Source organism: Microcebus murinus, chromosome 14 (genome assembly GCF_040939455.1).
Source record: "Microcebus murinus isolate Inina chromosome 14, M.murinus_Inina_mat1.0, whole genome shotgun sequence".
In the NCBI taxonomy this organism is placed as follows: Eukaryota; Metazoa; Chordata; class Mammalia; order Primates; family Cheirogaleidae; genus Microcebus; species Microcebus murinus.
In genome coordinates, this window is record NC_134117.1 from 2,185,273 (window position 1) to 2,243,521 (window position 58,249).

Here is a 58,249-nt window from a genome sequence, read left to right on the forward strand (position 1 = left end):
ACCTTCTCCCATACATGCGTGCACAAACACATGCACGGAAACACTCATGCGCATATATCCATGCATGCACAATGCACATATGCATATACTCATGCACATATGTGCGCTACACATATACAAACATTCGTGTGCATGCATATACACACATGCACACATATGCCCAAGGACAGGCGCACACACATGCACACACACCAGTGCTGGTCATCACCCCAGGAGAGTGGACACCAGTTCTCCTCCCTCCCTGCGGCCTTTGAAATGCACCTTTGCAGTCCCCGCTAGGACACCCTGGAAGCTGGGCTGGCCTGGACGCTGCAGAGGAAAGGACAGGGCACGAGCTCCAGCCTGAGGACCCACACGCATCCACTCACTATCTGGGACCCTGTGAGCACCCTGAGGACCAGCCCAGGCTGGCTGCAGGGAGGATGAGAGGCTCACTGGAGCCCGGCTGAGCAGTCAGCCAGGGCCGTCCCAGAGCGGCCAGCCCCCCGCCACCCCCTGCATGTGAGAGCCCTACCAGGTCGACCGGGTGGAGGGTGGGCACTAGGAGTAGGGGATTGGAGAGGTGGGGAGTGTGGACTGCTGTTGCCATGGCAATGGATGCCTAACACAGGCAGTGATGTAGCTGTGAGAATCAGGTGAGCACCTCCCCTTCCCCGCCCCTTCCCCAGGCCAGGTGCAGGGGCCTAGTGCGGACAGCAGGGGCCTGCGGAGAAGGCCGGGTCCACACCAGGCACGAGAACCCAGGCCCAGCCCTTCCGGATGTGCCAGGCCTCACACAAGCCAGAGGGAGGCAGAGGCGGCCTACAGCGCCCCCGGCCCTGACTCAACGCGCCCGCAGCTGGGAGAGGCTTCGGCTACCGCCCCTCGGGCCCGGCCTGTGCCCAGGCTCATTCCCAACCACGGCCTTGGCCCCTTCTGCCAGTCCAGCCCACACTGTGTCCAGCAGGCCGCCAGGGCCGAGGTCCAGCAGCCTCTCTCTCCACGCCGGCGGCCACCCACTGCCAAGCCGGCCGCACGGCCTCCCCTCAAGACCCCTCCTGCTGCAGTGACCCAGGGCAAACTCCGTCCACAGGTTCTCGTTCCCTTCACCCTGGAGGAGCATCAAGGGTGCATTTGGGCATCAAGGTGCAGCCCAAACTCACCACAGACGGACTTTCAACCCTGCAGGACCCGGGCCCCAGCCACGCGTGGGTCCCCGAGCGGCCCAGCACGGACATGCACGCGCACAGCACTATGGCGTCCCGTGCCTCAGTGGAGCCAGCACTAGGGAACAAGGGGAAGCAGTGGGAGGGACCCTGAGCACAGGGGCCAGGGGACACACTGAAACAAAGGGGAGTCACAGGGACAGAGAGAGACAGAGACAAAGACCAAGACACAGAGAGACGTGGGGGGGGGGCAGAGAGGCTCCCAAGAACCACTCCCCGGGAGCAGCCGTGCGCGGGAGCAGTGAGGGTGCACGGGCACCTGCTGGGCCGTGTGGCTCCCAGGGAAGGGGCCTGGGCAGGAGGGTCCAGGAGGGCCAGAGAGAGCCTGGCGGAGCGAATGGGCCTCAGTGACCAGAGAGGCGCCTGCCCCAGCACCAAGCACACTGTGACCCGCCAGGGTGGGTCGGGGAGCCAGGGTCTGTGTCATTTCTCCCGCTGGCACGTGGGACATGCAGAACAGGATGTGACAGCCCCCCCCACCCCGGCTGGGTGCACACAGAGAAGAGCAGCTGTGCAGGGGGGAGGCCCGGGCGGGGAGGGTGCCTAGAGAAGGGGTCGGGGCAGGTGGGCCCTGCGGGTGCTCTGGGGTAGTGGGGCCGGGGTGGCAGCAGGGGACTCTCTCGGGCAGGGTGTCCAGCCCAGGGGCTGCATCTGCCCCAGACTCAGGGCCCGATTTCCCCCAAAACAGCAAGGCTCCTGTGGAAACGAACCGAACATGTAACTCCGACAGGTCATTCGAGTTTGGGAACAAGGCTAGTTTGCCAAATGATTCTTCCCTCTTTAATTAAAATCCTTTATTAACTGCCAAGCTAATACCTTCCCCCAAGACAGGCGAGATAATGAGTCCACATCCATCAGCGCAGGCGCCGCCATGCGAGGAGGCCGGGATGGGCTCAGACACCCCTCGCCCTCTAGTGGGAGGAGTCCATTCGGGATGCAAAGCAGACCCGCCGGAGGGCCCCTGAGTGGACAGGGTGGCCCAGCCCCCGCCCTCCAGCCCAGCGCTCTGCCAGCTGCCTCTCCCACCCGGCTCCCACGCGGCCACGATCCCGCTGCGTCCAGGCACTGGGCAGGGCGGGGCCGGCGGGAGCCCCCTGCACCCCAGGAGTGCTGAGCGAGCCTTCTTGTAACCCCTCCCCTCCTACCCCCTCGCCGGTGTACAATAAGCCTGTAGGAGTCTGAGCCCACACAGGGGAGTAAATGGGGGGAAGAGACCCACATGCAAAGCTCCCCACTCAGAAGAACCCCAGGGAGTCTACGCAACTGCTCCCTGCAAGAGGCGCCTTGAGCGTCGGCTGCATGTAGTGACGCCCAGAGACAGGACAGGGGGAGGCCACTGACAGTGGAGACGCCCGACACTCTCCGCAGCTGGGGGCCGCCAAGGCCACGCCACCAGCGCTGGGTCGTGTGGACGGTGCGCAGCCGTGACGAGAACAGCACTTTACCCCTGCGGCCCCCTGCCCAGAGCGAGAAAAGCACCAGGCAAACCCCAACAGAGAAGCACCCCGCCAACACCGAGGTCATTCAGCGTGAAGTGTCCGGCGCCCGTAAGCACTGAGCTTGGCGGCTGATGACCCTGACATGCCACCGGGACGCTTCCTGTCTTACGGTCACCGTAAACGGTGCATCCTCAGTCTCCCAAACGCACGCTTTGATTTGCAATTATCTATCAAAAAAAATTTTTCTTTAGAGGCGTTTTCGTGAAACCATGGCTAAGCCCAAAAACCCATGCTATTTTCTAGCAGGCGTTCCGTGGGGAAACCGAGGCAGCGCAGACAGCTGGGAATTTCAACGAAGCATCTGGGACGGGTGTGACCGATGAATGCACAGTGTGTTCGAGAAGTTCTGTTCTGGGGATTTTAATCTTTTATTTTAATATTATTATTAAAATATTTATTATTTCTATTATTTGATATGATATTATATTAATAAAATAATATAATTATTTTAATCTTGAAAATGAGCCACCTCACATGGGTGACCTGAGACCAAGGTAGATAAGGATGAGCTGAAAGCTGTAGGGAGAGCGAGTCCATCTCAACCTGCTTACTCGCGAATTAGCAGCACGGTTTGATGTCACCATTCCAACAATACTGGACCATTTGAAACAAGTCGGGAGAGTAAAGAAGCCGGATAGATGGGTGCCGCGTGAATCCAACAAGCGTCAGAAGAGAAATTGTCACGGGGCTTGCCTTTCTTTGCTGTCACAACACAAAGGTGAACCATCTCTACACCGTTTTGCCACGTGTGAGGATAACGGATTCTCTTTGACAGTCGTAAGCATCTGGCACTATGGCTGGGCAACGATGAAGTGCCGAAACACAGTCCAAAACTGAAAGCTCATCCAAAGAAACCCTAATGGTGTCTGTTTGCAACCAACTGGACGAAATGATGAGGATGCTTGTGATTAAGCAGCCGAGACTGGTCAACAGAGACAGGCCAGTCCTCTGGCGAGACAAGCCCTGACCACATGTCACACAAACAACGCCGCTCAAACTACCCAGGCTGGACCTGGAAACTGTCACCCTCCATAATCACCAGGCCTTGCACCAACTGACTACCGCTTCTGCCAGGCTTCGGGCCGCTTCTTGCAAGGAAGAACATTCAATTCTCAACAAGCCACGGAAAACGCCTTTCGTTATTTCGCTGCTACTCGCTCTCTCTCCAGGCTCCTTCGCTGCCAGCACGAACAAGCTACCCTCGAGATGGCAACACCGCGCGGACAGTTTCGGCGCACGCTCTGGTGGACTGTACTGCCTCTCGTTTGAGATGTAACAGATTGCTGGTTCAAAACCGGACGTTTCGTATTCAACGACCCCAGCTCTTCAGACTCTCAAGGTCACGAGAAACACGGAGTCTGAGAAAAACTGCCACAGCCAGGAGCAGCCCCAGTGGACAGGAAGACAGTCAACCTGGGGACAGACAAGGGGCCCTGGACACACACTAAGCAAGTCTGGGCAAAGTGAGGACTCCGGCTAACACAGGCTCGCGGGAGGCGTTGACACCGCGGCTCTGGCCGCAGGGGCGTGGGAGAGCTCTCTGGGATACCCACTCAATTGTTCTGTAAGGCTGAAACTGCTCTAAAAAATACAGTGCATTAATTTTTTAAAACACCCAAACCCCAAATGACCCCGAGGTCCCTTGGCCTCCCTTTGGGGGGGGCACTTAAGGGTCACTGGGGACGAATAACAGCAGAGCTGCGGCCAGAGGCGTGGACAGCGTCTCAGGAGCACCCCCCATCCCCCACCCCCCCACCCCCCACCCCTCCCCCACCCCCTCCCCCCTCCCCATCCCCCACCCCCACTCCACCTTGACTCAGTTCCAGCCAGGGCCTCTGGTGGGGGGCGGTGACACCCCGGAGGGGCCGGAACCACGGGAGCAGGGGCTGCAGAGGGTCCCCGCAAGCGCCCATCCCCCACCTCCCCATCCCCCACCTCCCCATCCCCCACTTCCCGCGCTCGGCTCTCCCCACCCCCTACCCCACCCCCACCAGCCCGCGGTCCACTCCCATCCCCCCACACCCCACACCCCGAGCGCGCTGGGAAGTGGGGCTGGCCCGGCGGGCGGGCGCCCCGGACAACCTCGCGGCCCCGGCCGGCGGCGGAGACGCGCCGGGAGGCCGCGCGCACGGGGTGGGGCGCGCACACGGCGGGGCGCGCGCCCCCGGCTCCGCGGCCGGCTCCCGTGCGCTCCTCGGTCCTCGCGCGCCCCCTGGCGCCCGGAGGCCGCCCCTGCGGGTGGCGCGGCCGGGTCGGCGCGCGGTGCGCAGCGCCCTCGCGTGGACACTCGCCGCCACCGCCCTCGCGCGGACACGCGCCCGCCGGCGGCGACCGGGACCGAGGCCGCGGGCCGGACCGCGCCGCTCTCGTGGCGCTGCGGCTTCCGGGTGCTGGGCCGGCGCGCGGGCCCCTGCGTGCACGGCGGAGAGGGAGGAGGCACGCGGCCTCAGCCGGGCCCGGCGGCGGGAAGGCCGAGTGGGCGCGGCCAGGCGCGGCCCTGCAGACCCCCGGCCCGGCGCCCACCCCGGCGGGGCTCGCGGCTGTCCTGACCCGGCAGCCTTGCGGGGACACCCCCGGGAGGGACGAGTCTGGGCCGGCCGCAGGGACGCGCGCACCCCGCGGGGACAGACCCAGCGGCGGGAACTGAGCGGCAGCGCGCGGGCGCCGCCCCGCCCAGACCCGGACGCTCCGAGTCCACCTGGCGGCAGGTGTCCGCCGCGCCGGCGTCGCTCGCCTGGATTTGGAACTCCGGCGTCTGCAGGCGGGACCGGAGCTCCGTTGAGTCCCGCTCCCGGGCTGGCCCGGGCACGAGGAGAGCACCCACCTGCGACCCCAGCCCCGCGCCCCAGGGGTCGTGGCCGGTGTGTGTCCCTGGCCTCTCCCGCCCAGGCCCGCGGAGGGTGACACGGCTGTGTCCAGGAGGGGCGCGATTACCAGCCCGGTGGGACCCCGCTGAGCCACTTTGGTGGCCTTGGCACATCTCTGAGCCTGCATTCCCAAAGGCAAAACAGCACCCGTGACCTGGGTCCTTCACAGCGGGCAGCTGCAGGTGACCGTCAGTTTTCGCTCCTTCCCTCGGCCGGCCGGGCCCTTCCCGCCCACCGCTATGTCCAGCCCACACCCACTTTGCGCTCAGAGCTGCCCCTGGCCACCCAGAGGGGCGTGTCCCCCTCCCACAGGAGCCAGTTCGGTAACTCCTCGTACTCTGTAGGGTTCAGAGGGCAAACTCTGGAGCCAGGGTCCTCTGTGACCTTGAGCAGTATGCTTAACTTCTCTGTGCCTGTTTCCCCATCCATAAAATGGGGTGGCTGTGGGAATTAAGCGACTGTCAAATATTCAGGACAGCACCTGACACAGTGGTCACCAGGTGTGTGAGCTGTCATGCCTCAGCAGCAGGTGGAAAGTGGATCCTCCAATGCATACAGGAGTTGCAGATGACAGGTGCCAGCGTGTCCTGTTGATGGCAGCATGTGAGTTTCTTTAGCAAGTTCAAAGAGAAGATTCATCAGGACCACGGTTAAATCAAGTGGTCCTTTTACAGAATCTCCAGGAAACAACACCCCCCAAAGTCAGGGCTCCAGCCATCTGGGCACTGCTCAGGCCACCCCCTTTTGACACGGGGCCCTGCGCTCAGAAGGGTTTCGTGCTCTGCTGCCGTCATCTCTAAATTCTTAATAACTTCATCTCTGAGCTCTTGCTTTGCAAATGTGGTCAAGGGAAACAGCGTGCAGGTGAGCAGAGGTCTAGGCCCTTCCTCGCCACCTGGCTGGCACGTGGTGTTCACACAGTGGACCCCGATGTGTGGGAGCTTGGTGAGACAAGGCCATTCAAGGCCCGTGTGTGTCACACCCATGACCAGGCAAGCAGGAGCTGACAGCCCCAGTCAAGCCAGAACTTGCCCCTGCCCAGACCAGCGAATGCACCATAGCCTGACTGTCATTTGCCTGTGCCAGCCAAGCACGCACACTGCAGATGACACAGAAGCCAAGGCAAAGAGGGCACCCCCGCGCCCCCCTCCCATAGCAGCCCTATCCGAAGGCGGTGTTGACAGTGTGCGCAGATCAAGAAGTGAAATGGTTTCCTTCCCTGCAGCGTCTCACCGTCCTGGCAGAAGCCGTGAGACGAGATGTGGACGCGCCATCTCAGTATTCCATGTACAAGTGCTCTTATATTTACATTTTAAATGGTCAGTGCAATGTAAAGAAAAACAAACATTCATGCGAATGATGTGAATTTTAAATTTTTCTTTATTTAGAACATTAGGTAGCAAATCAAAAACACCCCGTGGAAAAAACTTAAGAGCACTTTATTCCTGCTTTCTGAACAAAACTTGCGGCCCCGGCCCCGGTGGGGCACACAGGCCCCACCAGGCCAGGCAGGAGGCTCCTTCCCTGGCAGAGGACAGAGCCCACAGCTCCTAGGCAGTGAGGCGGAAGCTGGGACTCCAGGGCACCCAGGTGTCAGCTGCCAGCAGGACGGGCGGGATGTCAACAGGAACGTGCTTTCTTCCGTTTAGGGTGCTCTCCGCCTCAGTCCGCGAGGTTAGGGACTGGAAGCACAGAATACTGGCACCGAGGAGGACCTGGAAAACCCAGGGAGGCAACCACCAGCCACCACCCTCCACACTCGGCCTTTCTGTGCGCAGGACCTTGCTGGGCCAGACCCTCCTTGGTTGCTCACTGTCAGCAGGGTCTGGCGGGCAGGTGTGGCGCAGTGCAAGACACGCCCCTGCCCACCTGGAGCGCAAGGCCCTCCTGGCCCACCTCCCGGGACTCTGGGCCCACACCTGCAGGAAGGAATGCCACAGAGAGGCCCCAAGGAACCAAGCAGAAGGCCTTGCTGGGTATCCCCTTGGGCTGTGACTACTAGGCCCTCCCCTTTTTGTCCAGTGACATTTCCACGTGGCTGTCCACTCTTCATCGAGTCTGAGCATGAAAGCATAGTTCTCCCTGGGTCTTTGGGTCTTCATCTCTGAAGGTTCTCGTCACGTAAAACTTTAATTAATCAAGTGTGTTACACTTTCCCCTCGATAATGTGTCTTGTTCTGGGACTGATGCCGTGACCCTTATGATGGGTGAGGGAAGGGACCCCTGCTACTCCCCCTCCCTGCAGATAACACTGGGGCTCTCTGAGGCACCGAGCTCTTTCTGGCTTCGTGTACTGTATCATAGTTCTTCCTTTCAGACACAAAGCACAGGCCAATCACATAAAAATGCTATTTTAATTCCTACAGAAGTTACAATGTCCCTTCCTCTCCCCTCCAGGTTACAAGCCTTGGCTCGAGGCGAGGCTGTGGGGGGAGGGGACCGGAAACCCTAGTGCACCCCCGGCCCTGCGGCAGGCACCCCCGGGCCGCCCAGAAGGAGGACAGGCTCTTCCTCTATGGGTTCTTGTGGGAAATCTTTAACTTCCTCAAGTAAAACTTGATATTCTAAGCAAAGATTTAATGCAAATTGACACTGTACCTGCCACTGATAAACGTGGAGACGGAGCTGGAGGACAGGAGGGCCTTTCTGTAGTCAGAATTTGCAGCGTCCTGGCACTCAACTTTTAAAAGCCACGCCAGGCCTGACACATAGGTAAAAATGCCAAGTCCTATCCACAGCCCCAGACTGCAGCCGTGCAGCCCTGCTTGCCGAGCCCTGCACGGCGCTCCAAGAGCAATACCGAGGGGAACCCAGACTGCAGCCGTGCAGCCCTGCTTGCCGAGCCCTGCACGGCGCTCCAAGAGCAATGCCGAGGGGAACCCAGACTGCAGCCGTGCAGCCCTGCTTGCCGAGCCCCCGCACGGCGCTCCAAGAGCAATGCCGAGGGGGAACCCAGACTGCAGCCGTGCAGCCCTGCTTGCCGAGCCCTGCACGGCGCTCCAAGAGCAATACCGAGGGGAACCCAGACTGCAGCCGTGCAGCCCTGCTTGCCGAGCACCCGCACGGCGCTCCAAGAGCAATGCCGAGGGGGAACCCAGACTGCAGCCGTGCAGCCCTGCTTGCCGAGCCCTGCACGGCGCTCCAAGAGCAATACCGAGGGGAACCCAGACTGCAGCCGTGCAGCCCTGCTTGCCGAGCCCCCGCACGGCGCTTCAAGAGCAATGCCGAGGGGGAACCCAGACTGCAGCCGTGCAGCCCTGCTTGCCGAGCCCCTGCACGGCGCTTCAAGAGCAATACCGAGGGGAACCCAGACTGCAGCCGTGCAGCCCTGCTTGCCGAGCCCCCGCACGGCGCTTCAAGAGCAATGCCGAGGGGGAACCCAGACTGCAGCCGTGCAGCCCTGCTTGCCGAGCCCCCGCACGGCGCTTCAAGAGCAATGCCGAGGGGGAACCCAGACTGCAGCCGTGCAGCCCTGCTTGCCGAGCCCCTGCACGGCGCTCCAAGAGCAATGCCGAGGGGGAACCCAGCAAGGCCTGCCTGGCTCGGGTTCCTCGTGGCTGCTCCATGGCATTCCTTCCTCCCAGGTGTAGGGCAAGAGTCATCCTGGAATGGAGTCTTACCACCTGCTATCCGATAAGGCAGGCAGCCAGTACTGGGGCTGAACTCAGGGTCCTGGTTCAAATCCCCGTTACGAGCCCTGGAACCTTGCAAAGTGACCCAAGTGCATCAAGACTCCTTCCCCGAGGGACGCCGCCGTCCCAGGTGAGTCGGCGCACAGCCCTCGACTGCTGTCCCTAAAGCTGACTGAACCTATCTATGTCTTCGGAATCTGAACATCTGCAGGTACCAAAGCTGCATGAAAAAGACCCCACGATTTTGAAACCAGAATGGGATACCAATTATAAAAACTCGTCTTGAAAAGCACCCATTCTGGCAAACGGGGCATCAGACACTTCTGCCCGTGCGTGACAGAGAAGGGGATCCTCTCCTGACCCGCAGGTAGGGTCGCGGCCGCACTCCTAGAACGAGGCGGATTGACAAGAGGAAAGCGTAACAGGCCTAATCAAAGTTTTATGTGACACGGGAACCTTCAGAAACGAAGACCCAAGAGAAAACGGCCCGTTTTAATGCTCAGATTCAATGAAGAATGGACAACTGGTAGAAACGTGACTGGACAAAAAACCCGAAGGATCTGATCCCAGAACTCAGTAACTGAAATGTATGTAAACGATGAATTTAACTGCAAAGAACCAAATTACTTTTATATTAAAAAAAGGTTTGAATTTTGATAAGTATAATTGTCAAATTTAAGAAAACTGAATTTAAAAATTAAATCAGAAATCATGTTTCATATTGTACTCTTTAGCTTTTAACTTCTAATTCAACTTCTGAGATGAAAAATCCAACGAGGCAGGTCATGATTATCAGAGCCAAGTTTTTAGAAGGTACTACAGTTCTGTTTCAGAGATTAAACTTATTTTCATGACTAGAATATAGTTTCTAAGTTATTACAGTGAGATTTTCAACTTATAAAAATATGCTTGCTATTTTTACAAATTAGTCTCAATTTAAAACTCCTAAGGAGATTTAAATACAAATATTTATAAATATTGAAAATGGCAAATTATTTTTTTCCTTCCTTCTTGAGGAAGTTCAGGGCACTCCAGATAGCCCCAGGCCTGGAGTTTATGACAGGGCTGTGAAAAGGGGCAGAAGCTGTTACCTTGTCGCTCACGGGCAGTCCTGCAAGGCTCAGCTGTTCAATAAAGGGATGCACAAACACCTAAGTCGCACGTGGGCAAAGCCAACCCACCAGATCCTGTTACTCTCACATCATAGCAAGTTTCAACACATTCATCTACACACGGCCGTCTGCAAATCAACCAATCAACCCTTCGACTTTAGAAAGTAAACAAGTCAGGAAGAAGCGGCTCAACCGCAGCGAGTAGGATTAACCACCCTCCCAGGTGCCCATAAAAGGGACAAACCTCAGCCAGAGAAGGAGCAAAAATCTGGGCAGTTCACCAGTTTCTCATCTCGGGCATAAAGGCAACTTCATCCCACACGCCTCCCATGGGGAGGCCTCCCGGGAGAGACAGGTTTAGGTCTGGGAGTCACATTCCCTGGACGGAAATCCCAGCTCCCACCCCAAGGCTAGGCCATGGAGCACATTGCTTTGGCTCCCCTCACTTGCTAAGAAGAATTTCACAAGCAACCTGGCCTCGGCCACGGGAGGCAAGTAAGCAAGAACAGGCGGCACCGACTACAGGCAGCCCGGCTCCGGGGTCCCCTCCCAACCGCATGCCAGTGCTTCCCCTGACAGCGTGTCCAGACACGAAAGCCCTCCACACCACACCTGCTGGGAGGTCCCCTCCCACCACAAGCACCCAACCAAACGTCACACATGGGACAACATACAAATGACATGCTATCACCTTTCCTTATGAACTTAACAGCTTTCTCAAATGCAAGGATTTAAGGGTCAGAGAGAGGATTTCGATTTTGACAGGGCAGGCTTGATTATAAATCCGTGCATGAACTCTCTTCTGTCAGAAAATTCAACAGGGGAAGTTCAGTTGCGCCCAGGAATCTTACTTTACTTCCCAAAACATACCTAATAAGATCAGTTTAGGAATGGGCATCAGTCAACTTTCAAGAACAGGATCTCTCGACCTTCCCAATGGTTAGCCAGAAACACCTGTAAAATAGAAATCTGCTTCCCGGTCACACCCACTCACCTGGAGTCATCAGAGTCAAACTGACCATTTGAGTCATCCTGACTCAAACTGGGATGAACAAAGGATGATGTCATGGATCATACAAGGATCATACAAGGATGATGTCCTGTGTCATACAAGAATCAACCGAAGGGAAGGACGGTGTTCCTAAAATGCATGAACCATATTACAGTAACAGAATAACAGCCTCTATCCAGAACAATGTGTCCCAAATTGGAGTTAGGCGTTTATGTTGAAACTTATGCATTTTATTTGAATGTGCATTAGGGAAAAAAACTAACTTATCAAATCTGTGATAGAAAATATTGTTGCTTAGGATAAAGGGAAGCTAAAAGTTGACTTAAAGATATAAAAGGACAGGTAGCACTTATAGAGAAAAAGTAGTATGCAAATAATTTAAGTTTGAAATAAGCACACAAGAGAATTATGGACACCTCTGCTGTGATTCACACACATCCTTGAAGCAAATGGCTTCATGAAATTTCAGCTAAAATTCTAAATATTCCCATCTGCATTTTGAAAGTTTTACTTACACAAAGATTTTCATTTTAAATAGAAAAATTAAAGTTCTCACAGATTAATGCCCCAAAGAGCCTTATCAAACACAGGGGCAAGAAACCCACCATTGTGGATGCCCTAACTCCTGGCAAGAAGCAAGGCCACGTCCACCCCTATGTCTTGTGCAGCTGCCCGCTGCACACACCCAGCACGGATCAACTCTGCTCTGTGTACAATCAAAACAGACACGGGAAACAGCCTGAGCTGAAGAGATGCCACATCAGTGTTCAGAGCTAATCTCACCTAGGAATATGCACCTCATCCTCTGGTGGTCTCATCCTTCCTTCCTGTCCTGATACTGTCCTTACCAGACAGCATCACAGAGCCTCAACTGCTCAGATCAACAGGCTGGGATGACTTAATGAAGACTACATGCCGTACCAAAAAAAACCTTAAGAATGATGAGGTGAGGCCGGGCGCTGTGGCTCACGCCTGTAATCCTAGCTCTTGGGAGGCCGAGGCGGGCGGATTGCTCAAGGTCAGGAGTTCAAAACCAGCCTGAGCAAGAGCGAGACCCCGTCTCTACTATAAATAGAAAGAAATTAATTGGCCAACTGATATATATATAAAAAATTAGCCGGGCATGGTGGCGCATGCCTGTAGTCCCAGCTACCCGGGAGGCTGAGGCAGAAGGATCACTCGAGCCCAGGAGTTTGAGGTTGCTGTGAGCTAGGCTGACGCCACGGCACTCACTCTAGCCTGGGCAACAAAGCGAGACTCTGTCTCAAAAAAAAAAAAAAAAAAAAAAAAGAATGATGAGGTGAATTTAACCATCCTATTTAAGGCCTGCAACCACAGAAGCCTCGTGGTGCAATTATTTTTCAAATATGTTAGATTCAGGGTCAAAAATAATGCCGTTGAAATTTTCATGGTCCTCAGAATGTTCTCAAACGAGTTGAAGTGCTAAATCCATAGGTTTATTATAATGATGAAAGTCACCTGTGGTGCTCAGAACTAACTGCCGTGCTTCTGTGCTTTGTCCCGACTACTCGGCCTGCTGGAGAAAGGACGAAGTGCTTGCTGTGACGGACTCAACGAGAAATCACTCTCCTCGCAAGTGTTTCTTGATAATTCACTACTGGAGCTTTCTGAAATGAGTCTCTGCACCTGTCGATATCCTACACTGCCTCTGCAGTGTCCGCACTGCCAAACTCCAATGCAATCCCAGCAGAAAAAAAGATTTTCAGTTGTGTTTTTCCAAAGCTGTAAAGAGATCTTTCACCAGTGAGGGGAGCCATTGCGCCGGCATAAGAGTTGCTCTAAATACTGTTACATTCTCCATTTGCTGCTCACTGCCACAAGATGCTCACATATTAAGAAAATGAGATTTGAAGTAGATTAATTAGAGTAACAATATATTTAACATCACTGTAAAGATATACTTTTTTCACACAATTATTGTTAATAATTCGAAGATGTTTATTGCATTCTATTTTTGGTGGGGAAAAAAATGTAACATACATTTATTTATTTAGCACAACCTTGTGAAATATAGAAAGTGTAACCTGGTCAGAAGCACTTTTCTATTCCTAGTCCATTTCTGAGGACTAAATCATGAACTTCTCCCACTATAATTACTTCTTGCAATAGTTGGGCACCAAGTTTAATTTTCTCCTCTCAGTATAGGCAGCAATTCACCATTTTCTTTCAATTCCTAAAAATAAAAAACAATAATAATATGTATATGCATATATTTGAAAAATGAAAACATCTAAATAACCACAGCTTGCACCTATATCTGAGAACCAAAAGCAATAACTATTAGATTAAAACTCTAGTCTTATAATACTTTCAAACTAAGTATTACTCAAAAAAAGTCAATATATATCAGATTATAAAATTAAATAAGTATTCTATTATAAAATCAACAGCCTGTTTAGTATTAGCAAACATAGCAACTGGAGCAAAACAATGAAGCTCCCATTTAAACCTTAGCAATGAATAAGGACACAATAACTCAAGCGATATCCAAGGCTGAAGAACCAAGCAAAGCGATGTAAAAAGCCTATCCCAACACGATGCTCACTCCACTCCTGCTTCTCCACTGACAGAGAAGGAACAGGCCTCGCTATTTCAACCCTACCTGGGAACCCTATCTGTCTCGTGAAAAACTGATAGTGCCAGTGAGATGTGAAGGCCAGAAGCCATTAAAAAGATGCAACAACTCAGAAACAGAGATGCCATCAAAAGAGCTGCCATCAGATTAACGTGAACTGTAGGACAGGTTCTCCGATCTTTGTGCCTATTTTTCGGATTTAAAATCTGGAGTACAGACATTAAGTTTGCAATGCGAGAATAAATAATAAATAAGATTTTCTAGTTTAAAACTAACATTTAATTTGGTGTAACATTTCAGGTTATCATTATGCAGCATAAATATCAATCAATAAACCACTAAAAGCCACATGACCTCCTCTCTGGATTAAACTCAAACAGGAGTGAGTCTGTCATACAAAAATCCAGATGACTTTTAGTGATGTCTAGGGATCTTCTACTTATCTAACAAGCAGACACCCTGCTGCACCAAGCAGCCCAGCAGGGCTTTTCTGAGCACATATTCAGAAGGCAGCAGGCCACGCAGCTCATAGAAAGGGCCAGGCGGCACGCAGGCAGAATCTGGACTCAGTGGCTTACTGGCTATGGGATGGGACAGCTCACCTGACCGCATCTGTTTCCTCATCTACTGACAGGGAGTAAGAATTCCTCCCTCCAAGGCTGCTGAGTAACCTATGTAAAGCACCAAAGCTGTGCACCTGGCTCACTGCAAGTGCTTCAAATAAGGCAATTCTCCTCATCATCACTGCCGTCAAAATGAGCCAGCAGCTGAAACAGCAACCTTATCTAAAGATCCCAAATTTCTCTCAACCACTATTTAAGTCCAAGCACTCTGCAACAGCCATAGTGAACTGTTTGCTCTTCCGAGGCAGGGTGCACTCGCTGAGTGTACATTCGTAGCTCTGCTGCTCAGGACATTAGATTGACCGAGCCACTGGTTACTGGGTAATTCATTACTTTATTCAGTCATTCAACAACAAAAAGTATTCACTGCTCCAACAGAGGCCCGCCAGAGTCAGCCCATCCGGAACATGTTTTAACTGAACTAAAGGTGAAGAACTGCAATACGTAAGAAACAGACCAAAATGGCAACATAAGACCCATTCCCTGCATCTTCTCAAAGAATTTCAAATGTGTATGTTCTTAGCAGGTGAAAATAAAAAGTCACATAACACCCTGTTATATACCTAAAAAGAAGTTACTTACACAGCTTAGCTTTAGAATTAAATGAGATTTATTGATTGTATCTTCCCAAGAGTTACCAATGGCTAAGGTACAGGCTATAAAACATTCAGACAAGAAGAGGCTCAAGAGTATTTGGGGTTTGAGTACTGTTGTGTTTTACAAAATTAAGGGAGGTGTATGTGTGTGTGTGTGTGTGTGTATGTGTGTGTGAGAGGGAGGGGGAGGGGGGAGAAAGAGAGAGAGAGAGAGAGAGAGAGAGAGGGAGGGAGAGAGGGAGGGAGGGAGGGAGGGATAACAAATGCAGATCTAGTTTTCTTGCTTCAGGGCTACTAAAAAGCTACATTGTTAGACATTTTTTTCCTCCAAGAATAAGAGATTTTTCTAGGAAATATGCCTCACTGGCTTAAAAAGTGTGATATCAAACCCGGAACTCTGCAAGAAATAAAACCTGCACCAATGCAAACCACAGGATAAAAACAGCCTAGGCAGTCAAAGGAGCTCAAGCTGTTTTTATAAAACACACTGGTCCAAAGTACTAATGTCACTTCAGCGTTAGGTTAGAGTTCCTTCACTTTACAGAAGTATGTTGTTAAAAAACTTTTACTTTACGATATAAGCAGAAATAGTGCTACTTAATACTTGTTTTCCAATAAAGTCAGAGATCTGACCTCAGAGAAAATTCTCCAGTAGCAAGGCATGGGGGAGGCCTGAGGGCAGTCTGCAAGGCCCGGGCCCAGAGCAGCCGCCAGGAGCCCATCTTTTGTGGCAGTCTTGTTCACGAGCCCGCATACCTGCTCAGCCCCTCCACCCTACTCACCCGGATACCACCCTCCTTAACAACACAATGCCCAAGGTAGGCCTGGGTATGGTAGAGGGCTTTGGGGTATTGAAGCTGCAGCTTCTGTTTATAGTTTGGGGCTAACCTGGACAGCTATGAAGCCCACAGGTGATACAGGTGGGGCTGCCCTCAGTCCTAGACATTAAACATAAGAAAAGCCATGTCCATTTAAAACTCAATGAGAGTTTACCTAAAGCAAAACAAAGAAATACAATGAAGTCTTTCGTCCATCCAATAACCATTTACTAAGCTCCTAAAATACACAGATCACCAGGAAGGATGCAAAGGTATGTGAGACACAGTATCTTCTCTAAACCTGCTTACAGTCTAACAGCTAACAGACTTCTCAGCATCTGAGAACCAAAGAGGGACCTGCATTTCTTTCAGGAGACCCCGCGCAGTGATCCTCAGCCTCTGTGTCCAGCCAGGCAGCCCTGGGCCACAGGCTTCCTGCGCCTCGTGTCACCCCGTGCACTCGAGGGTACATGAGTAAGGTTAGAGAAATTAATTACAATGATATAGTACTTCAGGAACAGGAGCAAACATTTCTGGTTGGAAGAATCTGTAAATGATTGACAGACAATTTGGGCCTTGAAGGATATTTACAAAAACAGATTTAAACATAGAAGTCACAAGGAAATCCAAAGCTAAGGAAATTATGAAGAAATATTGAAAGGTAGGAAAAAAATGGAAGAAAGCTGTGCAGGATTTAATTCAGCATGAGTAGAACTATAAAAGCTTGGCCGACGTGGACTGTGATTGGCAGAGGGCTGGGAGCACCAAGAGGACGTGAAGGACCTCTTCACAGGGACGATCACGCCATGGATGGGAGGGGAGTGGCTTGTTCAGGGAGGAGGGAGTAAGCGTGGTCTCACACAGCAGAGCAGCGAGAATCGCTGACACTGGTCTAGAGGTGACTATGAGGCTGGAAAGAAAGGAGCCAGGGACAATCCCAACGTTTCCACTCAATGTGAAACTACATTTTCTGAACATGCCAACATTTCCATTCTTGAGGTTAGCAGACAAAATGACCGGTTTACCTTAACAATATCCAATCCTCCAACAAGCTCCCCTTTCACGTACAGCTGGGGGTACGTCGGCCAATTTGAGTAAGTTTTTAATCCTTGCCGAACCTAGAGAGACAACAGGAACTTTGAAACCCTCCTATCAAACCCTTAAGACAAAGCACAAAACACAGAACATTGAACTTACTTCTTCGTCCTCCAATATATCAAATGTTTCGTATTCAACACTGCAAAAGGGAGAAAACATTTTAATAGGAAATACAGTTTTAAACAAAAACAGTAAAATCTACATATTAATATTTGGTATTTCTAAAATAGTCAACTAAATAAATTCATTGCTAACGAAATTTAGTATAGACCAGCGAAAATGATTTTACTTCTTTTTTTTTTTTTTTTTGAGACAGAGTCTCGCTTTGTTGCCCAGGCTAGAGTGAGTGCCGTGGCATCAGCCTAGCTCACAGCAACCTCAAACTCCTGGGCTCGAGTGATCCTTCTGCCTCAGCCTCCCGGGTAGCTGGGACTACAGGCATGCGCCACCATGCCCAGCTAATTTTTTATATATATATCAGTTGGCCAATTAATTTCTTTCTATTTATAGTAGAGACGGGGTCTCGCTCTTGCTCAGGCTGGTTTTGAACTCCTGACCTTGAGCAATCCGCCCGCCTCGGCCTCCCAAGAGCTAGGATTACAGGCGTAAGCCACAGCGCCCGGCCTGATTTTACTTCTTAATTTGTCTGGTACTATACAGAATAAGTCACCTCAAAATAAAACTTTATCTGGACTTTCTTTGGACAATGTTGGGTTAGAACAGGGGCTGGCAAACTTTTCCTTAAAGGGTGAGACAGTAAACTTGTTAGCTTTGCAGGTTGGGCAGTCTCTGCTACAACCGCTCAGCTCCGCTGTGCAGCACAAAAGCTGCCACAGATGATGCATAATGAACGAAGGGACATGGCTGTGTTCCAATACAACTTTATTTACAGAGTTAGGTGGCCCAGCTGCAACTTGCCAACCTTGGGCCAGACCCACTTCCCAACCCAAACGAGCCTGTCGTTAACGGAACACTTTCATCCACTTCTGGTGCCTACCCCACCCGCAGCCGCTGCTTCCTCACCCACTGGAAGCTGCCCAGCAAGCAGAATGGAGAGGAACTGACACCCACGAGGGGGAGGCTGGCGCTCCCCAGCTGGGATGCTGACCACACTGCCAATTCCCTTCCCCCGCGGGAGACAAATAAACTTACTTCAAAGCACATGCTGTGTAATATATCTAAGACCCTAAGAAAGTTTTATGGCTTTCTGCTGTATAATGAATGGTACTTATTATATAAAGAATGAAAAAATCACTGCATAGAAATCCAAGCATATTTACTAGGAAGGTAGGTGGTCAGGTTATTAGCACACAAGTATGACTAAATCTTCACAGGGTGACTATGGGTATAGGTGGAGTTCCCAAATTAGGCTGAAGAAAACGCCACATATAAAAAACAACTAGACTTTCCATAAAACTGAAACCATCATAGAGAAGTCTTGTTTACTTGGTAAATAAGTTCCCAAGAAAACTGTCGATGGTGCAGGGAACACTCAAAAAACTTAAACAATAGGATAAATCAGGAGGAAGTATCACAGGAATGTTTGAAAGAAGAGGAAAAAAAGAAAAGACTCAATATATGTCTTCGTACAAGGATACCAGCATACACTTAGTTGGTTCTCAGGCCCTCATTGTATGTGTAGTTTGGCTACTAAATAAAAAAATAAGAATGGAGGAGAAACAACCAAAAAGCTGCTTTCTCCACATACTTCGGACTCCCAAGAAGAAGTCTGCTCCAGTTAAAAGGAGCTCAGAGGACGGGTGCAGTGGCTCACGCCTGTAATCCTGGCATTTTGGGAGGCCAAGGCAGGAGGATCCCTTGAAGCCAGGAGTTAGAGACCAGCCTGGGCAAGAGACCTTGTCTCTACAAAAAAAATAGAAAAATTAGCTGGGCATGTGGGCACATGCCCATAGTCCCAGTTACTAGAGAGGCTGAAGCAAGAGGATCTCTCGAGACCAGGAGTTTGATGCAGCAGTGAACTATGAAAACAACATTGCACTCCAGCCCAGGCAACACAGCAAGACCCTGTCTCCACAAAAACAAAAAAAGGAGCTCAAAGTCCTGGCAACCTTGCTCATCGCAGAGTCGATCACGTACAATGAGTCTGGAGCTGGGTGGTCACTATCTCCCAAAGAAGCCCCTGCTCTGGGGCAACTGGCACTTTCAATCCAGTTGCATTAGACATGGAGGACAGAAAACCAAATTGCAGAGACATTCTGCTGAAGGCACGAGCTGGGTCAGGCCCAGCGTGTCAGCACAGAAGAGACCCATGGCCAAGGGGGAAAAAAAAAATCAACTGTTTCTTTTTACATCCCTAAAGTTGTATTCAACCTGTGCTGCTCAAGTGGCTACTTTTAATCAGCCCAAGAATTCTGAAATATTTTAAAGATGATTTTCCCTGTAACTTTACAGGGTTGGCTAATCCATTTAAAATTGTGGTTAGAATATATATTATAATTTTTAAAAGAAGCAATCATGAAATAAGAAATAAGAGAAATAAGCAAAGACATTTGACAAATCTTATAGAACATGTACTAAATAGGTCCAAATAAGTAGTTTTGCTTTTAACCACAGAATCAACCGCAATGTCCTCATCTGGCAGTGTCACCCCTGAGCACCAGCTTCACCAAACGTAGGAGCACTGTGACTGAACTCGCCCAGCCTCTCAGATCCAGCTCATGGACCTTACTATAAGCCCATCAGTTTCATGTATTGTTTAGAAACTAAAATTTAAAAAAAAAAAAAATTTAAGAACCACGTGTAACATATTCTCCCTGAAATATCTTTATGCATGGTGAGAAAGTAACTTTCCTCCGGGAAAGCAGACAAGTTTCTATTTTGGTCTAAGTGAAGGCATTCACAAAACACTATAGTAAGATGCACAGACACAGTACAGCTGAAAAGCACCAGTGGCAGAACTGACAAGTTATAATTTTTTTAAACACATCGCTTGAAAACAAGATTTACATACCCAGTAGTATTTAGTATTTCCAGAATTTGTCTGCTGAATCCACATTTTGCTTCCTAAATTTAAAAAAAAAATTTACAAAGATTACATTTTTCTCTTGACCCAAGTGGAACAGGTGCAGCAGACGCTCTGTGAGCCAGCGCAGCCCTTGTCCAGTGCAGCCACCGCCACAGTCATCAAGTTCTGAGGGCTTTCTTGCATCCCCTTTGCCTTCAAGTACTGACACATCAAGACATCAGCCCAGGTGTGTAACCCACAGACTGCCTTTGGTTTGTGGCCACGTAGATCTGCAGTCCCCAAGCCCTGGGCCACAGAGCTTGCCGAACCCCTGCATGCCCCTGCCCCGCTAAGCCACACAGCAGGAAGCGAGCAAAGCTTCATCTGTATTATCAGCCGCTCCCCAGCTCCCCAGCTCCCCATTGCTGGCAGCACCACCTGAGCCGCCCCTCACCCACCCCCCAAATCCATGGAAAAATTGTGTTTCATGAAACTGCTCCCTGGTGCCAAAAAGGTTGGGGACCCCTGAGGTAGATAGATGACACATGTTCTGGCAGCTCATCATCACTGTGGTCAAAAAGTTCCTCTAAGTCAAACCTGAATTATCTACCGAGACCCCAGTTCATTCTTTATTTCATTCACACAAAATGACCTTCATTCACTTAACCTCTTGCAGTGATCTTGATAATCATTCTCCTGTTCCCAACTGGACTTTTACTCCCACTTTTAAAAAATTTATCTTTACATTATAGAGTACCAAACTTTTTCAGGGTTATGGAAATCTTAAGCTTTCTTTTCATGCCACAGAACCCCAAATCCCAGCAATCTCATACAAAAGATTTGGCACAACATAAACATTTTAATAGCTCTAATAATACTGTTCCTGAAATGTATGAATGCTTTCTCGGCCTCCAGAAAAATACATTTTTAAGAATTAAAATCTGCCTTAAGCAATCAAGAAAAAAAAATTAGTTTATCATTATTGGGAATTATTATCTTCCACTATTGTTTTAATAAATACATTGAACAAGCCAAAGCATCTTGGTCCTAACCTAGAGATCCTAACATGCTGAAATTTACATTAACATTTTCGTTATTACTTTAATTATACTAAGTATACTAATTAGTTTCATTTATACTAGTTATATTAACTTTCAATCTAGTTACAGCAACCTGATTCTCAGAACAGCCCTGTGAGGACTATGATGTCCATTCATAAACGAGGAAAGTGACACGCTCTGTACTGAAGTCACTTGCCCATTGTGTCCTGGCTGGTCGGCTGTTTCTTGACTCCAGGCAGCCTCACCTTTCAGAGCTTTAGTCTGCTTATCTCTAAACAGGCCAAGCTCTGTCTAGACTTGCCTACTTCAACACTGGCTGAGAATTAAGTTAACAGAGGTTCAATTCCTATGAAGACTACAAAACATGATATAAATGTACATGGCTGGTTTTTAGAAATTACTGCCCTAATTCCAATCTCAATGACAATTAGTTTTGCTCAAACTATCAGTAGATACAACCTATCGAACCTGATACTCAGAATGATGTACAATCAACATATCCTTTCACTAAAAATGCTACAAGAACTATCCCATTACAAGTAAGAATTGCCAACTGTTTTACTCATTCATCAGACTGATACACAGCACACATGCCATAGCCGGGGTTTCTTTTCCATGTCAATAAAGGATCTAAAGGATGATCTAGGGTATTAACCCTAGCAATGCCAGGTTCCCTGCATTCAGGAAGTACAATGACCCAAGTGCACATAACAGCTGTCCACAAACGCAAACAAAGGGTAATGAAATAGCAACTAATGGAACCAGTAAAGTGTTAACAGTGTTGACCATGTTAGTTCTCTTCTTAGTTCATTTGTTCCCTGACAAAGTTTGGCAGCAGAAAGAAGTGCACCCCACTGAGATGTTGATGATAAAGTCAAGCAAAATGTAGATTACTTTGTTTGATCTCCATAAGCACCAATTAAGGCCTGGATAACTTCCTGATACCACCACAGCTTCATTAGCTAAAGCTAGAAAAAAAAGATTTAACTGTCCCCTTGTTGCAGATGTTAACATCAAAAGAAATTACAAATAAAACCATTTTTGAGTTCTTTACCTGTTTGTTTCCTTTCATAAAGAGCATCACAGAAGCTTTATTTGTCAGCACTTTGAGCCTAAAGAGAGAAAATTGATATAAAATGGCTCAGCTCAATTATTAAACACCACTTTTGCTCCGCTTCATGAGTAACATGCATATTTGAGGGATAGCAGGATGATAGTTCACAGCTTTGAGTGGTACTAAACAAGCAAACGCATTGACATTTTCCTTTATTTCATTCTGTCCCTAAGCCACTGTAAAACACAATATGGCTTTTAAGGCAACGAATGTTCCTTCAAGTTGCAATTTAAGCCCATCAACTCACAGTACTAAAAAAATAATAATAACCAATTCAGTAAGGAATCGTTCAATAGGGGGCCTCTCTACTGAACCCATCCAAACTTTCCAGAACTAGGGCTTGTGTGCACCGTCTTCCGCCACGATGCCGCACCCCACTCTACACTGGTAAGGCTCACGAGATCAGACCCGAGGGTGAAGGTGTTAAACCTCAGAACATCAACTAACAAAACTCGAATGCTCTCATCTTAACTTTATATTTAATATTTTATGCAATCTTTCAAACATCATAATCTAACTTGCCATCAGAACTTTAATTATCTGAACACAGTCAAACATTTAGTCACAAAGCTCAGGAAAAGTCAGTGCTGGGACAGGTCCCTAAAGCACCTAAGCCCCAGGGGGTCACAGCACCACGTTGTCATTCCACTGGTGTTGCAGATGGTTCACAGCTTACAATCTCCTCACAGGGTAAAAGTTACCACAAACGAAACACACAAATCGTGCACAAACAAAGCTGTGTCATTTACACTGCCAACAGAGTCTGATCAGCTCATTCTCAGGAAAACAGTACGAGAGAGATACAGGAACAGGATGCTGACCCCACAGATCACGTAGCCAGCGACCCCGGCCACCTGCATCACTCTGTACTGGCAGAAGAGATGCCACAAGCCCACAACCTCCATTCCCCCACTTTGTTCCCTGGGAACTCTTTAAATTATTACTCAAAATATGCTGAATTTTTACTTTCTAAATAATTCTAGCCTTGGTGTCTGAAGGCACAGATTTAGAAGCAGCACATTAGGAAAACAGAAGGTCTGCTGGAGACAAGGCCATAAACAGCAGCAAGTCTAATCAGCAGAGAGGAGGAAAGTCAACTGAACAGCAAATACAAGCATATGAAAAGCACAGCTGTCCTTGGAGGACTCAGACTGTCCTTGCACAGCCTCCATGAGCCAACAGCATCACCAGGCTACAGCCAAGAGCCACACGGGAGGACACCTGGATTCGACAGAGGGATGAGGAAGATCACTTTCTTATGAAAAAGGCAGGAAAGGGGGCAAACCATGTGAGACCATGTGGCACTCAAAGGTCACCCTGACATACGTGGATTACGATTTATGGAGAATACTTTATTAATTAAGGGCAGATAATGAATGAGGTGTTTATTATTAAACACTTTTAGAAATTTTCAGAATGTTAGATGGCAAACTTGAGCCCCGACTGTGAATATATGATATGCTGATATATTTCAAAGTAAATTCCTTTGTAAACTTCTGCATTAATTCAAATTTATTACAGTAAAAATCCCTGTAAGTCTCCCTACACACCAAAGTCCAAAATTCCTTTAAGAGAACTTCTCCAAAAGCTGAGATCTTTCATAAAGCAAATACAGATTGTACAGCTCCAAAACCTGCTTGAATTCAAGTTATCAAGGTTTAGAAAGGCAATGAGAAGCACCCAGTCTGTTTAAAGGTATACTGCACACACATTAGCTTTTCACACCCCACCTGTCACACTCAGCACTCTGCCACGGACAGCACCCGCAGCAGTCATTGAGGCTGCAGAGAAGAAAACACAACTGTGCCAAGTTTAAGCCATGAGCAGTAACAAGACAACTGGATCCTGGCTCTGAAATGCAGAGGTAAGCAAGACTTGGTCATTTCACGGAAACAATGACATTTCTATAAAAGCAAAGAATATCCTCCACATATTCACTAAATTGGCACTAAAATTTCTCCAACGTAAATTAGATCTTCCCAAGTTTGCGTGACTGGCTTGACTGTAAACAACAAAATTATGAGCTCTAGAATGCAAACACCAAATCCTTGATTTCTATTTAGAAAAAAAATGCAAAAACTGAGGATTTAAAAGTGTTTTAAATAATAAATGGTAGACTATTTAAAACTTTTTAAAACACTTACCTTTCCTCTAATTTGGGAGCTTTGGGGCAAACTGTCTCTAGTTCTTGGGAGGCTTCTAGCTCCTGAAATAAACACATCTATATCAGTTTAAGAAAAACTTCAGTATAACATAAATCTCCTTGATCATACCATAATATAGACTATTGATCAATAACCTCATCAGAAACACTATTTACTGCAGGTTCTTATTAATACAGAGATTCATAAGAAAGCTATATTTTAGATTTATTACAAAACTTAAAAAAGCTGTCTGGGGGATGGGCATGCTCATAGCTGTGACTCTGGCAGTGAAAAGGCAGTTTATGTAACCAAAGAATTTGGACCCCCGTAATATTCTGAAATTTTAAAAAAAGGATGTTCTAAATGAAATTTCTTTACAAGGTACAGACTTCTCAATTCTAACCTTAATTATATCAAGTCCTCCTATGAGCTCTCCAGAAACATACAGCTGAGGATAGGTAGGCCAATTGGAATAGGTTTTGAGTCCCTGTCGAACCTCTTCATCTGAGAAGATGTCAAAACTGCTAAATTGAATATTATGTTTGTGAAGAATCTCCACCATCTGCCTGCTGAAACCTGCATACAGAGAAAGAAGATAAAGAACACATTCACACGATAAATTAATTTGAAGTACATACCTATTGATACAGATGCCTGTGTCTTATTTTGCCAATGATTTAATTAGCACAGCTGAATAGTATGTAAAGAGAAAATAAATTCCAAGAATCCCTTACTTGACCTCAAACCCTCCCACGTTAACTATACCATTAATAAAACTGTAAGTATTTAAAAAACGTGGTGTGTGTGTATTTATCAAAGTTCCTCTTGAATATTAGGAACCTTTTTGTTGTTGAAGAAGAAACAAAAGGCAAAGACCTGAAGCCCAGACACCTGCTCCATCCATCCACCAAGTGATACAAGAGAAGGCCTTGGATGGTCACCTCCCAGCACCTTCCTCCCACTCAGGAGACTGACCTGGACACCCTGCACAGTCCTCAGCTCTCCTGTTGTGAGTCTACAAGAATCAACTCCGAGGGGGGTGGGGGGAGGAACCTGCAATTGTTATTTTTAACAACTATTTGACTATATTGAAAACCCAATTCTGTTTAGTTTCTATTGCCATTTTACTACTTCCTGAGTATACACTCCAGAAGTTCTCAATCTTTACCATCTCTAAGTAGGATAAATTAAAAATCAAGAAGGTATGTGTTCTTTTTTAGTCTAAAATGGGTATAACACATTGAATTTTAAAGCTATCTTCTCTGTTGTCATATATGAACTGTCAACGGATTGACGGTATTCTTTCTCATTTCATGTCATAACTTGACAGTTTCCTTTCTAAAACTATTTACATTCCCTAAAGTATGTAATGTGATTTTTTTTTACTATACTGTAGTGACAATTTTATGTTCCATGATTTTATTATACTTTTGTGACACATTTTTATTCTCTACTTTTTTGACATCATCTTATTATGACATTAGCACTGAAGAATAAGAGTGTGAATATCAGTCTTTTATAAACCTATTAGTCTAGACTAAAATAAAGGTATTTTTCTTTCCATAAGCTAATTCTTTTCAATTTTTTTCCAGTACTTTGTAAGATCCTAGTCTTTCATACCTCATTCTTCTTTTCAAACATAGTTGTAATTCACTGGAAAATACCTACTCTTCAGATTCAAAATTCCTATAAGACTTAACAGCATCAGTGATTATTTTTAAATAAAAGCAAATCATAAAATTCAGTATAAGATTAATTGCAAAAATAAGCTTTACCTGATATCACCCAAAACATGTTTACTATTAAAACATGGATCTACAACTGAGCTCCAAACATTTTCCAGATCTACAGTTTATTGAGATGAAGCACTAGCATTTATTTGTATAGCATATAAGTTGCTTTTCTTACAACTGAAGTGTTAAGTTCATGTACAGCCTGAAGTAAAACACTTGATTCTGAAATTTTTTCATTCATCTGGGAGTTCATTAGTAAACAGCTAACAGCTGATTGCTGATGGTTATTCTGTTGCCAATATATTAACTCATTTCTACTGTAACTGACTGAGAAAAAGCTTTATTTTAGCTTTAGGCAATTACATGCAGACTAGAAAGATTGATTGGTAGTATTTCATTTTTAAGGGTTAAAGCAGCAGACTAGAAATGTTATGCTTAAGCATAATAGTAAGAAAGCTTTATTCTAATAACAAAATATTTACACACTTTTTAAAGAAAAATGCATGCATGCAATACAAAGATTTAAAAGTAGGAAAATCGTGTTCAGCTGCCACAGACTCACCATTTCTATCCATAGTCATTTCTACTCATGACATGAATAATAAGCCTAACTGCCACATCTAATGACTACCTAACAATAAAACCCTAAAGAATACTTCTGAACCTGCTGTTTTTGTGTGTAGCTTAAAAAGTAAAAACCCAGTTAGATGACTCTCACTGCAGGAGACATTTCTATACTGTGGCTCAAATACCTTTTGCTTTGCTAAAAGCTTTGTGAACTGAAGTAATTACAAGAACTCCCAAATAACTTAATCAACCTGCTTAAGGATTTAACATTCTGTTTAAAAAGATGTGTATCTCAGTGCTTCTGGAAACTCTTCCTACAACATAAGCACATTCCTGTTTTCATGAGGAACACAGAATACAGACGATCCAATTCTCTGACAACTGAGACCCTATCAACATGTCAGGTTCCTGATGCAGGTTGAATTCTGCAGGTAGAGCCCAAAGCGACGGGGCTTTGGGCAGAATCAGAGCAGAATCAATGAAGGAAGTGGCTGGTCATGGTCACAATAAAAACATTTTCCAATTAATTCTATGTAAATATTTTATTTAAGAATAGCAACATCCTAAAATGATCTACTTGCTATATGTGATAGACATGTAGCAGAAACCAAAATACCTGGAAACAAAAATGCCTATCGAATTCCCTGTCTTTTACTATCTAAACGTCTAATAACACCATGTTTTTCAGAATGCTGACATGTTTTAAAGCTTTTGTATTCTAACTATTTATTTGTACAGTCTTCCAAATGCCACTCAGTTAATATAAAAATGTCTGAAATACATCTTCAATTCAATTTAACCACTTTGGTACGAGCATCGACTATAGTCGATAGCTACAGAGGAACCAAGCACTGACTTTAGCTGACAGCCATGATATGAAGGCGCACAGCCAAGTGTCAACTTTAGCCGACAGCCGTGATATGACTTTTCTAATTTTTCATTTATCAAAATAAAATTGTGAACATTTAAAAATAACATAATGAAAACATAGATGTGTATGTTACCTATGCTGATTTACATGACAAGTAAAGCTGCCTGTGAAGTAAAACAAGCTTTCAGTGCTTTCAAGCTTTCCTCATCATACAAGAGCAAAACGGATTCGTACCAAAGTGGTTAATGCAATAAAAAGCAGAAAAACTATTCTTTCTAAGTTTACCTCTAATTTACTTGAAAAACCATACAACATTTGCATTAAAAAGGCCCTCTAAGAATGGCTTCACACATCACCAGGAGGAATTAAAGGCCTAAGGAGGGCCCTGGACTTGTCCCCAGTTACTGGGGCAGCAGAGTGGGCCTGAAGCTCGTGGGCATAGCACACACACAGTCTACCCCTTTCCATCAGACCCCTACGCATCCCTTCCCCAAGCTTCAATTTTGCCACCTGCCAATTTCATTAGGTTATCATTCAGAAAAGACTAAGAGACTGCTATTGTCCTATCCCAAAGATGAGAATACTGTGTTGGTTTTACTACTGGTTTGCTATGTATAACCTGTCATACAGGTGCACCCACAGCCAGTTCTACTGCACTTCAGTCTTGAAGGAAGGTACTGAAATCTATTTGGCTGATGTGGTAAAGTTCTTATCATTAGGCTGCCACACAAAGTACCAGAAATGATTTTCATGCCTAATATAAGAAAGTGAATGGGAACCAGTTGCAACCCCATTAAAAACAAAAGAACACACAAATATAACACTACACAGAGATTGTCTTTGCTATCTCTAGTTAACTAGCACAGACTAAGTTAGCTGTGTAACACAGAAATAGCAGGCACTATGTAAACACTGGCAAGGAAATTTTTCAGGCAGTACTAACAGAAAAGGAAATCATTTCTTTGTCTTTTACAATAGAATTCATCATGGAACTTTATTTTTAAAACTAGGCTTTTTCATAACTTAATATGTAATTTGATTACCCTATAGTGAAGAATTTAGAATTCTCATTGGAAGCTTGGCTATTTTTATAAAGTCACACTGGACATGCCGTAATCATATCAATAGCATGCTTAATTCTACTGCCACCTATCTTAATAAATTCCCTCCCGTGCAGTTGAAATAGATACTTTTAGAGTCTCAACAGCATCATCAAAAGGCATTAAGTGCTCAATTATGCAACATGTTAGTGGTGTTCTAGGCATAGTAAAAAGAAAACAACATAAATCCAATACCAGAGGGGTCAAATAACTCTAAAACCTACTTAAGGACAAAACTCTAAGCATATATGTGTACAGAAAACAAGAGTGACTATCAGCCAAGAATTAAGAATCTTTAAATTACTAACAGCTATAAATTAGAAATAACAGCAATTGGTGAAAAATACAATCATTAGACACTGACAGACAACAGGGTAAGCAAAAGTCCACAGAGTGGACACAGAAACACTTAAGAAAATTCTGCAAATTTTAAAACTGCTGAATCTGAACTAGGTGAGGAAAAGGAGGCCGCTAAGAAAGAAAACTGCTAATAGTAAAACTAAACAGACAAGAGACCCATTAACAGAGAGAGCAGTACGGCAGTTAGAACCTGATCCCAACTCTGCTACCAGGTGACCTTGGGCAAGGTACCTTCCTATCTTTGGGTCCAAGTATAAAACAGATTCATTTTAAACTTACATTAAAAAACACAAAACTTATGTATAAAACAGATCTGAACTAAATGATTTCTAAGACCTCTTTTGGTTCCAATATTCTCTGAGTCTATAATGCAAACTAATCCTTAAGACCAAATTAGATAATGCGATCAAGAATGATAACCTTTCAGACTTTCTGAAGGTATGTAAACACAAGCATAAGATGTATGATATAGCTTGGAAAGAGCATGCCCATCTCAACTATACCCTATAGTGGGGTAAAGCACCCACTTTGTTTACATTATCTTAAAAGCAGCTTCTTACCACATCGTGGTTCTTGAGGAGTTCCTTTCATGAACAGCATGCAGGGGGCAGCATGAGTTAACTTCTTCAGGCGAAGGTTGAGATCTTTAAGATGCTCTTTAGCGCTGGGTGGGAAGGAAGCGCTGCTAGATGCATGTCGCTGAACTTTTTTGGTCAACTCTGGGGCATGTGCACCATCTAATCGGTCGATTTTCTGAGAATTCTAAAGTTTAAAATGTCATTTAGAGTATGTATGGCATTCCTTCATCATCTCTACATTTTAGATTCCAAAATTATAACAAGCACATAGTTCTAGCCAATTTTTAAAGGAGTTAACACTATTATTGGAGAAGTGGAAAAAAAAATTGATTAACATTTGCCTGTACTGCATCTCAATTTTAGACTTAGTTTTTTTTTTTTCTTTTCTTTTCTTAGGAACATACTGGGGAAGGATTGCAACATCTCAAAGTCACACCTGATCAGAGTCTAACCTAAAACAAAAAGGATTGCTCCCACACTTGCTGGGATGAGTTTATATTAAGTATAAATGAGTTATTTGGGGAGCTATGGTAACACACATGGCTCTGAAGCACAGATTTGCACTCACTTCCCAAGAGTCATTAATCAAACCAGAACCAGCCAGATGTTCCATTATGTCCAGGCACATGCTCTAAACAACCAACTTCCGATCCAACTCAGGAAACACTGGGGGTCTACAGCCATGTGTCTGGATTTTGATCAAGAAGCTCCAGTTCTGGCTGCTGGCCCTCTGCAGTCCATGCCACTTTTCCAAGATGCTGGCAAGCAACTGGCATGGTCCTCCTCTTCAGCATCAGTGCAGAAAATGGGACTATCAGAAAAAAGGTGGAAAGCCAGGGACAACCACCAATGCCTAATGTTCGGGGATTAGGAGAGAGGGTAAAAGAAACAAAATAGACAGTCCCACGGCCCACTACAGATGGATGATTTCTTGTACCACCTTTATCCTTACCTTGAAAAACAGAAAGGTAGGAACAGAACTAATTTCATATTTTTCAGATACTTCAGGAACAGCTTCAGCTTCCAACTTTTAAAATAAAAAGGAATTCAAGCTTGATTATTAAAAAGTCCTTTTTTACTACTTCAATATGTAAATCAGTTTCACAGGCATTATCCCTTCGAGTAGCTGGTGTTTTAAAGAGTATGGTACAAAAGTTTATGACATATTTACATTTAAATGAGACTCACTGGGCTGGCATGTCATCCACTGAGTCTACAGTGTCAAAACAGGTTCAGAGGTTTTTATTTTGTTGCACATTTCAAAAGATGCCTGGAGGCTGTGAATAAAATTTTTGGTGCACTAGTGACCTAGTAAATTTTCAATCATATGCAGCTACTACTATATTGAAATCCATAAATCACTGACCCCAGTTATGTCATGATTACAGTGCTTATTTTCTGCCCACAGCAATTCTTGCTGTTTGCTCTATTGACTAATTTCAAGAGGCAGTACATCATGACTGACAGTTGCAGCCTTCTGCAAATTATGAAGCAAAAAAGAGTATTTCTTCAATAAACTATTGATGTCTGATAAATTTTGCTTTTAACTCCTGCAAGGCTGCTAAGCAGATAACTTGCTAGGTTACGTGCTTCCAGTCTGTTCAAACATGTAAATGCCTTTTAAATAAGATGACTGCACAGTGTTTGATAATTTCCTGGAGGCCCCTTAACAAAGTAGGATGTGATAACCTGCTACATGGATTTAAAACATATTTAATAACACAATTTCCAAATAATTAGAGTACAATCACTGTAAGCTATTTATGTAGGTCCTTATAAACAACAGACTTTTAGAAAAACCAAGATATATTATATCTTTCCCTCACAGGACTCTCAATTTAATATAAACTTTTTGAAACCAATAAAAATCTGTATTTACATTATACCTGTAGGAAATAAAATTTATTGATAAATTATATTGTTAAAAGTTTTTAAAATATATACACTATTTTTCCAAGAGCGAAAGATTTCCACTGGGCTTGAAATACTATTTTTATCTGGAGCTTTACCCGGTCAGGTAGCGTCTATCAGAATAAAGCTGGATGATGCGGTGGGAGGCAGAGGCATTTGTCTTTCATCTGTATCTTCCATCTCACTTATTCTTGTATGCTCTCTTATTACCTTAATCATTTTCCTTTAGAACACCCTTTTGCAATGGTATTTTTAATTATCTCCAGTTTTTAAAATGTATTTATGTGACAATTCTATAAATTTTAAATCAACATCAACTATCCAATAATCTGAAAAAACAGCAAAAAGATAAAGCATTCTGAGACAGCTTTTTAGAAGAGACTAAGTTTTAGAAACGTTTGTGCTATTTTCTTTCACATACACAATCCCACACTCGACCAACGATGACCAGAAACGCTGATGATGAGGGCACGCCTCCACTACCGCCCCCCAGCTCATCATCTTCTCTCAGGTTAACATCTATCGAGTGCCCACAGGCACTGGGCAGTGTGCTGGGCTCAGTAACAATCTCCACCTTTAGTACGACTAGATTCCAACAGAAAAGTAATGCAAATCAAAAAAGAAAATGGCAATACTAAGTAGAAATAATGTAACAGTCTTAAACCAGAACAAAACAGGTAACATCCTGATAAAAATAAATTCCTATATCCTTTTAAAATCTTATTTCTTCTCATATTCCTGCTGGTTTCCCACAGGGTCTGTTACTGGCAACTCTGCTGGGAAGCAAATGACCTCTTGTGATTCCTGCTGAAGCCAGAGAATCACCACAACTGCCTCCCTCCAATCAGCTCCAGGAAGACAAGTTCACAGCACAGAGGTGATGGTAACAAACAAGTCCTCCAGAATGGGGGAAAGGAGTACGACTTAAAGCAAAACAGTTCTCCAGAACATCAAGGGCATCTGAAGTCCTAAAACCTTTGCAGCACTCAATTCTTTGGAAATATTTTTTGTTGGATCTAACAGGTGAAACAATGAAAACAGAAATATTAATATATAAATATTTTAAAGGACCTGCATTCGGAAGAGCTCAAAGATGATCACCAACAGCCATCTTTCATGAACAACCTACTCTGCCATAAATCCTGACAGGCCCTTAACATAAACTGCCTAGCCCACTTATAGAAGGTACACAGCGTGTTACCATCTCAATGTTGTTAGTGGTTAGGAAAAGAGGGGGCATGATGGTTAATTTTAGGTGTCAACTTGACTGAGTTAAGAGATCTCCAGCCAGCTGGTAAAGCATATTTCTGAGCTTGTCTGCGAGGGTGTTTCAGGAGACTGGCATTTGAATCAGCCGACCAAGGCGAGTCGTGAGGATGCCCCTTCACCCAACAGGCCGAGGCCTGGACAGAACAGTAAGGTAGAGGAAAGGTGTATGCTCTCTGACTCGTGGCTCACACTCTCTCCTGCTCCTGGAGCTGAGATACTCATCTTCTCCTGCCACTGGACATCACAAGTCCAGGTTCCCCAGCGTTTGGACTCCAAGACTTGGACCAGTGCTCCCCACCCCCAGGTTCTCGGGCCTTGGACTGAGAGTTACACCATTGGCTCCCTTGGTTCTCAGGCCTCCAGACTTGGACCAGCTAGGCCACCAGCTTCCCTGGTTCTCCAGCTTGCGTACAGCAGCTGGCGAGACTTCTCAACCTCCATAACCACATGAGCCAACTCCCACAAGAAATCCCTCCTCACGGCTACATCTATCCTATCGGTTTTGTTTGTCCAAGAACCCTAATTCAGGAGGTAACAGGTCCAAAGACACACAGTAAGTGGCAGAGCTCAGAAACAAATACAAGTTTGTTTGACTACAAAACCTGTGTTTTTCACTATACTAAGGTTAATTTTTCCTACGACTATAATAAAAAAAGATCACATTTCAAAGATAAGATTTATACATGACTTAAGGACCAACCAGATGTGAATGTTTCCAGAACAGAATCCAGGGAAAAAATGCCTCTAGAGGAAACCACTTGCTTCCAAAAATCTCAAACTCTGGAACCTTCCCACACGGCACGCTATGTCTACAAGGAAGAGGTGAAAGGGACAAGGGAGGCAGCAGGTGAATCCAGGTGGGGAATACTCTGTCCATGTATGGACTCAATTAATCCTCACAGTAATAGGTACTGTCATTGCACCCATTTTACAGAAGAAACTGGAACTTAAAGAGGTTCAGTAACTTGGCCTAGATTACTGCTATGGTTTCAATGTGTTGGAACTTAACCCCCAAGGTGGTGGCAATGAAGAGGGGCCTCTGGGAGAGGCAAGTGCCATTAAAAAAGAGTCTGAGGGAACTAGCTCTTCCCTACTTGCCCTTCCACTCCTGCCATGTGAGAACACAGCAAGAAGGCACCATCTTGGGAGCAGAGAGCGAGCCCTCTCCAGATACTAAATCTGCTCGTGCTCTGATCTTGGACTGCCTAGCCTCTAGAACTATAAGTATTACCCAACCTGAGGCATGCTGTTATAATAGCACGAATGGACTGTGACAATCACAAACCTTTTGAGTGCTGGAGTGAGGCAGCGTGGCTAACCGCCATGCTGCCACTTCAGCAAGTCCAATGGCTACTGCTTTCCTCATTTTATGACCTTTCAGTATCATTCAGTGACAGGGACCACACCCACCTCCTTGCAACACTTGGCTTTCCATGTTTTCTTTTCCCCTAACTGTTGAGACTCAGTCTCTTTGGCTGCTTCCTTTCACCCCTGGCCACCCTATGACACAGGCATATTCCAGGACTGGGTCCTGAGCTGTTTTTGGCCCATCCACATTCACTCTCCTGGAGTAGTCTCATCCAATCCCAGAGCTCTCAGTGACACCAATGCGACAACAACTCCCAAGATCTTCCTGGCCTGGGCCTCTCCCGTGGCCTCCAGACTACACACTCAACATTTGCACCCGGAGCTCCCACTAAACCTGCTCCTCCCCAAGGCATCTCTAGCTCACAAATTCCATCCAGTTGCTCAAGTCAAAAAGGAGACAACCTTGATTTATCCATTTCTCTCACCCGCTACACATCCCATCCATCAACAGGTTTTCTGGGGTTCCCTCCAAAATATAAGCCAACTCAGATCACGGCATTATTTCGTCTCTTACCTGGCCTAGTGGAAAAGCCTCCTAACTGGTATCCCTGCTTCTCTTCTGCACCCTCCCTCTTTGAAACATTCTCCACCCAGCAGCCAGAGTACTGATGTAAGACAGGGTGGGTCTGTCACTTCCCCTGCACTCAGAATGCTGCCGAGTACACTGAACGCTACCACTGTCCACAAAGCCACCTGACCCTCCCCTCCAACCTCACGTCACACCCTCCTCCCTCTCACCGCACTCTAGCCCCACTAGCCTCCCACCTGCACCTCCAACACTTGGAACCTGCTAACCTAAAAGCTCTTCCCAGCTCTCCCAATAGCTGGCTCCTTTCCATTTTTCAGATTTCACCTCATATGTACAGCCTTCCAACACAACCTAAATAAAGTACCCCACCCATCCCAGTCACCATCTTTCATACCCTGTTTTTTCTAATGTAGAACTTATTACTATCTGAAATGATCTTGGTAATGTGTCTGTTTACCCACTTATTGTCTGTGACCCTTAGTGTTCTGTAACCCCAGTGCCCAGAATGTGTGGCGTTTAGTGTTCAATAAGTAAATTTTGACATAATATTAAACAAAGGTGGCCACTATAACTAAGCCAAGAACGGGAGTGGCCACTTGCCAACAGTGACACTGAGGATCTAAGGTTGAGGAGAGAACACTTAAGCCTGGCACTCAAGGATATTTGGTTAAACCTCATAAAGAGGCTTCCTTCTATTCTGTGATGTGTGATATTAAAAAAAGAAGAAGAATTTCAAAATCAAGTTTCGGCCGGGCGCTGTGGCTCACGCCTGTAATCCTAGCTCTTGGGAGGCCGAGGCGGGCGGATTGCTCAAGGTCAGGAGTTCAAAACCAGCCTGAGCAAGAGCGAGACCCCGTCTCTACTATAAATAGAAAGAAATTAATTGGCCAACTGATATATATATAAAAAATTAGCCGGGCATGGTGGCGCATGCCTGTAGTCCCAGCTACCCGGGAGGCTGAGGCAGAAGGATCACTCGAGCCCAGGAGTTTGAGGTTGCTGTGAGCTAGGACGCCACGGCACTCACTCTAGCCTGGGCAACAAAGCGAGACTCTGTCTCAAAAAAAAAAAAAAAAAAAAAAAATCAAGTTTCTTCTTTTTCAGATAGCCAAATATAATTTCAAAAGTTATTTAACAGTTTTGATCAATTTTTTTAAGACTTTTGCCAAACTTAGCCCAGAAGCAGATAATGAACCATGTTAATTGTGGTAATTTCTTATTACCAAGACGATATAAATAAAAGCTAGATTATTTTTAAGATTTAATAATTCTACTAGGATTATCTTATTTTTAGAATTCCTATAAAATAGAATTCAACATATGTTCTCTAAGATGCCAAATAAACTAGCCAATATTCTCTGACACTGAAATACAGGAATTTAGCTAGTAAGTTTGCACCTAGTTGTGCAGCTAGTTGCCCAACATTTCCCGTTTACACATAGTAATTACAGACATTTATAAATTAAGCAGTGTTGAGCTACATTTATATTTATATGGATTGTACAGACCTTTAGAAATTAAACAGTATGAACTCTATCTTAAGATAGCGGCACATTTCAGAATAAGAATAAATCAAACTATAAAGATCCCCATTTTTAAGATGCAAAAATACAAATTTAACTATATAACTCCTCCATACCCTTATTAACCTTATATCGTAAGTTACATGGACACAAAATACATGTGCAGCAGCTACTATACACACCAGATTAGTACTAAATTAAATACAATAGTATAAAATCTCACCCACCAGCTGGCTGACAGGTCTGACTTTAAGAATTTTGTACTGAAGAGCATTATGTGTTAAAATAAGCACCACAGCCTAATGGGATCACGGTAGTAAGCTGGAAGTGGGGCTGGGGAGACTGGCATGGGAGGCAGAAGCCACCTGACACCACAGGTAAAGGTCCCTACCTCAAGTATCTCACCATCTAGTCAAAAGGTCATTAAAACAGGAATTAAGGCCGGGCGCGGTGGCTCATGCCTATAATCCTAGCACTCTGGGAGGCCAAGATGAGCAGATTGCTTGAGGTCAGGAGTTCGAAACCAGCCTGAGCAAGAGTGAGACCTCATCTCTACTATAAATAGAAAGAAATTAATTGGCCAACTAATATATATAGAAAAAATTAGCTGGGCATGGTGGTGCATGCCTGTAGTCCCAGCTACTCATGAGGCTGAGACAGGAGGATTGCTTGAGCCCAGGAGTTTGAGGTTGCTGTGAGCTAGGCTGACGCCATGGCACTGCTGTAGCCTGGGCAACAAAGTGAGACCCTGTCTCAAAATACAAAAAAAAAAAAACAGGAATTAAATGACAATACAAACAAAAATACAAGGTATTTCCTAATAGCCCAATCAATGTCACAAACAAGTCCAGAAATAATTTTTTTAAAAAGCCACAAGAAAAAAAGGAAAGAGTTAATATAAAATGGACTGGATTTGGCTCTCAGATACAACCAGTGGCAGGCACCCAGCCTTTTCATTACCCACAGAGCCTTAGACTATCCCTCCTTCCCACCCTCTCCACCAGACACCGCATTTTAAAAGACTCTATCAAACAATTAATTAAATGATAAATGTGTATTCATTCCTATTTTAGGTAAAGACACAAATAGGATCAATATGAGATAAGGTACTACAAGGTACTACCAAAATGACTACATAATTTGCAAAGTAAAGGCACTAGACATTTTAGCTATTTAATGTTATTCTGAACAAATATAAGGTTTCTATAAGACTTTTAGTGAAAGCCTCAGGATGGGGCCCAGAACCTCAGGCTCTAACCAGATATAGCAGTGATTCAGATAAGTGGAACTTACCATAAACACAGTACCTGGAAGGAGTATGAATACACTATATAACCACATCAGCAGTATAGGGAATGAGGGATTCAAGATGCAAAAAAACATGAAAACCTTGCCTTTCAGCATTCAATTCCAATGAGTACAAACTATTCTGACCCGAAAACTTGTGACTAACTTTCCTAAGGTGGTATTTTACCATCTCCTACTAAATAAGAAATTGTTGATAGTCACAAAACCTTACAATCTGTTAAAAACATTTAGTTTAAGATCATTTATTTAAATGATTTTGTAAATCTCAGCCACAAAAATTGACTAACCCCTTTATTTCACAAGTTGAAAATGCCAAACTATTGCATCATTAAAAAAAGAAATCAGAAAAGTAGAACATTAGTTCCATACTCTAGAAATTTCCAAAAGCTCTCAATAGCAAAAGAACGCTATTTTAAAATGAACTGTATGCCTCTCTTACTGATCAAGGCCCATGATCTCTCAAATATTTTACTTCTCATTTGCTCACTATTGCTCAGTGAGTGCCTTTAATTATATGCCTTACAACACCCACGCAAATTACCTTTGCCCTTGATGAAGTTGATTGAAAGAAAGCCTATGCCATAGAGTGAATTTCTGGAAAGCGAAGACTCCTAGAAGAATGGCCAGTCTCGCACTATGTCATCCCCACGAAGGGCAGGTGCAGTCAGGCTCCCTCAGCCCCCACAACCTGGCAGGGCCAAGGACTTCTCCAACCTCTGGCTCACTGAGACACCTAAGCACTTGAACAACCTTAAATCTCACTTCCAAGTCTGGTACCAATGTGAGAAGTAATTCTATAATCACCTTAAATAAATCATTCAGATGGCAGCTAAGAACAATGTGTTACCTAAACCAGTAACACTATACACATAAAGGCAGACTCAGAACCATTACCATCATCTTGATTAATCTTACGATTGAAATGTTTAATCATTCATTTCACTTGTAATCATTATCTTTTATCACTGACCAAACATGCAGTTTTAATGTTCCCTTCTATTATTTATACTGGACATTTTAGGGTTACATTCTAAGGTTACATTACACATTTCATTGGAATTTTAAATAAGTCCTTAAATTTTAAAAAGCTAACTATTATATTCATATATGCTCTATCTGCATAAAGAAACACTGGAAGGATTCATACAAAATTAATACATGTAGTTACTTATGGGGTGAGACAACAGGGTTGACAGGGAAAAGTGGGGTGAGCTTCTCAATGTACACCTTTCTATACTGTTTGGATTTTTGAACCATCTGAGTACAATACCTGCTCAAAGCAAACTTATCTATATAGAAGCTGTCTGAAAAGTTTACCACCTACTGTACAAATGAATTAGCCTGTCACAATTCTGTGTTTTCAGTTTACATAAAAAGAGGCATATAGACAAATATAGTTGATGTTATTTTTAACCCCATAAATAGGTATACTAGCCAACATATTCTGAACTCAAAAATTCTGGTTTTAAAAAACAAGACTTTGGCTTTTTAAGTCCTAAGAATTCAGGGTTTTAAACACAAGGTGTGCCTTCCTTCCCAATAATTCATCTCTACGACTCTCAACACATATTTTGGCCCTGCTGCCTAAACCAGTACTAAGTCCTGAATGACAACTTGAACGTGTTAAACCAAGCAAGCTGATCCATGATCAGGACTGTGGCTTTCCCAGTGCTCATGCACTCAAAAGAGGCACCAGAAATGAGGAGCAAAAAGGAAGGAGGCAAAGAAGAGACTGTCTGGCTTCCCTCTCCCTCTGCACCCTACCAAGTCGGAAAGCCTTTCAGCTTCTCGTACAGGTTCGCATTTGCCCAACCCAGGATGGCAGCTTCCTCCTGCTCCCCCGGTCCCCAGCGACCTTGACATACCTACCCTTTCTTGGGTCATTTTCTATATCACACCTAGCTTTTCAATGACGTATGTTTTGTCTCTACTTTAGTTATCTTAAAACCACAATTCCTCAGTGAATTACCTAGTCCGAGTCTGCTCTCCAACACCCTGCCACAGCACCCCCACACTTGGCATTCACGCCCTCAAGGTTGGGTGAAGGAAAGTATACTTGAGAAACGCAACATCATTCTAAGAATCTCAAGAATAAACTACTGCAAAACTAACAGAACCCAACACCAATTATAAATATTTGGAATTTCACACCACGCCTCCTTTATATTAGTTAATACAATCTAATCTAACCCATAAATCAGAATTAAATTCATAGAAGACACAACACTGAGAATATAATACCTTCACAAATGAAACCTGCGGGTGCTCTTTAGCCAATTCCGCCATCACGTCGTTCATCTGCGTGCACTGGGGAGACCATGGTGCCCAGAAATGGATCACGAGTAGGGACCTGTAAATCAGAAAAATGCATTTTTTAATATTATACTAACTTTGGAATATACAGAAAGTGAATAAAATATTACATTGTTAATAACATATTTGCCCACCAAAGCTAGTGGGCGCAGTTGCTGGAGGAAATAAATGAGTTTTAGCATGCAAGCCAGTGTCTCAGATCAAAATCCAGGGAAAAGTACCTACTCACAATAGTAATAAATGCATTAAGTCAAATTCTTGGAGGTACTGGGGCCACTATAACATTTATTCAAAGAAAATAAAATCTTAATGGGAAAAATAAAATATAGGACCTCCACCCTCTCCTGGTTGGAAAAACATTAGTAAAATAACCTATTACTAATTAAAACCTTCGATATATTTTTCTAAACATTAGAAACCACATGATAAAATAAATGTGAGCCTATCAAAGAATATTAATAAATAGTAACAGACTCATTTTTGTTAAATATTTAATTCATACAAAAGAATATGTCATGTACAAGCTATAAATAACAATAAAATGAATTATCTGTGTGCCTACCACCCAGCTAAAGAAATAGAAAATGTCTACCATCTCTGGAGACCCTGTATAGCCCACCACAAAGATGCCCACCTTCACTAACCTCTTCAAGAGATAACCATCATCCTCAATTTTGTGTTCATCATTCTCCTACTTTTGTTTTCCATGAGTGCAACTAACCCTAAACAGTGTTTCATTTTGCACATTTTTGCAATTATATAAAGAAAAATTATACTAACTTTAGAAATAAACAAATGCTGATATACATTAAATTCTATTACCAAGAAAACTTTAAAAGAACTGCCTGAATTGTTTTATACTGTTAGAATTTTGTTGCATTCAACACTACAATATAAGAACACTCTGCAAGGTTCTTGAGACTCTTGCAGATGAATTTTCAAGTTAATGATATTTCCTGAGTCAAGATTTAACCCTTATGAAGTGGGTCTGAATATTCATTCATCTCAATTAATAGTCAGATAAACCAAGTATACCTTCAGGCCCTTGAGGAAAGTGGAAACATTTCTGTATTAAAGGCACATTGTGAAAAATGGCTGTGGATACATTATTACCACTAACATCAGTGTTTACTTTTTAAACATGGTATTGTCATGAAGGGGCATAATCATGACTACAAAAATCATGACAAAATGCGGAAAAGGAAGGCGGCCCAGCAGAAGACAGAAAAGAAGTCTTCTGCTGTTTCCAAAGACATACTTTTATTGTTTTGATACTATGCTACTAAAGATTTGCTAAACATTTACAGTACGGGCAGAACAGTGGATTAATATTATTAACTAAAGTCTTAGGAATCTCAGTGTATACCTATCTTATTTTCATACAAAATTATTTTGGAAAAGATATCTTTAAGTCTATTATCATACCCAACTGAAAACTGCTTCAGCTTTTTTTTTTTTTTTTTTTTTTTTTTTTTTTTTTTTTTTTTTTTTTTTTTTTTTTTTTTTTTTTTTTTTTTTTTTTTTTTTTTTTTTTTTTTTTTGAGACAGAGTCTCGCTTTGTTGCCCAGGCTAGAGTGAGTGCCGTGGCGTCAGCCTAGCTCACAGCAACCTCAAACTCCTGGGCTCGAGTGATCCTTCTGCCTCAGCCTCCCGGGTAGCTGGGACTACAGGCATGCGCCACCATGCCCGGCTAATTTTTTTTTTTATATATATATCAGTTGGCCAATTAATTTCTTTCTATTTATAGTAGAGACGGGGTCTCGCTCTTGCTCAGGCTGGTTTTGAACTCCTGACCTTGAGCAATCCGCCCGCCTCGGCCTCCCAAGAGCTAGGATTACAGGCGTGAGCCACAGCGCCCGGCCTGAAAACTGCTTCAGCTTTATAGAATTCTGTTCAAATATAATACGCCCTCTTAAAAAATGTGAAAATCAGTGGGAAAAGGTGACATGGAAAAAAGGACTAAGGACAACTAAACTGTGGGCAAGGAAAGGAATAACAAACTGTAAAAACCAGTAAAATAATACAGGTGAGAGAGGTGCAAGCCTACAATAAAGCGTCAGGCAAGCACTGGGGAAATCTCAGAGGTAAGTAAATGGGGCAGGATTTGGTGACAGAGAGGCACCACCTCTCTGCACACCAAGTTGTGCTTCAAGACTGGTGGCTAGTGGTGGCACTAGCCTGGAATCATAGTGCAGAAGCTGCCAACTTGAGAGGGTTAGTCAAATGGGCTATAGTATGATGTCTCAAGCTCAGGAAAGGGTCTGCACCTGAGGTACGGAGAAACACACAGTACCGGCGCCACGGCACAGACGGATGCAGGAGACCCAAAGAGACCCAATGCCTCAGGGGCTCCTCAAGACCAAGTTGGACAGATGGAGAAGGAACTTGTGCAGTGAAGGGGTCATGAGAGGAAGACAAAGGTTACAGGGTCTCCCAGAAGTCAAGAGTGGAGTGCCAAGAAGGAAGGCGTGACAATCAACAACTGCAGCAGGATGGGCAGTGAGCAGCAGAGCCCAACCTCAATGGAATGGCAGCAGCACAAGTCAGACTGCAGCACATGGAGGACAGGACTGAAGATGAGGATGCAGAGATCTTCTCTCTGATCTCTAAGAAATCTGCACTAGGCAGAGGAAAAGACAGGATCAAGGTATGTGCTTTTTTAATACAGGAAAATCTTCATCTGTTTACTTTGTAAGGGGCAGTGCAAAGGGGGAGGGGGAGGCCAGGTCTCAGAAGAGGAGGGGCAAGGGGTATCTGGAGCAGAGAAGACTCACCTTGCAGAAGGCGGGCAGTCTTCTCTGAGTCAGAAGCAAAGGAATTAAGAATGGGTAAGGCTACAAGTAAGAGAATAGATGCTCGTGGAGAGGGGAGGAGGGCTCGGAGAAATGCTACCTGAAGACTTCTTTTCGCTCAGGTAGGAAGCAAGGTCATTTGCTGAAACAAAAGAAAATAGAGGGCAGGGATCACCTGTAGGACTGATTAAAAAGATTGAGCTGTCCAGGGGTACACAAAAGGAAAGCAGAAGGCTCCAGAGGAAGACTCGCCTAAGACAGGAAAGGACACATTATAGGGACCCCCTCCACCCTACGCTGATGGGTATAACTTGCATCCTGTGGAACTCGGCAGCTTCAATGGATGAGCAGGTAGGCCTCACATCTACAGCGAGACTATGTTGTTTCCTCAAACACTGTTTCCTTTTCCTCCTGGGCGTTCAGCTAGACTGCCGTTCAGCTAGACTGCCGTTCAGCTAGACTGCATTTTCTAGGCCTCCCTGCAGTTGTTTGGAGCTCTGGCACTGAGTTCTGGCCAATATTCAGACCCCCCAAAACCCTTCCTCATAAGCCTCTGCCTACTCTATCTAGCCTTGCTCCTCAGTGATGCAGAGGGCAGGGGAGGTGCCAAGAGCTAAGGATGGCGAGAACAAAAGCAGAGCTCACAAAGGCCCTGTGCCAGAAGAGTGTTCATAGCAGTCTTATACATAATAACCCCAAACTAGAAAGAACCCAGATGTCCACAAGTGGGAGAAAGAGTTGCACATTCATGCAATGGAATACAACTCAGCAGTAAAATGAACCAACTGCAGATACATGAGGGTGACTCTTCAAAACATACTGAGCAAAAGATGACATACTAACAGAGAAACTGTATGGTTCTATCTACATAAAGTCCAAGAACAGAGAAAACTAATCCATGGTGACAGAAACAGATCAGCAGTCAGGGGAAAAGGGATGAAGAACTTCCTGGGATTCTATATTCTTGCTTTGAATGGTGGTTACTGGTGTGTCTACACAATATCAAAATTCATCACATCTGACAATTAAGATTTGTGCATTTTATTATTGTAAGTAATAACTTACTTTTAAAAAAAAAGCTGAGATGCCACTTTTCACCAATTTGACAAAGGAGTTTTTAAGTCATCATATTTAATGATTAAAAAAAGATGATGAAAGAAGCACTTTCATAACCTGCAGGTAAATATTAAATTCCGACCTTTCAGAAATTTCTTGCACATATGTATACATCTATCCTAAGGAAGTCAGTAAAGAGACAAAGATCTATGTGTAAGGATATTTTCCCATTATTTTACATAAATAACTAGAAAAATCTAAAGTTCAGCAATATAGTTTTTAATGGTCATAACAAATTATAAAGCCATTAAAAATCAAATTTTCAAAGAATTTTAATGCCATGGGAAAATGCTCACAATATGATTACATTTTTTAAATTAAAATAGGCCACCAAACTTTATAGCACTATGAGCCCAGGTATGTAAAAAAGAAAAAATTATGAGAATAGAACCTGAATTCAAATTTCAGTTCCATTATTACTAACATGTCTTTGAAGAGTAATTCAACTTCCACATCTGTAAAACAGCAATACCTAACACCCTGGCATGATGGGAAGATCAAACAAAAATATCTAAGTGTTTTGAAAACATTAAAACATAATATTAATGTTAATAATTACTTTAAATTATCCACAATATTCTCATATTTAGATGCTTAACTTCTACTTTTCAATTAAACACATTATGCCCAATATTACAAGGACATACTACTATATCTGAAACAAATATAAATGTCATCCTCTTTTGGATTACATGTAACTGGTGCACTGTTTGGGAAAACATGTATGGGAAGACTAGGTTCAAATGATGACTCATGTGATTTTAGGCAATGTAATGAACCTTGATTCTTCATCAGTAAAATAACTACTGCTGAATAAATAGTTTTCTATTATTACAGTATTCTGCTACTAGAATTATTCATCTGCAGATTAGCACCAGCTACCATTTATTAAACATATCATACACTAAACCTTGTAATCGCTCTGCAAATGGGTATTAATATTCCCACCGTATAGACCAGCTGAGGCTTCAGTAACTTAACATCTGATTAGATGACTTAAGAAAAAAGTTCAATTCATACCAAATTTTAAAATGGAGAAGCAATGATTTGGAAAGTAGACTTAAAATGTCTACATCAACATAAATGCTTCTGTTTTCACAAAAAACAGCAGAGAACTGCTCCTTCCCCACATGCCACACATCATTTCCCATGTGCCGGTCTAAACCAGTCACTAAGGAAAGGGAATATTGCTCTCTGGGTCATTCCCAGTACAGAACAGTGGCAAAAATCTAGACATTACTTCCACTTAAACTTTTTACCCACCGTATAGTTTCAGGACTCTTTAAAACACGAAGCATAGCCACTAAAATGTGAATCACACACACACAAAAAAACAGTCTCTTCAGGTGATGGTTTACGTTCAAAACGTTTATTTAGGACAGGGGCACACATGCCCTGCTCTTTTCAAGAAGCCACCTCTGGTGACCTCTGTAATCCTGCCGCACAAAGCTCTGTGTGTGTGCTGGAAGAATCAGAACAGAGGTCCCATCAGTGAGTAAACACCATCCCCCCCCCTTATTTAAAACAATTTCCCAGTTAAACTGAAAGAGCAGTTTTAATTAACACTTTAACTTCATCACTTCCATTAAAGCATTGTTCACCAGAAGTCAGAACTCTCATCCTTCCCCATTTTCAACAAAGGCAACTCCCCACCTCACTTGCACTCCCACTACAGTCTGCAGAATTTCACTCAGTAAGCATTTACTGCCTGCGAACTCCATGAAGGCACTCTGCTCCCCACTGAAGATGCTGAGGGCCAACACCTACTGAGTGCCTCCTGCATGCCAGACACCGTAGCATCTTACACGCACGATCGCACAACAACCCTGAGGAGGCAGGCACTAATCCACTCCGCCCTAGAGGAAACTGAGGCTGGGGTTATGAAACTTGCCCGGGAGTTACGTGGCTGGTAAGTGGCTGAGTCGAGGGCCGGGCCCCAGGCACCCTGACCCTAAAGCTCCATCTCAACCGGAATAACACAGCTGAGAGAAACTCAGCCCTTGGTCTATAGAATTCGAGGCGGTGTTACTCGGAAGCCCCACATACATGCCTGCACGCACCTGCCTGCAGCATCCGTGCCAGTGCACATTCGCACGACCCAGAGCTGCTCCCAACGCCCCCAAAACCGTTGTGTATGCATGCACCCCTATGGATCCCCGACTGTAGGCTTCTCAGAAGGGAGCAGCAGCAGCAGCACGTGCAGCAGACCAGAACGGACTCTCGGGAAACCCATTCGCGAAGCAGGACACCCTCGTCAACGGCAACAGGTGGAGTGTGGAGACGCAACCCTGCTGGCTGGCCGGCTGGCTAACTTCAGACGCTAACCCTGAGAGAGACAGGCAGGGCCGCCCGAGCCGGCGGGGCCTCGGTGGCTCTTCCCGGTGACCCGGGCGTCCCCGCCAAGGGAGGCTGGGGGAAGGCGCCGCCGCCGGCCCGCAGCGCCTCCGGGCCAGGGCCGCGGGAGGCCGGGGCCGCGGAGGGCCGGGGTCGCCCGCCGAGCTGAGTCACCGCGCCCCCCGCTCCGGGGCCGCCCGGGCCAGGGGTCGGCAGGGCGGCGCGTCCCCGCCGCCGGGGCCGCCGTCCGGGCGGGAGCGAGCCCGCCCCGCCGCCGCTCGGGCCGCGGGAGGCGCGGCTCGGCCCGGAGGCCCCGGGAGTCCGCGGCGGCGCCGGCCCGGTCCCCCGAGGCCGAGGCGAGCCGGGCGCCCAGGAGCCGGGACGGGCCGCCCGCCGCCGGCCGGGCCTCTCGGCCGCCTCCGCCCCTCTCCGCCGCCGCCCGCTTACCTGGCTTTGAGGCACAGCAGCTCCTCAAACTGCCCGGCCGAGCCGACCTCGGCCACCGCCGCCGCCGCCGCCTCGGCCGCCCCCGCCGCCATGCTGCCGCCGCCGCCGCCGCCAGACAGGAGCAGCCGAGCGCGGGCGGCTAGATAGGCACGGGCCGCCGCGCGCAGTGCGCCTGCGCGGCCAAAGCCCCGCCCCAGCACGAGGGGTCGCGCTAGCCCGGAGAGCCCCGCGGCGGCGCCGGCAGCCGGGCAGGTGCGGCTGGGGCGCGGGCCCCGGGGTGGGTCACGCGGCTCCTTCAGCTTGCGGGCCAGGCCCCGGCGGGTGACGGGAGTGGACGCGAGGTCGGGTCTGTGCACCGAGCGAGCTGGAGGCCGGCTGTAGCAGGGACTTGACGTGCAGGAGGGGATGCCCCGGGAGGTCTGGGGCCCTCGACTCCCACCCGGCGCTCCCCTCGCTCCTGGGGGGCCTGCGCCGCTCCCCGCGAGTCCAGCGCCCTCCTCCCCTCCCGCATCCGACCCATCGCCCCTGTGACCCCGGAGCGGCGGGGCCTGGGTGGGTCTGCTGGTGGGCCGGCGCCGGGACGCCCGCATCCTCCCACCTGGCCTGCACCGCCGTCCCTGGCGTTCGTGGGGCATCCCCCTGACGTGTTGGGTCTCCGGTGATTTCCTCTGCACCCCGCGGCGCGTGCTTCGCACCCGCTGCCTGGGTACCCTCGGCAGGCCCAGAACCCCCGCTGCCCTCCAGAGCCCAGCATCCGTCTGCTTTGGGCAGGGGGCCAACTTTTGTTGGATGTCCCCAGGCCACATGGGGCCAGGCCTCCGAAGCACCTCTCCTTTTGGGGTCCCCAGTCTCACTGAAGGCCATGGCTCCCACCCAGACGCTGGGGGCTCCTCCTGGACAGCCCTCCTGCTCTCTCTGGGCTTTAGATCAGGCGCCCCCGGAGGCTTCCTAACTAGCTGGGTGTTCCCAGGCCCCCCCTGCACCTGCTTTTAGGTGAACCTGTCTGAACTGTGCTTGTGTCTCACATTCTCTTGTGTTCTCAAGGAGGGAAAGAACTGGGTCTGTGTCCCAGTGCATGAAGTAGAGCTAGGCACATTGTAGGTGCTCATTCCGTGCTCTCAGCTAGCAGCTGGCAGAGAAAGAAAGTTAGCTGAGAAATCTGGCTTATGAGATTTCAAAGACTTTGCACAAGAAAAAAGAAATGTCACATATCATTAATAATTTTTATATTGTTTACATGTTGATAGTGTTAGGGATCTGCTGAGTTTTGTGAAATATCTTATTAAAATTAAATTTACCTCTGTTTACCTTTGGTTACTAGGAAACTTTGAATAACATAGGTGACTTTCATTTATGGCAACACTAATCTAGTGATCAAAGTGGCTTTTAGGAACCCTGTTATATATGTGCCTCACCTTCAAATATACACGTTACAAAAAATGGTAAATTCCACTTTAAAATGCAACAAGAGAACAATGAGGAACTGTTTTGTATCTTGCCTGTATTGGTAGGTACACAAACCTAAAAGTGTGATAAAATTGTATAGAACTAAATACACACAAGTGAAACTGAAGAAACTCAAAGAAAAAAAAATCAGTGAATTTTGTATGATATCAACATTCCTGCTTGTGATATCATATTACAGTTTTGCAAGATGTTACCATTGGGGGAAAGTGAACACAGAATCTCTATTATTTTTTATAGGTGCATATAAATCTACAGTATTTTTAAAAAGTTTAGTTTAAAAAAAACAATGTAAATAAAACCTTAGAGTTTACTGTGGAAAAATGCAATAGGAGGGGGAAACAATGTCTTAAAATGAGATATACCAATTACCATTATTAAACTTAGAATTATGTGTAAATAAAATATATAACTATATAGCGAAATGTAGTATAGAAAAAGGTCTCCAGAAGGATGCCCCCCCAGAGTATTAGGAGAGCTTGCCCCCCCCAGAGTGAAAGCAGAGGAGAGTTAAAGAAAAGTTCTTCACTTTTTACTTATATGCTTCTTTGCATCAGTTGTATGTTTTCAAAGAGCATGGGCTGCTTTTGTAATTTAAAAACTAATGAAATTATAATGCAGGAGGGAACTGTGCTACAGTGAATTTTTTTCCAAAAAAAAAAAAAGAGCACCCCTCAAATGGGCTTTTCTATAAATGCTGATTTTTTTCCCTTTAAGTGGGGTTTGCCAAAACTAGGATACACCAGCTGCACAGCAGACTCCCTGCTTAAAGAAAAATGGTATGAAAACTCCAAGATAACATTTCCAATTCTGCCCCGTCCTTTTTTGTAGTTATTGTAGAAGCCAAAGGAAAACCTCCTCTTTACCCTCCGAACTTTCGCTGAACATTACTGGCAAACGGCAGACTCATAGGAGAAAAGGCATACAGATTTATTTGATCATAGTTTTACATGACTCAGAAACCTTCAGAATGAAGACCCAAAGATACAGGGGAAACTGTCCATTTTTATCCTTAGGTTCAACAAAGTATGGACAGCCATGTAGAAACACAACTGGACAGAAGAGGTATGATCGAATGCTAACAAACTGGAACACTCAGCATGACTTGTGTGTTGGTCAGACTCTTCTTAGCCTCTGTGTAGCATTCCTTCTGGGTGCAGGGCATGACCCTGTCTGTAATGGGGTCCTCTTACATGCAGTCAAGCAATGTAGGTCAGATAATATCTTTATGGCCAGTTTTATTTATTTATTTATTTATTTTTGAGACAGAGTCTCACTTTGTTGCCCAGGCTAGAGTGAGTGCCGTGGCATCAGCCTGGCTCACAGCAACCTCAATCTCCGGGGCTCAGCGATCCTACTGCCTCAGCCTCCCGAGTAGCTGGGACTACAGGCATGAGCCACCATGCCCGGCTAATTTTTTGTATATATATTTTTAGTTGGTCAATTAATTTATTTCTATTTTTGGTAGAGACGGGGTCTCGCTCAGGCTGGTTTCGAACTTCTGACCTTGAGCAATCCGCCCGCCTCAGCCTCCCAAAGTGCTAGGATTACAGGCGTGAGCCACCGCGCCCGGCCTTATGGCCAGTTTTAAATGGAAAATCGGGGAAAGTTAGAGTAATATTTTTAGGTTTGATGTATGGGGAAAAGGGGTTCTGGTTTCCATGACCACCTTAGGGAAGAGTGATTCTAGTTTCCATGTCCAGCCTCAGGAAAATGAGGGGCCAGAGACAGGGGGTCACAAGAAAGAGAAAAATGTTTGCTTCTTAGGCTGGTTTTGAGGCCTTCATTTTGGGGTATCATTTCTTGAGCCCCAGCATTATCACTATTGATGCCAACGGGCCTAGGGTCAGCAGATGACCTCGTAGCTTTAAATGCTCAGGCGTCAGCAACAGACTACTTGGCTCAGCACTGAGCCCAGCCATGTTTTGGGGAGTTCAGGGGTATACAGGTATACGCTGGTACACAGTGCTTTCAGCCTCTGAAAGCCCTCACACACACAGGTCTGTATTGATCATTCAGCACTCCCTGGAGCTGACGATGTGGAGGGCGTCACTGCCCACCCCCACTTTACAGCTAAGGAAACTGCCCAGACCCACAGCAGGGCAGGGGCAGCCCCGGGACTCAGCCCTTTACTGCCTGGAGCTCTCGCACCCACCAACGCTCTGCGGAATCCAGTCCCCTCTGAGAATGTAGGGCCCAGAGGGAAAAAGTGGCCACATTACATTGGGCCCATGACAGAACACTCTGGACTTGGCTTTCCCCTAACCCCCCCTTAGAACTCAAAAACACAGGAAAGCAGGATATTGGGGCTGATTTTGGCCTGTGTCTCCGTGAGTTCACCCTGGGCACTGCTGTTCTGCTGACTCCATATATAAGCATCATTTAGCCAAGTCCCTGGTGGGGGCGGGGGAGCAGTTCCACTAGGGAGCCCAGTGACACGTGGCTTACATGGTCAGGAAGGGCTCTCCTAACACAGCAGCTGTCTCAGTCACAGACTGGGAAGATGGGACAACTGGGCTTCCCCAGAGCGCTACATAGCACTTCCCAGCCTGGAGAGGCTGGAGCGTAGGGCCCAGGATCAGGGCTGTGGGCCTGGGAGAGCCAAATTCCCCAGGAGGGTTCAGGGGATGCTTCCTGGGCCTCCTGGCAGCAAAGAAATTGCACCTCATGACTCATGCCTATAATCCTAGCACTCTGGGAGGCCGAGGAAGGCAGATTGTTTGAGTTCAGGCATTCGAGACCCGCCTGAGCAAGAGTGAGATCCCATCTCTACTAAAAAAAATAGAAAGAAATTAGCCGGACAACTTAAAATATATACAAAAAATTAGCTGCGCATGGTGGCACATGCCTGTAGTCCCAGCTACTTGGGAGGCTGAGGCAGGAGGATTGCTTGAGCCCAGGAGTTTGAGGTTGCTGTGAGCTAGGCTGACACCATGGCACTCTAGCTTGGCCAACAAAGCGAGACTCTGTCTCAAAAAAAAAAAAAAAAGAAAGGAAATTGCACCTCATGTCTGCAAACTGACTGTGTTTCAAAGGGGTGTGTGTGAGTGAGCTGTAATTATTTTGCTGGGTGACGACAACTAACATTTACTGCTCCCCCACAGGCAAGGAGATGGTTTAGCCATGAACTTTGAGGATGAGGCCTCACTCGTGCCTGTGGCCCAGAGGTGCTCAGTGGGCACAGGCCGGTACCAAAGGGGCCCCGCAGTGGAGAGAATGGCCTGGTCAGCTTGGATGAACACTGGGAGGACCCCCCCGGTGGGGGTCTTTGTAAACCCTCCCAAGAGAAGCTAGAACCCCAAAGAAGTGCTGGGGGTGAGGGAGAATAAGAAGGCAGTTGTTTTTTTTTTAAATGGGTAAAACTTGGCATTTAAGGTGTTGTTATTCAACTAAAATAGCCAAGGTTTCCTTTCTTTTAAGAGAGACTCTTAAATTCCAATTACTCCGCCCCCAAAGACCAGTTGAGAATAACCCCAACCGGAGGGAATGAATTTCCTTAGGAATTTCACTGTTGCAAGATTAATGGGGCCCCCCTGCAGAGAAACTGTAAAACTGTAAGTACAGTAGATTTGCACCTGAAGGATACATATTTTAATTTCTGTTCTCAAGCTGCGATAACATCTTCTCCAGCTACTGTAAAAAGCATAAATGAGCACAGGCATGTCTGCAGAGAACCAGCCTCCAGGAGCTCCCGGGAGGAGCGCCCCCCCCCACCCCGCCAGGAGGGGCGCAGACCTCCAACAAGGCTGCTGGCCTCCCAGGGGGCCGAGGGCAAAGGGACCCGCCAGGACCGGGTTGACCCAGCCCAGAGCAGAAAGCCTGCACCGATTCTCCCAAGTCCACCCCCAGCCAAACGCAGCCCTGCCACCCACCCCCAGGGAGGGACAGCCAGCCCGGGCTGAACCAGCGGACAGTCTCTCTGGAGCCCTGCGGGTTTTTCACCCACATCCCTGTGGCTTCTCGGGCGTCAAGAATGGGCCTTGGGGTGGGTCTTCCACGGAACCAGGTTGAGATAAAGCAGACAGGAGGTCCCACCGAACAACTAGCCCCTTCTTTCACGTTAGCCCCAGGGCCACCCTGGCAACTGGGACCCTCCTCCTGTCACCATAACCAAGGACCAGTCTGGGATGCAGAAGTGGGAGTGGGCTGTGAAGGCTCCTCGCTCAACCCCAGGAGTCGGACCTTGGCCTGGGAACGTGTCAGCCAATTTTCTGCATTCCCTTCCTTGCCAGGAATGGCTTTTATTGGAAGAACTCTATGTATATGCCTGCTATAAATGTTGTTTATGCTGTCATCGCTAGATTTTTATTGGTTGTATTTTTGCTGCACTTGCTTGAAAAATAATTATTTTCAAAGAAAAGAAGAATTACATATCCAGTAAACTAAATAAGACTCACTGTTTATTAGGGACCTTTGACAGCTCCTCAAATGCGAAAAAAGATTTCCAAGCAGTGAATGGACAATTTATGTGCAAGTTTATTTGTGAAACAGATTTCAAGACATACTTCATTCTGGCTCTGCCAGTAAAAATACATTCCATTTCTTTTCAGAAGTATGTATTATCTGATGGCTTCACAATAATCCAGTTTCCCCTAAGAAGACAGGTACCCACTAACCTAATCTAGCCTTGGGTAGAATGCTGTTGGGCTGCCATACAGAAAAAATGGTGGTCATGTCCCAAAAGGCAGTCTTTAGAAGAAATGCATTTACAAAAAACATGTAGTTTATAAATCTTAATGCAATTGCTGCACTCTCCAAAAATTGTTTAGTTAAAATAATTTTTAAACATATTTTAATTGCTTACAATTTATGGGGGGGGGGCAACAAAACAAAAACAAAACCTCACCCTGAGGGTTGACTGCCCATGTTCCATCCCCTGCATAAACTCATCTCTTCCCCATTGAGGACCAGACTGGGAGTTGAGCACGGCTTGTAGAGCCAGTTTCCAGGCTGTAGGTGGCATCAGCCACCTCTTCAGGCGGGAGAAGGAGCAGCCTTTGTTGAGTGGTTTCTTTATTCAACCTGGAGACCATGCTGAGAATTAACACAAACTGGTACTGCTACCTGTGTGTGGAGGCCCTGCTGATCCATCCAAAGCCTGACCTGCAGACTTCCAACACCTTCTCCTGCCCTCTCTCATTTCAATCGGCTGTGTATTTGTAAGGTGTGCCAAGTCTGTGCTGTACACACGCATGCACGCCAGTACCCGGTGAGGCAGGCAGAGGAGGAAAACTCTCTGCATGTGGTCGCTTGCACACATGGTCCCACGTGCATCGGTATTTACCCAAAGGGCCAGTTCCTGATGCGATCGGCACACGTACATTCCATAACATTTTTTGGTCATGAGGGGAACATATTTACCACCTTTTTTTTTTTTTTTGTAGGACAGAGTCTCACTCTGTCACCCGGGCTAGAGTGCTGTGGCATCAGCCCAGCTCACAGCAGCCTCAAACTCCTGGGCTCCAGCCTCCTGAATAGCTGGGACTACAGGTGTGCACCACTACACCTGGCTAATTTTTTCTATTTTTAGTGGAGACGGGGTCTTGCTCTTGTTCAGGCTGGTCTCAAACTCCTGAGCTCAAGCTATCCTCCTGCCTCAGCCTCCCAGAGTGCTGGGATTACAGGCATGAACCACCACACCAGGGCCATATTTTCCCTTTTGAGTCAAAATGTTTTACATACAAATATTGATGTGTATGTGTGTGTGTGTGTATATATTTATTCTCTAAGTACATTTTGAGTTAATTTTTTTATTTGTAGTTTTTGTTTTATATCTAAGAAAGTAAGGACGCAGATGGGTTTGGCTGGGCATCACAAGACCTTTTGTAAAATCATAATTCCTTAGAGACTTAAGAAGTTCTAACCAGTCAGGCTCTTGTAGGCTGTGTGGCTCCAAGAGCTCCCATCTGGAGGAGGACCTCCCAGATACTGGGTCCCTGGCCAAGCCCCCTCTCTTCGTTGACCTTGGTGTTGTTTGGCAGGCTGCTCTGGCACAGAGACATCGCCTCACAGTGGGGACCTCTGGAGGGGCCAGAGAGCACAGTCAGCACCTCCCGCCTGCGGAAGGAAAGCATGGAGAGCGGTCTGGGAGACACTGGGAAAAACACGTGCATATGCACACGCACACTCACACACACATGTGCATATGCACATGCACACTCACACACACGTGCATATGCACGCGCACACACTCACACAGGCACATATGCACACGCACACACACACCCCTTATTGGCACAGCTCGGTGACACACAGCTAATAATAGTTCTGGAGTCCAAGCTGTGGCCAAAGGGCAGAGTCAGTAGCTGGCTCTCTCACATGCAGATGCCATCCCAACCTAAGCTAATCGGTTGAAGTTTGCTTAAATCAATGACCACAATGGTCTTTTTTTTTTTTCTTTTTGAGAGACAAATATCTCACTCTGTTGCTGAGCTAGAGTGCGGTGGTGTCATCACAGCTCACTGCAACCTCGAACTCCTGGGCTCCAGCGACCCTCCTGCCTCGGCCTCCACGGGTCTCGCTGTGCTTCTCAAGCCGATCTCAAACACCTGACCTCAAACGGGCGGCCCAGAGTGCTAGGATTACAGGCGCGAGCCACTGCGCCTGGCCACGGTAGTCTTGCACTTGCCAAAAGTCCTCAAACGTCTGCCACGCCTACCGTAACTTCCTTCTGGTTCTCTCCATCCTCTAAAATGTCACAGTGACATTTCCCCCTGGGGCAGGAAGAAGGGACACGGACTATTTTGACTAATCATCTAAATGCCCTCGCATCTCTTCCGGAGTTGCCCATCCCGGGCCTGCGAGAAGGCTGGCCCACCACGAACACCTCCCCTTGCCCAGAGCCCAGTTGGCAGGAGTGTGTCTCCGAGAGCCTCCATGCTGGCATGCCAGTGGCTGCTGTAACTGAAGCTCAGGACAATATCAGGAAGGTGACGAAACTATAAAATAACCCTGGATGATGTGAATGAATCCTCATTTGCTTTTGACTCTGATCGGATTCACAGTTTATACTGTCTCCAGACTGGAATGCCCCCCTTGGATTTAAATGGTTGGGATGATTCTCCTGCAAAATGACTGCTGACTTCAAATTCCTTCCTCTAGAACAAAACAAATAAAAAGAAAGGAAAAAAGCAAACCACTGATTTTTGAAGGATACATAGGCCCCTACTGCCCAATGGTATGTATGAATGAATAAACAAATAGATGTGTCAATAGGTAATGTTCTCATGATAAAGTAGCTAATTTCATGAGAATAAAGTAAAAACTTGGTGGTAACTCTATTATTAGCCTAAGTTTGAGTTCATTTCCATTACTTGCTTGTTCGTAGGAAACATGCTTTCTTTTAATCAGAAAAAATCCCTCTTTTAAACCTTTTTTTTTTGAGACTGAGTCTCACTCTGTTGCTCAGGCTAGAGTGCTATGGCATCAGCCTGGCTCACAGCAACCTCAAACTCCTGGGCTCAAGTGATCCTCCTGCCTCAGCCTCCTGAGTAGCTGGGACTACAGGCGTACGCCACCGTGCCCAGCTAACTTCTTCTATATATTTTTAGTTGGCCAACTAGTTTCTTTCTATTTTTAGTAGAGACGGGGTCTCACTATTGCTCAGGGTGGTCTCGAACTCCTGACCTTTGAGCAATCCTCCCACCTCGGCCTCCCAGAGTGCTAGGATTACAGGCGTGAGCCACTGCGCCTGGCCTCTATTAAACATTTTGATACTGATATTACTTTTAGATTATCCCAGCATAACATACATTCTTTTTTCAGTTCAAATCTGTTGAAATGACTAAGAAATGAATAACAGGAGATGCAAGAAGAAAGTCCCCTTCCAGCGATGAGAGACAGATGTGGGCCCCTAAAATGGGGAGCCCCTGACCTCACGGACGGAAGATGAGAGCCTGGCCGGGCCACATCTGGCTGACCCCACGGCACCCAGGCAGTCGGAGGTCAGGCCGAGAGGCCGCGGCAGCAGCCCTGAGGCAGTGGCAGGAGGCAGAGAGCCCTGCGGCCCTAAGGAGGTCTTCCGTGGCCTGCCACCTTCCTCCTCGACCCTGCCAGGTGGCGTGGGGCACCCCATCTTCAAAATCACCGTGCTTCAGTCCTATTTTCCTAAAGTTTCTGGCCTTCTCCCCAGACTAGTGAGGACCAGGAGAGATGCTGTCCTGTCGCCGATTTGCCTGAATCTTTATTTTCCAGTTTCTACACACTGTATCACAGCTAAGAGTGACCAGACCCCCTCTGTGGGAAGTGGATCACAAATGCATTCGTGGCCACCCAGTTTTCTCGTCTCTTGAATCCGGGCTATCGTGTCATTCCTCGCCCAGGACAGAGTTATCACTGGCCATGACTCTATTTACCTTACAGAAACACGTCCTTTCATGACGGGATATACGTGTCAAGTGACAGTGCTCTAGAATACAGGGCCTCTAACACAGCAGCGGGTGGAGTCGGATTCCAAACAAATCCCGAGGCTCAATCCTACTCTTAAACAAAATGTTGGTTTTTTTTTTTAAGAGATGACTATAAAAATCTTTTAACACTATTTAGCAATCCCTTTGGAAGGGGTTTGTCTCTTACTTTCCAGAAAATATAGTATGTGGGTTTGCACGTCTTTGCTTTGGTTTTATAATTTCGAATAGTCAGAAAATATTGCATTCACTGGCAATCAATTTATTTTGATTGATAAAAAGGGGTTAATAAAAAAACCCCTTAGAAATAAAAAGAAGGTGAATAGTAATATATCTTTCATGGTGCCTTCTTTCGGCTGTGCATAAAGAGAGCAAGCTTTTTCACTTCTCCCCAATAAGTCTTCCCCCTTATTTTCTATACCTGCGGAGTCATTTATAACCCTTGTTATTTCCAACCCACACACTAATGTAGCATCAGTCACATTTCCACATGCCGGGCTTCTCCCCCCCTTGCTATGTTGTGAGAACCGAGAGGCAAAAACACCCTGTAATTCATATGAAAATACATGCCAAAAATGGATTATCAAACATAACCAATGTGACTTCATACACTTGAAAATAAAAAAAATTTAGGATGAAATATAAAACATCGTGTTAAAATTTCCATCTATTGTTGAGACAGAGCATACGACAGAAAGTACCCTGGTCTGTGGCACTTAACAGACATTGCCAAGCTGCTGGAAGCAGGGAGAGGTTAAAACGAGAGACAATTAATACTTTCCACTCAAACATAAAGCTGCTGACTTTGGAAGGCACATTTGTAGTTAATATTTTTAATTATCTACAGCACCTAGGAAGAAAAGTACAAAATGACAGACTATAACTTCCTTGCCTTCTATAACTAGCAAGTGTTTACAGCTACATTATGGGATGGATTGGGGCATATACTTCGCTATCCAGTATCATGTACATCTCTAATTTGCACTGGTCATAAAGCCTTCCCATGTTAAATAATTGTCTGGTTTGGGTCATCCCTAAAGAGCACGTTCACAATGTCAGGAAGCGATTCAGGTAACTGGCTTAGATCACAAGGTCTGCATGTAAACATATTATTTTGAAAGCTGAAAACCAGTGTGTTGTCATTTCATTTTTTTTGCCTCCATGGTATTCCTGGATTATTATAAGGATTATATCTAGAAAAATCTTACACTGAGTCTTGGCACAAAAGAAAATACGGCCCAGGCTGAAGTGACACTGGAACAAAACCATGACCCTCGCCACAAGCATGTGGCTGGCTGACCTTCTAGGAAGAAGGGCATCTTTCAGGTTCATCCTGGGATGGAACCACCACCCTGTCCACGCAGATCACCTGAGCTCCCGTGGCAAGTCCGGGCAAGAAAGCATGGACAGCATGATGGAAAGGGGGTAGATTCTCCAGGGGATCAAGTTCCAGGGGCGGTCAGAGCAGCAAACCTGAGCCATGACACAAAGTCCCCGTGGGAGAAACGGACACCGGCTGGACCTCGGGCGCGGAGGGGACCGGGAAGGGCGGGAAGAGGGAGGCGGAGATGACGCGGGATGAAGTCCACAGGGACTGAGCCACAGACTGAGGCTACAGATAAAGGACAAGGGGCGGCACACTTGAGGCCCCTGTAGACCATCCTAATCAGCTACTCTTTAGTGATGTTTGGATTTGAACATGTAAATCTAAGACACCATTAGAAAGACAAGAGGAGGACCGTGGTAGCTTGTGCGTTCTCATGGTTTTACTGTCCAACGTAACCTCCCACCTGTCCTTGCTCCACCAGAGCCTCGTGAAACAGCAGCAGCCACCGGGGGGTGGGTCGGGGGGCAGGCAGGAACACCCTCTCTTGGAAGCATTCCCTAGGGCTTGGCACGAGCAGACGTCACACAGCCAA

At 45.9% G+C, this 58,249-nt stretch overlaps 1 protein-coding gene across 2 annotated transcripts; it reads right to left on the reverse strand.

Annotated features, from left to right (window-relative positions):
* Positions 1-13,262: 13,262 nt before the first annotated feature.
* GLRX3 (glutaredoxin 3) lies at positions 13,263-46,619 on the reverse strand. Of its 2 annotated transcripts, XM_012781417.3 has the most exons (11): positions 46,462-46,618; positions 39,701-39,809; positions 30,504-30,578; positions 29,534-29,735; positions 24,746-24,918; positions 24,343-24,404; positions 22,139-22,196; positions 20,030-20,082; positions 17,158-17,197; positions 16,986-17,078; positions 13,263-13,521 (listed from the first exon to the last, which is right to left on the reverse strand). In XM_012781417.3, exons 1-11 carry the CDS (start codon positions 46,551-46,553, stop codon positions 13,471-13,473), a joined length of 1,008 nt encoding a protein of 335 aa, XP_012636871.3. In that variant the 5' UTR covers positions 46,554-46,618; the 3' UTR covers positions 13,263-13,470. The 2 variants fall into 2 exon arrangements, with proteins under 2 accessions (XP_012636871.3, XP_012636873.3); XM_012781419.3 differs by lacking the exon at positions 30,504-30,578 and having other exon boundaries at positions 46,462-46,619.
* Between the last annotated feature and the right edge of the window lie 11,630 nt (positions 46,620-58,249).

What these genes read in the sequence shown, in the direction of transcription:
- GLRX3 (XM_012781417.3), bottom strand. Translation starts at nt 46,553, where the DNA reads ATGGCGGCGGGGGCGGCCGAGGCGGCGGCGGCGGCGGTGGCCGAGGTC. An exon ending in CTACCTTTCTGTTTTTCAAG is followed by an intron (nt 29,736 to 30,503) that starts GTAAGGATAAAG and finishes TTTAAACTTTAG; the next exon opens with AATTCTCAGAAAATCGACCG. An exon ending in GAAATACTAAATACTACTGG is followed by an intron (nt 17,198 to 20,029) that starts GTATGTAAATCT and finishes TCCCTTTTGCAG; the next exon opens with TGTTGAATACGAAACATTTG.